Source organism: Manduca sexta, chromosome 18, assembly GCF_014839805.1.
Source record: "Manduca sexta isolate Smith_Timp_Sample1 chromosome 18, JHU_Msex_v1.0, whole genome shotgun sequence".
In the NCBI taxonomy this organism is placed as follows: Eukaryota; Metazoa; Arthropoda; class Insecta; order Lepidoptera; family Sphingidae; genus Manduca; species Manduca sexta.
The window spans coordinates 10,161,982-10,227,619 of NC_051132.1; the positions used below are offsets into that span (position 1 = coordinate 10,161,982).

Here is a 65,638-nt window from a genome sequence, read left to right on the forward strand (position 1 = left end):
AACAAACAAGAAATCGGCCATAATTTCGTCTAGGAGAAAGCCAGTACGCCTTCTGTTCTTTTCTGACTTTCTTAGCGATTAAAAGATACCCAAGAGGTGTGATTTGACAGAAGCTACTAAAATGGGACAGTAAAATTAAAACACAGGGGTATCATTCATGTCACATATATTTGATAACTTATTTTAATGTTAATAAAACTTTGTCGAAATGCTTAGAGCAAATACGATGCTGTTTTTTTCAATGCCAATTGGGTCGAGCTATGGAAACGATCAATTTTTGCCTCATAGCATCATCTGTGGGGAATCTGCAATGAAACACATTGTATGAAGCACACTATGAAAATCAGATAGTTTCCTCGACTCCAGCCTTCGCGCACGGTTTCCAAGTGGCTTTCACAACTACACCACCGTATATTGAAAGTAAAAGGCAATTTATGCAAAATAGTAAACTACAATATACTAACATCTATGTTATCGATAATATGCAGCACAACACTATTGAACACGACTACGTAAATTGCTAAAAATGAAAAATACATAATAATGACTGGATCGAATGGCCAACAGCAGATTATAATATGACTACAGCATAATAAAATATAATTAATAACACTTTTTGCACTTATGTACAGGGTTTAAGCAAATATATTAGGTTTTTTGTTTACTCACCGATGGAAGCTGATGATTTCAGTTTTATTTTCTTTATGAGAAGAATGAGATTTACACCCCACAATAACGCAGGCCATTGCTTGTTCCTAGGGCTATATTTTACTTAACCCGTCATGACTTGTCAAACAGCTACGCGTGTGACGGAAAAATAACCTTATTATGTAGTATATAAGGTTATAATCCCGTGACACACGCAAATGTCATGTAGCTGTCTTGGCTCGCCGGCGAGCCACGAGAGACCAACAGCACTGTGTATTTATTAAAATTAACAACAATAATATTACACAACATGTAGCCACTTTTGAAAAGCACGCGCTGAAGTATAACGTAACTAAATTGTGTGGGCGCGTTTGTGACATTGTTTTGAGATTGGCAAGTTGGAACATTTGACATTTTATTTGCTTTTTAATTCGGCATCGTAAAGATGACCAAAGGTAACCATTTGATTATTTTAAAGTGTACGCAAGCTGACCTTAGCAACATAATATTTGTCTCGTTCTTTTCAACGGTTTTGGCATATTTGAAAAAATAGGATAAGTATATGAGGGTAATTTAGATTCCTTCTATGCTTGTTCTTGTTCTGAGATCGGAATGTTTGCCGGCAAACATGACATTACGCGTGTCACGAAAAAATAACCTTATTATGTATTATATAAGGTTATATTCCCGTGATACACGTAAATGTCATGTAGCTGAGAGTATGGTTAAATATTTCTTTCTGCTGGTAACCCCGACTGACACTTGCCAAATGCCAGTCAGTCCACCAAAAAATGTCGGGCAGTGTGTCATATTAAAAATCACTCTAAAGCTTAATATTTACGCCAAATATAAATAGCTCACGTAAAACAATTGTGTGTGTAATTACCTTAAATCCTCCTCGCAACTAAACGCGGCTACTCGTAAGTAACAATTATATATTTAATTCACAGGAATGGAAAAGTGAAAACTTCACTCACGTAATAGTCTCAAAATATATGCTTTGAATTTAAATAATAAAGAGATATTCGTAGTCTTAACGCGTGTATTATAAACTTATATGATTATAATGCTATTGGTGTGCTATTTGTAGTATGGAATCCCGCTCCATATATTTCATGGTTTGAGTATGTTTTAATTAGGTATTTCTAAGAACAAAAAATTCGCGTGTGTTCTAAAAAGATGCATTAACAATCGAACGTGCCGGATACGCTTGTGTTATCATATATTTAGTAGCGTTTCTTATTATGTTATTTTTGTATTTCCTGTTTGACCCACAGTTAAAGTATTATTGACCTCTGTTTGGCATACTTTCTAAATTGCTCAGAAACTGTGTTATTTATCTTTAAAAACCTTTTATAAAATACAAATTAAATATAGTGTGGAATTTGAGTAACATGAAAATTAAACAATTGTATTTTACAGATACCATTTAGGTAGCATGTAACATAATATTCATTTATATAATATGTTTTAATGTTACAAGGATAATTATAACTTATTTAATCCTTATAATATGGATACATAACAATAGAGAAGCCTTAGCGGTTATATACTTATTGCTGTAATAAAATTGTCATCATATACAGATGTATATAAAATAGTTTTAAATAAAAAAAATGATATTGGAAACATACTTTGTTCTTCCATAAAAAATAATAAATTTATATAAACTCATTGTTACTATTATAATTTACAGATATTAATTGATAATGTACAATTAAGTACAATAATATTAATAGTCTATAAAAAGTTTTATTGCTGTGGAATAAAACAATTGGGGGGTATTATGCCCTTGGATAGTACATTTCACATGCATAATTTTTTTATGACTATATGATAGGCCTTTGCACTGTTCTATGAAGAAATCTGCAATTCCAGACAATTATTTTCTTCATGGCAAATATGAATAATTAACAATTAATACATAATACTTACATTCTTTTGAAATTTTAAAGTTACTTGTTCAAGAATCTAACCAGAGACCCCATCTAAGTCCACTTTGGCTAGACTTCCTATATTTCTTTCTAAATATTCTCTTTTGGCAAATTTTACCTTTAACTACTGCTATAGAGTGACTTTTAAAGGGAATCAAATACTTGCAGAACAATTTGTGGATAAGGATTAATTATTAAGTCGGGATATATTTAAAAAAATTACCAATATCACCAGCTTTTTATGTTTATTTATTCTTTGTGAATTATGTCTTGCTTTAACGGTGAATGAAAACATTGAAAAAAAACCTGCATACCTGAGAACTTCACCAATCTGCACTAGTGTGGTGGACTTAGGCCTAATACCGATTAGTAATAGAAAAGGTCTATGGCCAGCAGTGGGACAGTATATACTACAGGCCTGATTTTATTATTATTAAAATATATTATACATTTATATAAACACACATTATGTATTCTACTATGGTATTTCAGAATCACGTCCATTAAACTTGATGTAAAAGAAGATTGTGCTTCATTTTTAGTTTACACTTTTTCTTAATCTGAATATTTATGGGTGTGTGTCAGCTGTTACTGTAGCTCCTTTCACTACGGGCTTGGTGATTTGTAAAAGAATTAAATAAACTTAATGCAATTTTAAAATGTAGTGGAACAATATATTGGAAGCCACAAATTTCTATTTTTATTGACATTAACTCGTAATCTATTTATTTAATATGTCGTTATTCTAATGACTATAATCAATATGATATTTTGGACCAGTTTTAATCACAAAGTGTGTTAATCATTTATTTGTGGGTAACTGAGACTATTAAGATTTGAGATATATATATCAACAGATAAAGTTTAAAATCGCACCAAGTTAAGTATCGGTAATATTCAATAAAGAATGGAAGTCATTATGTACTTTAGTTTATTTTTGAATACATTCAGATTCCATATAAATTATTGATTACGTAAAAAACTTGATTCTGTATACAACACAGTTTATTAAGTCTAAATAAAAAAAGCTATAAACCTCAATAGTGAGATATATAGTAAGTACCTACTGGTAACTTTTAATCAGTTAATTGGACACAGTACGATAAAATTATCATACAAATTCCTACAAAAACCCCATTTATTTTATTTATACGTCATGCTCAGTTCGAAGTTTCGTTGTGCCAGAAAAATAGTCACAATTTATCAGCATTTTATGAGAAGTTTTTCCTGTTTCCATTAACGAAGCGGTTTGCGACAACGATCAGTTCGTATATGCACCGCACAGAATAGTGACGGAGCGAAGCAATATCGATAATGTTAAAAAAAATAATAAATATTCTCCAGAATTCGTTCGTTGTTACGGACTTACAGCGATAAGATGATCTGCGATAAGGTACCTGAAAAATGGACATAAGGAGACCTGCATAGTTATGAATTCTTCATAAGAATTACGAGGGTTAGCGAAGTCTTCCAACCCGCACTAGGCCAGCGTGGTGGTCTAAGGCCTAAATCCTGTTAGTAAATAGAGGAGCCCTGTGCTCACCATTGGGCAGTATAATATAGTACAAAACTGGTATTAGTACTATTTTGTAGTGACGAAGTCGTTTCTCTCTCGCAACAGGTTTACGTAGGCCGGAGCCAAATGCACAAAAGATAAATATTTTTATTAAAAAATTGTTAAGAAATTTCCTAACTTATGTACAAAAGCTTGCGGACAATTCTGCAGCAGTTCCTAATGCGCCGAAGATGGCCACCGCGGAGTTTTAGTTGGAATTGCCGTGAATAAGCTGTAGGTCGCCCGAGGTTTTACATCTCTCCGGCGGCTCAACGCCGTGTCGCCGGGTGGTAAGTCCAGCGAACCCAACATAATCATTCAGTCGCCTCCTATGAAGGCTGGGTGAAAGTAGATCAATCTATCCGCGCAAACACTGAATAAATGTTATTGATGGAATTCCTAATATGTGTACACTAATGTGAAGTGGTTTGGGTACTACGCCCGTTCTAGGCTCCATTAGTATTGTTCTAGTGCGTATTTACACGTCATTCTGTTTTATTTCTGTGGAATTTTTCGGTATGGATAGAGGTTAGGTTATGTGTGCTATAAGGGGGAATGTCTGTAAGGTAAATAATTTGTTCTGTTTGTCTAATATTGTTATATCCGGCCTATTATAGTTCTTATTTGTGACTTTAGTCCCATCGCAGTATAATTAATAGATATATGTGTTTTGAACAGTCTGAGGGTTGTATTAATAAGTATACTATTGCTCAACTAATTTATATTACTAGGGGAAAGATTAGCAGCTAATTAATCGTGTATATGTTTGCAATCAATTTGAGCTATTGGTTTACATACACACGTAATAAGTTCTATTGTTTCTAACGCTGTATGACATCTACATTTATCATTATTGTGGCATTGTCTATATTTATCATTATTTATTATAATTAACGCTCTGTTTCACCTTCCTTTTCGTTTTAGTGGTCGATTGATACAATTTATTTTATAATTCGACAGATTTGTGTTCTTTAATAACTGTACAATTAATTGCATAGTTTGAGTACACTAAAATTTTCTTACTTAATAATAATCGTGTGAATTAATTCCGTTTCCTAGGTTTGATAATTTTGTATCTTTGTTCCTTATCAACATAGTCGATAATTTAAAAAGTTCAGTCGCGTCACTATGTTGAGTCAGCCATCGTTTCCTCTCCCGTTCGCCTTTATTTGTATAACAATACTATGACTGCATAATTTTTATACTGTGACGTCAATGGAAGGTAGTTTTATTGTTGTACTACGTGCATTGTGACCAGATTTTGTAAGCGTAGGCATGTTATTTTTTATCTCCAATTTGTTTCGTCAACAACAGTTTATTTGCCGACCGCTAATAAAATAATAAAGAATATTTTACAATCATAATATTATAGTAAATTCGGAAATTTTATCTTTTCCGATCAACAAAATAATTATTTATAATTGACGTCGCGTTAAATGTCATACTATTTCTAAAATCTCATAGAAATGTTAACATAATTTAGAATTTGCATAATTCACAGAAGTCATAATTCACAGAATATTATGATCTAAGTACATATTCATCATAAAAATTTCTAAACCAATTCACATATTGGGATATTCGAAAAGTTTTTTTCGAAATCTCACCAAACGAAACGTAACACTTAGCTATTTAGACATTTCACATTGGTTTTCTATGACATTACCATTACCACTTTGAAAACGTAAGAAACATAATACAAGATAAGCGATGCGTGCACCTCACCGTTATCTAAAAAACGTAAATATTTTTTTTACAAATTTGGATACATTTTTATTGCTATTGCGAGACGAGACGACCATGACCCTTGCCTGATGGTAACCGACACAACCATCCGAAGCGGGTGAAAGGTCGCATAACCCTGATTTTCGATGAAGTCCACAGTAAGTCGTAAGGGTTATAAATTTGTCTTTTAATAAAGATTCCAGGGTTACCGGAATTTTGATTCCCATAGGTATATGCAACGTTTTAAATATAATATATTTACTTCTGTCATAATTTTATATCAAAAAATTTAAGAAATTATATGAATGAACCCTGCACCAAATTACCGATAAATATAAGTGTCTAATATAAAGACGTAGGACATTTATAACTTTAAAACGGTATTCGCAAAAAACAGGTGAAAAAAGATCGGAGTTATCAAGTCCGCCTCTCATTAAATCTCTCCTATTTTTCTAAAAGATTAACATTAAATGTAATTGATCACACGCTAGTAGACAAAAGACAGCGTGAAGTCTAACGGCGTTTTTACCGATTAAACTCTACTTAACTCGATGAAAATCAGTGTCTATTTGCCGGTAAAAATCACTTGCCAAAAGCGGTCGTCTACTTTACGTCACGTCCTACTGCGTGTTTTCTATTTGGCATACAAACATTTGTAACGACAAATTGGTATACGACAATATACATACCGACGGTCCCCACGTAAAGTATCGAATCTGCAAAGTTGCATTGTATACGTAAGGCCCGTCGATACATCAGTGGCGAAAGGTGACATTTTCCAAAAATGAATTCGACACAACATATAAGCACTAATATGCATAAATGCGGACTGCAGATCTTTCTGATAATTATATTCTGCAGAATATAAAAGACGGTAGGAATCTTCGCCACTGATATACACCACTAGTTTACGATGACAAAAAAGAAAGCGATATCTGCTTCCCTTATTGAACACATATTTAACAAAGAAAATTACGATGTAATTAAATAACCATTAAAAAAGGAATATTTGGTCAAAAGTTACATTAATTAATTATTTTGGTTTTCTTTTAGTCGTTAGTCAATTCATACAACTTTATTCTATTGTCATTCATTATTTATAATCGTTTCTTACCCATATTTAGTATTCATTGATGAACGTCAGTTTGGTGTGTGATCTATATAGAATTTTACTTACTACGTGATGTGTTTACAATTTTATGTAGGATTTATGAAAATTTTAACTCGTTATAGCTTTGTTATTTACATACATACTTGCTTACCTCTTCTACATACCCCATTTCTTTTATAATTAACTAGCTTTTGCTCGCGACTTCGCCCGCGTGAAAGAGTTTTCCGGGATAAAAGTCCCACTATATATTTTCCCGGGATAGTAGCCTATAACCTTCCCAGGGTCTTATACTATCTCCATACCAAATTTTGCTTTCTTATACCACGTCTTATGTCACATAAAAAGTATCCTATGTCCGTCTCCTGGTTCTAAGCTACCTCTCCACCAATTTTCAGCCAAATCGGTTCATCCGTTCTTGAGTTATAAATAGTGTAACTAACACCACTTTCTTTTATATATATATAGATAAATATATAATTAACGTTGACACTGCCTATGCAGTAATCTTTAGAGACATCTAATAAAGAGATAAATAAACATTTTATCATTCCATCTTTCTGCTATTATTGCAACCCATCCTGGAATTAACGATCCGTTGTGCAGAAAGATTGGGTAATCGTTTTTTTTATAATAAGTATATTTGGCTGCATTTTTTACATCGTTTTGAAATTTATGAGACTAGACGCGACTTAAACAATTTAGCAATAACTAAAAAAATCTATATATGCTACAAAACTTTCAATACTTATGTACAGGTAATAGAGTTGAAAATCATGTATACATTTTTTTCGTAACACGTCACGTGTGATGTATATTATGCTAACAGGTCGGATACCACCTGGCGACCTTGAATGTAAGAAAAATTAAGATCGCAATGTGATTTAGAAAAAAAAACCAAACCATGTCTGTTTTTCTTTCCAAGAACTTTAATTATCCGAGAAATTAATGAGAAATAAATAATTTCTAGTAATAGGTACATTTTCGACAAGCAGTGTTTGCAAAGTTCAGTTTTTACAACTTAATTTTGAATAAAACACGATCACACAAATGATTCTATTTCGACGGTTTCGCATCCGTCGTATCTGCACCCAAACAGAACCTGTTGGATAGTTTCTACTAAGCTAGTGTGTTTCCACGTCCTGAGTAAAGGATTTTTCCGTCTGCACGGGTCGAATGTAACACCTTTAGGGTTGAATTTTCAAAAACTCGTCTAATTATTTCTCTTCGTAATTAAATGGGTTATGTAAAATAGTCTTATGCAAAATTTTAAACCTTACATCAACCGGCATATGTCAGGCAGTCAATGTGTACAAAGAATTATGTTCGAATATGTCTTAATAAATCAATACCCCCATTGACTGGCGATAGTGTGCATACTGCAGTAGCCACTAACTCCTCAAAGAACAAAACATATTTCACGCTTTTATCCCTGAGAGGTAGGCAGAGATACAGACCAGGCACCTACTTTTTGCCAAGCGTTTTCCGTCCCACAATGTGACGGAGGCGAGATTGTCATATCGAACATAAATTCCAGACTTCGGACTGATACTGAGCAGAAAAACTAAGTAACACTGCTTGAACTGGCATTCGAACTCGGGACCTCGGACCGGTGTCTTACCTCACACGCAATACAACAACGCCATCGAGGCAGTCGACAAAAACCTTTATAATCCGCTATCTTGTATTCTATGAATTTAAGATATCTACAAATACAAACAAAATCATTTTAACGACAAAAACAATAATGAATTTATATTTTTTATATTTAATCTATCAATGGTCATAGAAAGTTGGATACATGCTTTTCTACATAAGACCTTGAGTGTATTAATATAAGAGTCGATTCTTGTTAACAAAACTCGTTTGAAAGTGGTCACACGACACGAAAGGACGCGACATACGTCGCGCCGCGCCGTGCGGTTAGTCATTTTCACAAATGTGCCGGTTTGTTAGAATAGTTTATGCTAATACACTCCACACTCAACATCTTTATTCTTAGCAACTAGTTCTTATACGGTATAAGTTTCGAAGAATGCTGTTATTATTTTTATACATGAAAGATATCTATGGGGCACTAGGTTAAAGTTTGTTATATCGAGATGTTTTTGATTCGTCAAAATAGTTGTTTTAGGTCACGATTAAACGACAATCCAAAGTACTTCATAGCATACATACTTCATAGTCGTTTAAATGAAACTTTGTAAATAACATTCTGTATATCACATTGTGTTACCTATTCTGCCGTGGTGATCAAAAGGGCAGTAAGTCAAAGGCGGCAATTTTTTTATTACTGACTTGGAATGTACTTAAATGAACTTTTTTACTAAGTTTCATACATCTACGTAAATTAGAAATGCATTTTTTTGTTTGATAAACAGCAATAAGAACGATAAGATAATCTAACCATGTAATAGACCAGAACCGCCTTTACACATATTGCTATATTAATTACCATGGCAGTACTAATTATATGAGGATCATATAACGCTCGGACTTTGACTCACAATTCACAAATAAAGCGGATCCAGTATTTGTCGATCACACACATTAATCACGTGATAACCAAATTCCAAGATCCAAGCGTCTCGTTTCAACTCAGTACGTGAACGCAAATATTTAAATGATATAATGCATTCATAAAGTATCACAAATAGAACGTTATTAAATCTAAAGACTTACCGATTTATCGTTTGGTAGGTAAATGGGTTGGCTTTGTTTAATAGAAATATAAACAGTACGCCTGGCATGTAGGAACGTGTGTGGAATAGAAATCCAACTATGCAATGTTTATTAAATCATAGCTTTACTACTATAATCATATATCATACCATTCTTACAAAATATTTATATAAGCCCGACCATTGATTCTTACATATCTAATGTAATAAGCTAAAGGATCACCCAGAAAATAAACTTTCTCATTGTAATCTATAAAATTATAATGTTGACACATCTTGCTTATTTGAATCTTTATCAATTCCAGATATCAGCTGCCGGCTGACAGCAGTAGCGAAAATGAAAGTCTGGGGAGCACACGGTGAATTCTGCGCCCGACACCAATGGGAAGTCATCGTGGCCACGCTGGCGTTGTTGGCCTGCGCAGCCAGCGTGGAGCGCCACGGCCCCGGCAACAGGTCCGAGCACTGCGCCGGCTGGGCTAGAGCCTGCCCCGGGCTCGAGGCTGAATACCAAGCCGCCGACGCCGTTATCATGACGTTTGTGCGTTGTGCGGCTTTGCTATACGCCTACTACCAAATCTCGAATCTTCACAAAATAGCTTCAAAATATCTGCTCATCATCGCTGGAGTGTTTTCCACATTCGCCAGTTTTATATTCACTTCAGCATTGGCGAGTTTATTCTGGAGTGAACTAGCTAGTATTAAAGACGCCCCGTTTTTATTTTTGTTAGTGGCAGATGTCGCAAGAGGCGCCAGAATGGCTAAAGCTGGCTGGTCTGCTGGCGAGGATCAAGGAAAAAGAGTTGGTAGAGCTCTGTCCTTGCTAGGTCCAACTGCAACATTAGATACGCTCCTAGCAGTATTATTGGTCGGAGTGGGAGCTTTATCCGGTGTGCCTAGATTAGAACATATGTGTACCTTCGCATGCCTTGCATTATTGGTGGACTACCTAGTCTTCGTAACTTTCTACCCCGCATGTTTATCATTAGTCGCAGATTTTGCGTCTGGAAGAAAAGAAATGTCGCCAGACAGCCCATTCTCAGAAGAAGACTTAAAACCAAACCCTGTTGTCCAAAGGGTAAAAATGATTATGGCTGCTGGTCTTCTCTGCGTTCACTTGACAAGCAGATGGCCTTGGTCTTCTGATAATGGCATCATAGAAGGTCCTGCCGACAACATGATTCCAGCTCCAGGCGATAATGTCCTGCTGCATTCGTATGTGAAATGGTTCTCTGTTAGTGCTGATTATATTGTGATAGCGACGTTGCTTTGCGCTCTGATAATTAAATTTATATTTTTTGAAGAACAACGGAATTGGGTCATAGATATGAACGATATGACGGTCAAAGAGTTCGTGCAAAACGATAAAGAGGGCAATGAATCTCGCAAACCTAAATTTTCTGTAGGTGATGACTCTAATTCGGAAGTGTCTACACAGACCGACGGTGCCAATAACACTGAAGATGTTGAATGGCCTCTTCTATCGCCTAGCTCTTCAGCCGCCAAACTAAACGCTAAGAAGCGGCCAATGGCTGAATGTCTGGAACTGTATAGGTCGGGAGCTTGCACAGCTCTGAGTGATGAAGAAGTCATAATGTTAGTAGAACAATCGCATATTCCTCTGCATCAACTTGAAAGTGTTTTAGGTGATCCTTTACGAGGCGTTAGGCTCCGACGACGGGTTGTCTCAGCTCGTTACCATACAGAAGCAGCCGTCAAACAACTGCCTTATCTTAACTACGACTACAGCAGGGTTTTGAATGCCTGTTGTGAAAATGTGATCGGATACGTCGGTGTGCCTGTAGGTTACGCTGGTCCTTTATATGTTGATGGCAAAGCTTATATGATTCCTATGGCGACTACCGAAGGCGCACTGGTCGCATCGACAAACAGAGGCGCTAAAGCCATCGGTACAAGAGGGGTTACGAGCGTCGTAGAAGATGTTGGAATGACGAGAGCGCCAGCAGTCAAGTTGCCAAATGTAGTCCGAGCTCACGAATGTCGACAATGGATAGATAATAAAGAGAACTACGCTATTTTGAAGGAAGCGTTTGATTCAACCTCGCGTTTTGCCCGACTCCAAGAAATCCATGTTGGTGTGGACGGTGCTACTCTTTACCTCCGATTTAGAGCAACAACAGGCGATGCCATGGGCATGAACATGGTCTCCAAAGGCGCGGAGAATGCCTTAAAACTTCTTAAAACATTTTTCCCAGACATGGAAGTTATCAGCTTGTCAGGAAACTACTGTTCAGACAAAAAAGCTGCCGCAATCAACTGGGTTAAGGGAAGAGGAAAAAGAGTCGTTTGTGAAACAGTAATTTCTAGTGAGAGCTTGAGAACTATTTTTAAAACTGATGCTAGGACTTTAGCAAGATGCAACAAGATCAAAAATCTATCCGGGTCGGCGTTAGCGGGGTCGATAGGTGGTAACAACGCGCATGCTGCTAACATGGTGACCGCTATCTTCATAGCCACCGGCCAAGATCCGGCGCAAAACGTGACGAGCAGCAACTGTTCCACTAGCATGGAAGTATACGGCGAGAATTATGAAGATCTGTACGTCACTTGCACTATGCCTTCGCTGGAAGTCGGCACAGTAGGTGGAGGAACAGTATTGACTGGCCAAGGGGCCTGCCTTGAGATCTTAGGTGTTAAGGGAGCAGGCGTACGCCCCGCAGAGAACTCTGCGAGGCTCGCTTCTCTAATTTGCGCAACGGTATTAGCGGGAGAACTTAGCCTGATGGCAGCTTTAGTTAATTCGGATCTGGTAAAGTCTCACATGAGGCATAACAGATCGACGTTGAATGTTCAAGCTGCGAATATAGAAGTAAATTCTGTGGCTTTAAAAGTGCCTACGTTATAACATTTAGCTTGTCATGTAGAGATCCGCAGCGTCCACGCGCTCGTCTGGGTATCTGTTTAAATGACTATTACAGTATAAGACTTTGTTATGTATTATTGTATAGACAGAATATATGAGAAATGTTCGCGTTTGTTCGTTGCTGTATGTGCATGTTTAAGGATGCTTTAAGACCTTTATATTTTCTATGTTTGACTACATATAAAGCAATAAATCTATTTAAATCCACAAACTGTTGCAAATTTGTTAATGATAAAACAAAAAATAATAGATATATCACAAATGGTTTAAGCAGGTCACATGCGGAGATGACATCTCTAAAGGTCAAAAAGCATCCTTAAACATTTTTTAATACTTATAGACAATTATGTGTTAGCTGAGCCTTAATGAGCTGTATCTAATGATTGCTTAGACCTTTGAAACATAAACATGAGTATAAGATATAAATTGACTTTGTGTGTGGGAAAAACAAAACTTATCTATAACTTTGTAGCCTAGCGACTGACTAAAAATTTGCAAAGCATTGACGTCGATATTATTTTTACATTGATCTTAATTTTTATGAACATTAAAATAGACGCCAATATTCAATTGTAATAATGGACCAAATAAACTATAGTCTATTTCGCCGAACGTATAAATTTAAAGTGTAAATGTCAAAGTATTTTTCTCTTGGCGAAGGATGGTTGTGGAATTAATCCGTTCTGTACTTTCCCACCGATAATACTTCAATATTCAACTTCTAACGAGTAACAATTCAGTACCAAGAGTCGACTTAACAAAGAAACTGAATTCAATAAAAAAATTAAATAAGTTTCAGCCTTTGTACTTTTACATACATCGGTTATTAGTTAATACAGCGAAAAGCCAAGAGCGCACCTTGAACAGTGTTTTTATTATTATTATTATTCCTTTTTACGGTCACTCCTCCATTTAAATTGTCGACTTTAATTATATCCAATTGTCCAATGTTTGTAGATGCAAAAGGCAGTAAAACAAGTCTTCAGCTCGTACTTGAACTTAAAAATAAAGTTTTCTTTCACATACAAGCGGTAAAAGGTTATTGCGTCATTCTGATAGCCAGACTTCGAATAGTATTGACTGAAATTATATTCCAACGAATTTGTTAACTTTTTTACCAATTACTTTTTTTATCAGCTTGCTAATAAAAAAAATATAATTCACTAATGACTGATTTTCGGTATGAACATACTTAGCAAATAAAAATTGCCCTGAAGTAAGGATTAATTGCGAGTTTGATGCACACAATGGGATTAGTAACAGTTTTATGATTCACAATTGTTTTCGCCAAATCTGATGCAAGTAATGATTATAAGCTACGTTGTAATTAAGTTGCAATAACACATACGTCTTATAAAATACATTTCAATCGTGTAAAAAAAATATTGTTACTATTGTTCTCGTAATATTTAATTTGTTTATTGTGTTCTACGAAACATTTTTATCTGATATTTGAAAAATCAGCTGTTAGATAAAATATTTGCGTATTATATTGTCCAGTCTAAACAGGAGACTGACAAAATTTTATTAATATGGCTCCAAAAATCTTGAACTGCCGTTAACATTTCATATAGGTTATTAATTTCGTTGTTTGTTTGTTTTGTTTTAATAATAAGTGAATAATCGCGGGAAATCCTTGTGTAGGTACGTGTAACTCGAATATTATGTTATTGAGGCTTTTGACATTACCGATAATTTGACAAATCGATGCATGTTTCTTGAACTTGTATGATAAGAATAGTGTTTTAATAAATTTTGTTGTAATCTAAAATTGTTTCAATTATTTTTATGTGGCCAGGACGATGTGGCTTCAATGCACCTGGTAGCAAATGGAGAAAAGTCTAGAGAGCGTATCGTTCAATAAGAAGTGGTTATCGCCAGTACCTATTTATTTATTTACATATGACATTTATAGACATTACCAGTACAGGTGTTACCCCAATACAATAGTGTCTTGTTACAAACAATCCTAAATCCTAATTGTGCAGATAGCTCTGGTAAGAAGCGGTTCTGCCCACACGTTTGTCCTGGCTGCCTGGCTGCCAGTGCATTCAGCAGCTTGCTTGAAATCTGATGAAAAATTCTCAAGTTATAAGCCATTGAAATTTGGTAATAGGATTGAGTGTGAAAAAACAGAAAAGAGATGAAATACTTGCATGTGAAAGAAAGAGGTGGAGCCATATCCTCAATCAACGCCCACTTCTGCACGTAGCAATATTTGAATTAGTCTCATTTCTTGTCGAATTTTAATGCTGTTTTTTTAAAAGAATTTCTTTTTCCTACTAATTGCTGTTACTTATTAAAAAAAATGCACAAAATCAAACATAGTCAAATTCGTATTGAATTCTGTTTTCACCGAAGTTATTGCTAGAGGTCTCACTTAAAATATAGATTCCATTACATCCCATAAAAATATAAAGCGAGACCTTATCCCGGAAAAAAGTCACGACGGCGGAGTCGCAAGCAAAAGCTAGAATGAATAAAAATAAAAAGTAAGTACTTACTCACTAAAAGATAATAATATTTGGTTCTGTCTATGATATCCAACTGGGAAAATACGTACTTAGCATAAAAATTACATAAAAAAAAAAACTGAAAATCAAATGAGAAAATTGCATGACAGGCAATGAAGTGGGCCGCGCATCGCCATCGGCGCGCCCTAATGTGGTAAATCGTGGCGTATGAAGACGTTTGATCAGAATACCAATATGCTGATTGTGATGAAGATGCTGTTCCATATTCCAACCCCGAATTCTAATACACGAACGATCTCTTCCATGCATTTTTTCCCAAAACTAATGTATTATTTACTTATTATACAAGGTCGGGAAGCCGCCTTACATGTGCCGACTGTGCCTTTGACGACGGCGACGGTGCACGCGACGCTTTGATTGTTGGCATCTTCAACCAAGACAGCAGCCACCCTGTGATCAATATTTTAAAATTTCGCCAACAAAGAAAATCAAACTTAATTTAGTAAGTACTAGATACGTATATTTTTATACTGTTTAATTAAGATTTTAGTTTTCACATTTATTGTGTTTTTTTTATATACTATTCGAATACTTAATAATTTAGAATACCGGCATGTAGATACGGATCTGATCCGACAGTGCTTTTAGTAAATATAGTATATTCAACCCTTTTTTATGCCAGCAGGGCATAGTTACTACATCCCAACTAATGGTAAGCGTGGACCAGTTCAAGAATAAAATACCAGCATCGAGGAACTTTGCATTATTTGTAATTTTTGCATAATATATTGACGACAATGCCAAAACAATGAACTATGTATTAACCAACAGCTTCATATGTCAGTGTTAAGTTAGGTTCTGTTCTTATTCCCGATCGCTAAGCCGTTTGAAGCCGATGGAAACTTCGAGTTAACACTGGGCCGACTTCCTAATACTGTGTAGGTACAGCATATATTCGCATACCAACCAAGACCCCGAAGGTGGCCTCACCTGCATGCCATTAAAGGTGACGTTGGAAGCCTTAGGTAAGAAATGCCTAGAAAGCGACGTCCGCAACAAATGGACGAAAGAACTATTTAACTCTTTAATTAATAGGAGCACCAATTAATAAGGCTGAAAATATATTAAGGACAATGACTAAATAAATTTAATACGCAAATACATACTCTTTTTGGCATGTCAAGAACTCAAGTCTACCTAGAACGTGCAGAATATTTAGTTGACGATACCCATTCCACTAGGAGCCAAAATTACACAATGATGTCATCACGCGTAATCAATACTTTACTACAATGACACCGCCATCTACAACGCGAACAATCACATCATGTACTTCACACTAAAATTAATCCCTAAAATGTCTCTCTAGCATCGTTTTCTTTTAATAATAAATTTAATTGACAAGTAGATACACCAGCTACAACATCACTCAATACTGATCACAATATACAATAATGGTCGTTCAAGCTACTTGGTGGCTCAGTCCGAAGAGTTACTACTTACTACTGTACTTAGGTACCTAGACAGATCTTCAGAGATTAAATACTTATTAAGTGCCTAATAAACACAGCTTATAATAATAAAAATATTTGAATAGACTGTATAATAGGTATATTCTCTTGATTGTTTGGAACTTGATGTTGATTGGTAACAACTAGATTGCCTGCAATAGTTAAGACATTTTGCTAATAATATTCGTAGGCGCTTCACGCAATCAAGATAAAATTCAAGTTTATAAGTCCTAATTATACTATAATATAGTAATTTCCATTTCATTTTTGTAGTAATTTAAGTACTTATAGTAAAAATATTTTAAAAGCAGTAAGTGCCTAATAAAATAGTTTTGAACTGCAGTTTGCGTTATTTGTTATGTGCCTACTTAGGTAAGACATGTTACGACTATATTATTTTAAAAAATAACAATTTAGATGATTATTTTGGTTGATAATTTTAAGTAGGTATCTACTTATATATAATCGTTCACCAAATACATAGAACCAATTTTAATTTAAATATCAATCACCTACCATCCACTATACTTAAATACATGTTGCACTTAGAGTCTAGATCATAGTTATTTCTAGATTACTCATCAAGTAAGCACTAGCTAAGTACCTACTTGATATCTTATCTAGAAATAGGTATTTACCTAAGTTGTACCTAATAGTAGGTACCTACCTTAGTCAGATCAAAAATCTTTTCTGTACTTATATACCCAGTTCAAGCTTTTATGTAAATACATTTTTACATAAATCATCATACCTATAGGTAACTAAATTCTCAACCAAAAGCGATCTACTTGTTGAGCCCATGCGAGTTGATGGAAAAAACCTACCAGTTAGTTGATTAAAAGCGATGGGTGGGACACATAATAGATAGGTACACCCACCTCATAGCTGACGTAGTAAAACTGGAGTAATTAGGCCTTCCAATTATTAACCAACATTAGGCTCAAGGCCATAAGAAAGAAATTTTCTACGGTAAGTAAGTATTCATATCTTAACCGAGTCCAACAAGAAGGAGATGCGGTAGGTATTCGAAACTTGTTTATTGTAACTAATGATTAGAAGTAGGTATGAATCACAATGTATGTTTGATAAGATATTTCGGTTTAACTAATTTGAATAATTTAAACTATATTGTAATAATATAAAATTCATTTGCTGCCCAAAAAGTGCCCTTACAATATATTATTCTAGAACACCCAGCTAACGTTTTAGCGGCAAAAGTAAAAGCTGCAAAGGATATTTTAGCATATCTGATATAAAATCGCCGTTTTGCCATAGCTGGGCACCGTTAATCAAATAGTTAACTTCGTTAATCGTTAATCCGCTACAAAAAAAGTTAGCTTCGTTAAGCGTTACATTTCGGAAGAATTAACGCAAGTTAACGTTAATCGTTAATCCGTTAATATGTGTAAAATTGCATTTTTATATCGTTGCGTTAGTGAACTTATACAACTTGTTGGTTTAGGTTCTGGAAGTTAACAGGTTAGGAATAAAACAAAATACTTGTATAATTCAAATGTGTAATTTAATCGTCGGGCATAAGGTGCATATTCCCCTTCATGAACATTAACATGTTGAAGTTCTCGTCTGAAAGCGAGGCTCGTTTTGGTGTTAAAATGTCTTTACCCGTGGAAAACAGACGTTCAACTGCAGCGCTTGAGGGTATAGCAGTATCGTATTTAATAAATAGATTTATGAATATCTGTTCCCCGAGGAAAGCAGCATCGTTGAACGAGTCTTTTGATTTCATATCCAGCCACATTTTAACGAGACTTTGCGCTTTACTCTTTAAAGAGTTGGAGCTCTTTGGTTTTTCTATAGACTGAGTGACAGAATTGAAAAAGTCTTCCTCCTCGTCATCATCGTTGTTACTCGCATTGCTCCCTCCGCCAGTTAAACTATCTCTGTCCTTCGAATTTTCTGCTGCTTGAATGCTTCTTGTCGTAAAGCATCTTCTACCTTTTTTTCCATGACGTGCCGGCAAAATATTATCTAATTATCTAGTTTTGTTTTTGTTTCACGCGCTGCCACGCGCCGCCCGGCACTTGTCATTCGTTTCATACTTGTCTGAACCTGTTTTTCGCGCCGCGCCGCGGTGCCGTGCGGTAAATAGTAGGCATTAGATTAACGATTAACGGGCTTCTGCATATTAACGGAAGTTAACGTGTCCGTTAACATTTTTAAAAGTTAACTTAAAAGTTAATTCGTTAATCAAAATGTTAACTTCGTTAATTAACGATTAACGGATTTAACGAGTTAATGCCCAGCTATGCGTTTTGCTAAAATAGGTACCTACAATCAACCAATTTTGCTAGTAAGTTCTTACATGTACTTACACATTTTCCACACTTATTTTTCATATTCCATTAAACGGGTATGATCTTTTCGGCGATGTTCGAATGAAGCAGCAGATAACTCTTGTGGTCTACTTTACTACGTTTACAAGTGAATTTTGCTAATGGACGATACACAAGCGCCTTATTTAGAACCGCAAGTTTGTCGAGCTTACACTTTTCTGACTGTACTTTGGCACCTAATCAATATATCTCACCCAATTTTCTAATATGACCACATTTAATTTTACACAATAGATAAGTAGGTAAGTAGGTACGTATAAAATGATGTGCTAAAACGTAGATAGGTACAAATTGTAAAAAGTCTCGTCACTGTTTTATGCTGCCAAATTGCTCCTGAAATTAAACCAAAATGTAAGACTTATTATTAAAATGTTGATCACTTATATTTCCGTATCTATAGCTACCAGCGACTATATATTATTGTGTACATTATGCGTAGGTACATCTTACAGAAAACAATTTTTGTTTTCCACGTTGTAGATAATTATCTACAAAAACCAAAGTAGGACGGAAATATTGTAAACATTTATGAGTATTGTGAACATTATTATCAACATGATTCTTAAATACGTAGGTATTTCGCACAACCTATTTCATCATACCTACATCCGTACAGTTGCCCGCGACTAAATGATAACTTGGTTGTAGCTAATCTACAATTGTACAAGCAATTTACTTCTTCGTGGCTATTTAAGTACGATTCTATCCTCATTTATTTATAGAAAATCCTGTATACATGTTATAACATTATCCATGCGTGAAGCAGTTAGGGCTGTAAGTACCTTAGCAATGTTATGGTATAAAGACTGCGCAAGGTCACATTTTATCTTTTAACATTGATCCTAACTTCTGGGAAAATAGTAGCAAACAATCCTGATTGTTCCAGTAAATCTTTAGGCGAAGGGTCTCACATGATAACGCCTGGTTTAGCTTACTGTTCCAAAAGCGTCAACAACATCAGCGGGGTGCACTTTCTACATTTTTATCAAATAACTAATTCATCCGCTGTGTACCGAACCTCGTAAACGGATACTGATTAAAACATCTTTCGTAGATGAAAATAGGCTAATACTACACTTGCTCATCGTATTAACCGTGTGGTTATAAGACAAAGTTTTTAAGAAAGGTTCGGTAATCTCTATAGATAGGTAATCGTCATCTATAAGATTACGTGTCTCTTATCGATAGTCACGAATTGATATTGGATACTTAGATTATTACTTATATGGAAATATTTAAAAGTAGAAATCTTTATATTTTTATGTTTACTTTTTTTAGAAGATGGTATTATACGTATACAATATTGTGCAGTCTCAACTGAACATGTTTGCTGACGCGGCGTGACGTACAAGTAACTTCTAAAAATAACACCATCAACTTTAAGAAGAACACTTACGCCTCTATGAACGAAGAAGATTTTGAGCAATATATCTACGCAACCTACAAGTGACATCTAAAGGACATTGTCGAAAACGGCCCCAGAACCAACAAAGGTGTGACTTACACCATAATTATTTATGTATTTTTTTTATATTATTTGCAAATATGTGTATAAAACGGACAAGCTGTTATATCCAAAACGAATATGTAAAAGTATTGTAATGACTTAAAGTCAAAGTCGTCGACACGTTTACAGCTAATTGTCTATAGAGATGTACCGGTTCGACAAAACAATAAGTCTTATTACTGATAATTATTGAAACATGTTAATATATTCGATTTGTGAGGCGATATTTTCTTTCATTATTATAATAATATTTAATCGAGCAGTGGATGCGTCTCAAATAAATAGGTAGATAGTTTAAGGACTAAATTGATTATAGGAAGATCAAGTCGTGTTTAAAAAAGTTTTTTTGTTTAATCCATATTGATTTACTTTGTTTAATCAGATTTTATATTAGCGACCCGCCCTGGCTTCGTACAGATAGCAGAGCATAATATGTAATGCGAACCTTTATTTTTCTGTCGCACAAAATATTTATGCATTATACATATATAAAGTAGCGTTCTTCTCTCTCCCTCCATCCCGGAGCCTCAAACTCTCTCCATATCAAATTACTATCCCGCTAAATATTATCCCGAATAAAGAGAATCCTATGTTGAATAAATTCGATTTTAGAATAAATGACCGATATTATCGATCCAGAATCTAGTCGAGTAGTATCCCTAATTCTTACTTCATTTTTCAATTCAATTTAATGTCACTCACACTTCACTCATCAGAGACAAATAAACTAGACTATCACTTTCCATATAATATATTATAATTCTCTGACTCTCACTATTTCATTGATGATTCGGCTATTCTAACAAACTCCGTGCAATTGATTGCGATTTCGACATACTCTGGCTGTGATTTCTGGACTTGGTGAACTGCTGTAACAATTTACCTGGCATTGATAACGGATAGAAAATGGAAAGTGCTTTTTACATTAATTATGGGTCTGCTGGCGGCTTCATGATGTTGAAGAACGAGCAGATTCGCGATTATATGCGATTGTAAAAAAAAAGCGGCGATAGCCTAGTTGGTTGTGGAACGGTCTGCCGAGACGAATATCTGCAGGTTCAAATCCCAAGGGCACACACCTATGATTTTTCTAAAAAAAATTATGTGTGTATTCTTTGTGAATTATCGCTTGCTTTAACGGTGAAGGAAAACATCGTGAGGAAACCTGCATACCTGAGAGGTCCTCTATAGGAATTTCGAGGGTGTGTGAAGTCTACCAATCCGCACTAGGCCAGCGTGGTGGACTAAGGCCTAATCCCTCTCAGTAGTAGAGGAGGCCCGTGCTCAGCAGTGGGCAAGTATATAATACAGGGCTGATATATTATTATATTATTATGCGATTGTATACAACAATGAACAGCGCCTCATTAGGTAAGCACATTTTTCTTTAATCACACCAGTTTAACTACCGCCAAACTTCTAGTTCGCTCTTCAGTTCCTGTTCTTGGTAACTGCGTGAAGACAGGGAACAAAGCACACTTGCCCGGCGGCAGGGAACAGAGCACTGACAGTCCGTATACTACCTACTACACACGATAGCATATAGCGAGTTAAGAGCAAAGTAGTAAGAATGTTATTAATTAAAAAAATGTTGGGCCATGGCCCGAAAGACCATACATACTTCAGCTGTAACAAATGTTAGTAGAAGCTGCGTGCTCTGTAATATAATGTTGGAACTCCGGACTCGCTCACATCAAATAATGTCATTAAGGACAAATACTCCACATCATGTTAGAAATATCATTTTAGAAAGACTTGCACCATTGGAGTAACATATAATAAAATGTATTATTAATTTAATAAATATGGTGATTGTTAAAACGAAATTGATAAATAATACCATAACAACAACCCTCCTGCACCATATTTAGATAATATTTTATATAACAATGTAGATGATGAGGAAATAAATAATATGAACTGAAAATATTTTTTTTATTTAATCCTGCATGCCCTAAGAGTCTACCAAAAGTGTGTAAAATCTGCCATGCTTTTGATGAAGCGTGAATGCTCAACAGTGCACCTCTGCTGGCCTCTTCGGGCAATACGGGCGTAATAACTGATGGTGTTTTTTATATTTATATGTATATATAGAAAATATATACATTCTGAAGGGCAAGTACTGTAAGAGGATATAAATACTACATAATTAGGTACCCTTTTACTATTACAAAATCATATAAATCAAGACTTAAAATAAACTTGTTAAAGTAAAAAATAATCAGATACCTACATAGTGATGAATCTTTAAGGCTTCGATATATATCGGATACTTATATCAATAAAAAGCATATTTAAAGCGTAAAAGATAGGACTTTATATCTACCTTGAACATTGAAACGCTTTCAATGTTTACTATCAATTATAACCTTAAAATCTAATAGATTTTTTGGATTATTACGATATCCCAGCTTGTCCGTTTTATAAATAATATATTACGAGAATTTATTAATGATTCTAAATACTTATTACAAACATTTTTCCATTGCTGTTGGTTCCGGGGCGAATTATGTATGGACACAGAACAATGTCCTTTGCAAAAAAACACTACCATCATTCGATTCTCACAATAACAGCGCCCCGTGTGAAGCAAAATACTACCAACCTATCACACGAAAACATTGAGCCTTGTGACGTCAAGCGCGCGTCATGCAGTGATGCGTGAACTTCAGAATAACAGAATTACATTCTCCAAACAGCTGTCTTGCTATTTGTTGCGAAACTTGCACTTTACGTACTATTTGTAGCAGTGACGTCACATCTAACATCATGAAGTCATCTGGAATAGTATAACTACCCAGGGTAAAGTTTGTAACAGTCGAAGGATAAAAGGCTTTACGCGCACAGTCACTGCAGCAGCCGCATGGAAATAAAATATAATTTAAATGCTCCCACAATGTATTCCTTCATAAACAAGATAGTCAACTTTAAACATACGACCATATACCAAATAAATTTAAATCGGGAGCAATTGAATAAGAGAAGTCGAGGGGAAGATTACCAGCAAAAAGAACAGGAACAACTTCCATCTAAGTATATCAGTTCACGACATTCTAGGATTACCAACAATTCTTCGGTGAAATTTAGAATTTTTCAAGATATAAAAAAATATACTTAGTACACTTCAAAAATGTATAGTATTTTAAAGCAAAAAAATATACCAATAAACTAAGATTTTACCGATTTATTTATATAAAAGTTCAAATACCCGCTGTCCAATCACTCAAAGGTTAAGGATAAAGAGCGTTCATAATTCATATAAGTATTTTCAAAATGAAGGATTTGTTCATTAGATTTGGCTGTTGCAAATATTGTATTTTGTACGCAGATTTACAATACAATACTATTTATATATTATAGTACGGTTGGAAACTCTACGACATGCAGCTTATGTCATCAGCAACGTATTATTGGTGGCGGCAGTTATATTTCTTGTCGCATTATTTATGAAGAAGCACTATCCCCAGTGTGCCTCAAAATAGAACAAACAAGCTCCAGCAAGCTGCTTCAGTAAAACTGAAGTGCAACTACAAACGCGAACTTAAACACATAAAATAAATTATAGAAGAGAGGAATTGTGAACTATGACTTTATAACATCTTACTAATATTATAAATGCGAAAGTTTGTGAGGATGGATGTGCATGGATGTATGTGTGTTTGTTCCTCTTTCACGAAAAAACTACTGAACGGATTTGGATGTAATTTATAGTAATATATTGGTTAAGTATACTTACTTTTTTTAAAATGTTCAAGCGGGACTTTTATCGCGGAAACCTCTTTCACGCGGGCATAGCCGCAAGCAAAAGCTAATAAGTAAAATGCTAAAGTATTTAAGTAAGTATAATAATATAAAGTAGGTATTCTGAATAAATATCTATTGTTGATATATAATATCGCATCACGTCGGTCTGATTCTTCGCAAATTCTACGACGCAGGCGACTAGACTATGTAATCACCATAATATTATACGACTGCCACTGAAGATTCGAATAAATAGATACTTAATCTTAAATATTTTCGATGATGTATAGGTTAGTTATTAGGATTTTAAAAATTTGAATATGGCCTTCGTTATACAATGCTTCCATTAAGTATATTATTATAATAAAATACCTCACTATTTTTTGACGAAAACTGTCACATTAAAGATTACATTGGACCATTAAAAATCTAAATCTTAAATTAATGTAAACTATGAAGCTATATAGTACTTACCTAGGTAAAATAAATGAAATTACTTATTTCCTTACACGCAGGTATTTCTATTGTGGTAAGTAAGTAGTAGAACTACTTGGTTAGAAACATCCAATTTAGTAATACTCAGTTACATATAGTTAAGTATATAAGTACTTAACTATATTTAGATTACTTATATAAGTAATCTAAATATTTTCGCCATTCGATTATAGTATGTAGCTACTCATCTAATACCAATAACACGGTTACATATGAAATAATCGGTCTGCAATTGATAACCCTCGCCCTGCTACATCAAATTTACAATGGCAATGTCAGTATTGATTATTCCATAGCCGTTGTTTGTCCGACGTTTCAGAGGCGCCCATTGGGGACTCAGTTCTATTTAAAGCGCGCGGGCCCCATTCGCATTCACATGTCTGAATCGCCGCTCATGTAGGTATTAAAATTGTTTCTGGTTTTTCCTAGCCGCCAATACCTACGTAATATTATTAAATTTACGTAAATAGAACGCACAAACTAGGTTGAGTTTATCAACATGATGCTATGGAGTTGATGGAATTAATCAACAAAGCGTGCTACCAGCTTCTATAATATGTAGTTTGGGTACTTACTTACATAATATTTATGTAAGTATGCCGAATATGTTGATATATGTAATTTTTAATCTATTCTATAATTGGAAACTTTTAACAATTTAATACAACTATTGCACAATCTGAAACAGACAGTAGATAGATACCAGCTTCAACTTGTAGATAGAAATAAACTAACCTATGTAGATAGGTCCAAGTAATTATTTTTCATAGGTTAGTAATTGTATTACTTAATGATTCTCTATGAAATACTTACACATGTAACATTTGTAACGTATAAAGACTTAATATTATCAATAAAGATTGGCAGCTAGCAACTACGTAAGCTGCCGCTTTAAAGCGAAAGCACCTACAACTTGAACTATACCTGAACACCAAGTGTTGATTAAACCAACCTTTTAGTTTTATGTTTATTTTAAAACAGTCAATTATATAAATATGTTATTGGTAAAACAGCAAACAGCTTGTAATTCGTAAACATGTAAGCTTTTAAAAGATATAGATAACAGATAATTACATACTTCACCCTTCATCATGCTATTGCTAAAGGTTGATTATTTTAATCAATGCAACATACAAGAGGTTGATTCACCAACACTTGAATAATGTAGATAGACACCATCGTGCCGTCGCGCCGCGCCGCGCCGTCGCGTCGCGTCGGGCTAGCTATCAATATAGGTCATACAGAATAAGCTAAAATCAATAGAGGGAACTGGGCAGATATGATTATTAAGCTTCCCATTTGAATATTTTGTATTTAATGTTCAATGTGTATGCTATAAACAGCTGTTCTATGTATAAAGATACTTACCTTTTTGGGTTTTAATTAAATTCAAATTCAAATATTTTTTTTGTTGAATACGGTAAATGTACATTTAAAGGTGTTATAAATTGAAAAGTCTCGCCATATTCTAACCTAACTGGGAGTGCAAATTTTTTTTTTTAGCCTAAAATAATTATTTAATATAAGGACAGAAGTATTACGTAACATGAGTTATTATACAATTATATTATATTTAAAATTTACTATATTCAGGTAATAACAAAGATAGATAAGTTAGTCTACTAGTCCGGTGTAGACACTTTTGGAAGCTTGATCCGAGAGATCCCGGACCCAATTTGTAAATACAAGTACAACTAACCAACCAAGTAGCAATAGTTGGTTAGGAACTTGTATTCGACATTCTGTATTGTCTATCGCTTTGTTTATTTCGTCGTCATGTATGGTCCATCGCTTTGTTTATTTCGCCCGCCGGGCAGCAAGAAGGGGTGACGTGGGTTGCGCAATACTTTATGATTGAGTAGTTGCTTGTAGTCTGTGTTTATAGGTTAATAGAAAAAAGAAGATTTATCAATTTAATCGAAGTACGGGCGACTTGCTTTTGAGTCTTGTTAAGGTGGTAGCTCAAGGTCCATTTTCATACATTTTGTTTCGGCTTTAATCTGGGTAACTAAACAAGTATTGGCAAGTAAAGAATTTAAATTCACGTCTAGTTAGTGATTAGTTCTCGCAGTTGACAGAAAAATGTAAAAATAATTAATAATCATGGATATTTCGGCCTTTAAAATTTAATATGACGAAATTTTAAAGGCAGAAATATCCATGATATGAAAATGGACCTTGAGCTACCACCTTAATATTGAACCTGATGTTACTTGTGGCTCCAACCGCGTCAGATACCTTCCACGGTATAAAAGTCGCCACAATTGTGTACTTTTTTATATAAAAAGTAGCCTACTTATATGTGGCCCAATTTGCGCCTTATTTGATTAAGATTTGTTCAGTAATTCTTCTTTTAGTTGTAACAAACATCCAAACTATAGGGATGTTGCGAATATCGGCATCTGCAGCCGCCAAACTTACCTACGCTCTAATGAATGCTGGATTTTTAGGGATGTTGTCTTTCTTTTTTTATTTGTGCACTATGCACTACTGAAAAACATATTAGGATCTGAAAAACCAGTGACAGTGATCTTTATTGAATACTAGATGACCCGTAGAATTTGGCATCACCTACAATTTTTATTTGATAACAACTTTTGATCAGCAATTATCAATCTTGATCAACTTTTAAACTCCAATTCACCGAGATCAATAATACTAAAACTGTCTGCATCATACGGCTGCATGTATGTACGAATTAAATTTCGTTAGCCTCATTGATAAAATATAATATGAGGTAATTTTTTTGATTTCTAGTGGTTTTTGAAGTAAGTGTTAATTTGTTAAAAAGATTTTATTGTTTTGTTAGTTATAATCAGATTAAAGTAATTGAACCAAATACAAAAAGCACCATTCTTGTCTTATTTGATTTTAGGAGTCACTATTTGCTGTATCTTCGAAGTTCAAGGTCAAACAACTGTAATATCTATACTTCTATAATATTAAACTGAAGAGTTTGTTTGAATGCATTAATCTCATACACCACTGGTTCGATTTAAAAAATATATTTTAGTGTTGGATAGCCCATCTATCAAGGAAGGGCTGAGAATATATAATATCACGCTATAACCAATAGGAGCGGAGCATTAATGAAAAATGTTGCAATAACGGGGAAAAAATATTCCTTTTGAGAATGCTTTTGAGAGTTTCCGTTTCGTGCGCTGCTTAAATGACTAATGTTACGCAACAAATATGCAGAAAGAATTATTCCTCTGAAAACGTTTTAAAAAAAAAGACTTAGTACTCCACTCCATGTGTCTGCCTGATTGACGGCGATACTCAAAAACAACCCAACGGATTTCGATGATATTTAATAAGGAGATACTTTGAGTCCCTGGGAAAGACACAGGCCATTTTTTTTATGCCGGGATAATATATAGAGGGACTTTTATCCTGGAAAAGACTCACACGGGCGGAGCCGCGAGCAAAAGCTAGTTTATAATATTAGTAAATAACGTGCTTTGTGTATTTTATGAGATGTACAAATTTCAATAAATATGTCATTGATTTAACCCATTTACGGAATTAGTACTTAAATAATTAAAATGAAACTACTATAAAGCAGACATTCATTTTTATTACAAATATTATAAAGAAGTTGACCTATTATATAGTTAGATAAATGTTTTGGCCGGTCTGAAATGAGACTCGATTGTCTTAACAACTATTATTTCATATATGAAAGGATACTCAAAAGTATAGAGTACGAATTGGAAAATACATGTCATACATTAGTTATCAATTTCAGGCCGCTCAAAAAGAGGAGACGGCTATAGCCGGGTTGGGTTCGTTAACTACTAAGATTATTCATTCTACGTTGTCAACTTGACTTAAAAATAATCACAGTCATAATATAAAATGAGAGATACACGTTAACGTTAACACGTTGCGTGTTCATCTTCCTCTTTACCAAAGATGAGATAGGTTCAAATACAGACGGTTACATTTTCTCCTTCTCCAGATGTACTAGAATTTGGAAGACAAACAGTAACACATAATTGAGTGCTTAATTAATATTATTCTAGTGCTATAAAGGTATAATACGCTGCAATGCACCGTTGCATCCCGGCTTATGGGTGTTCTACGAACACGAGGAACGCGTCGCGACGCCACAATCGCGACACATGCTACAGAAAAAGTGGAATACCTTAATTATGTCCTTTATGGCAGTCCATAAAGGACAGTTTTTTTTTTGGGTATCGGACCCCGCAGTCAACACCGAGGTAACCCGCGAATGGTATACTGGAAACCCCGGATTAGCGACTGCAGGGTCTTGGAGGAAAGTTGGGAGGGGATGGCTGGGAAGGAAGTGTGGGGAAAGGATAAGGAAACCTCCTAGGATGGCAGGAGAAGGCTAGGAACTGTTCGCGAGCTCTTATAGGCCGCAATATGAATAGGCAACCATGAGGTACACACATCTAACTGTGTGCCTAGGGCCGCGACAAATGTCCACCCGTGCATGGGCGTGCATTCGATGTGGAGACTGGAGACCGAGCGCACAAGAATTGCCTCGGGGGAGGGACTGAATATAAAAACAAAAACAATTTCGTAAATTAGCCTATAACTATCTACTGTACGAGACATAATCCAACACAAAAACAATAAAACTTTTGACATACGTATTACTATCCCCAATATTTGTTAACTAGGTACCTGAAGTATTTTCTTTCAAATTAATATTGTATTAATGCCTGTATCGTTCAAATAAATGTAATTTGTGGAGGATCTTAAATTTATATTATACTAGGTATAATAAATTTTGTATGATTAACTTATTTGTAAAATAAATAATATTAACATATTATTTACAGCCATGTTGAAATAATAATATATTCGGCGCGACCATGAAGGCTAGAAAGTCTTCAAAACGTCAGACTTAACAATAAATCAAACCTAAAACATTTTGCGGAAACCTAAGAAAACATTATTGTCCTATGTAAAAATAATATTAATATAGAAAAAACGATGTGTAGTATAATTATATACTTTATCCTCGGTATATCAAAAACTTCCTAATCTTAAAAATTATGTGAAAGAGTAAAAAAATAGAAAATCCTATTAAGTAAAAAAAAAACTGTCACAGTAGCGAGTAATGACATTAAGTAGACGATAGTGAATTACGTACATAATTAACCGTGTGTGTGCCTACGCGCATAATTTAACATAGATCTTCGAATCACAGATGTTGGTGCCCTTGATACAATGTAATCATATTGACAACTACGCGCACAATATGGTTCCCGTGAGATGTGATAAGGGCTGATATGGGTCATCTTTACTGCATCTTCACTCTCTTCGAGCTCTTCCTTCTCATTTCAGTAAGTTTGTTGCGAATGCAAGCATTGAGGCTAACTTTAGGCACCCTCTGCCATCCCCTTCGTTCTCCATAGATTTCAACGAAATTTATCATCGCATCTTTGGCTACCTTATCTAATGCGGGCCGTGTTTGCAAGTTGTTGTAAGCAAATGCCTTGCATCCCGTCATCGAGCAAGTTTTTAACGCACTTTCATTAAATATGGCTAATAACAAGTATCTAGTTAGTTGCACTGGATTCTGTGCGATGGTCAAACAGGCATTTAATTCCCTTTTTTCAACGTATACACCGCTGTCTACCAAGAGTTCTATGAGATTTTCGGACGGTTCGCGATGCTTTAGAGTCCATTTTGTATCGTTCTCGTCATATTCAGGTGGCAATTCAAATGTAGAGAGGCGTCTTTTGCGTGGATTATCTAACTCGTCGCTTGTGTCTTCTCCTTCCTCTTCATCATGAGCTGCACTTACATCTTCTGTTGTTAATGGAGAGTGTTTAATTGAAGTTCCATAAGAAATTACTAGTTCTGCTAGTGTAAATAGCTTTTTTGCGGTTTCACTTAACAAAACTCCAGCTTCTTTAAGAAAGTCTTCTGGTGTTAATCTAGATTTTAATTGTACATTTGCTTGTTCTAAAATGTTATCTATATTGCAAACGGGCTGTCGTTCAGTTTGACCACTGTTGTTAGATGCGTCATTCGTAGCTTGAGAAGGCTGCTCTGTTACCGCAGTATGTATTGTGTGCCTGCGCTGTTCTAGTTGCGGCTCTGTGGAAGATTATTATTTTAATATAGAGGATCGAAGCAGGCACTCGACCGAAACCTTTAGACACTTACTTTTTTCTAGTTTGGCAACGCCCCTTTTTTGTGTCGTCTATTTGCTTCATCATAATATAAATTTTTGCGTCATCACGAGACTCTGCAACAAGAACATAAATTCATTAAATTCCAGGAAGGACTTTCAACCCAAATTACCTAATCACACAAAGTTACTCCTTGACAACAGAAATCACTGCGTAGAAATGCAATTAACATCAAAAACTCTCCTGCCCTGATCCCTTTAAAATAAACACTACATACAATAACACTTTTAACGCATGTTGCTAAGTGCGTTTATCAGGTTTTACAATTGGCCGCTAGATTCAGGGCCTCTTAGTCCATACTAAACACCCAAGTGTACATACGCTGCTACTAAACGATAGACCAAGGAATCAATTAACTAGATATTAACTTTTAATATATAATCGTCGTCACTGCCCTATTGAATAAAATATCATGTACATTTTGTGGAGAAAATATCGCTTGAAAGCCTCGAATCTCCGCAATACCTGGGGGACCCTAGTTCTTCGAATATTATTTTATAAAAGTGCATAAAAAAACGTGTGAATACTGTTATATGGTATATATTGATGTAAATATTTAGTATTTCTTTTTGTATTTACGATTATTAAAAAGGCACATTTTATGTTAATCTCAGAACTTCTTGTAATAATAAATATATACCTTTTATTTTTATAGGCAATTTTTTTGTCTCAAGAATGATTTATGACGCGAGTGAGGTCACCGGCTAGGGTAGTTTAAGTATAAGAATTAATGTTAATAAACATATAATATATAATATAATACCAGCCCTGTATTATATACTGTCCCACTGTTGGGCACGGGCCTCCTGTACTACTGAGAGGGATTAGGCCTTAGTCCACCACGCTGGCCTAGTGAGGATTGGTAGATTTCACACACCCTCGAAAATTCCTATAGAGAATTTCTTAGGTATGCAGGTTTCCTCACGATGTTTTCCTTCACCGTTAAAGCAAGCGATAATTCACAAAAAAATACACACATAATTTTTTTTATAAAAGTCAGAGGTGTGTGCCCTTGGGATTTGAACCTGCGGATATTCGTCTAGGCAGTCCGTTCCACAACCAACTAGGCTATCGCTGCTTTTAAACATATAATATAAAACACCTTTTGTCCTTGATGGGGTCTCTGCCTACCCCTACGCGAAACTATTACACACATCTTGAAGCGATGTACTGACCTACCTATGAACCTAATTAAACCTACCTTAAAATTAATTATTTAATGAGAGGCAGTCAGGTGCATATTAAATAATATTCATGTCCCATTATCGTCATTATGACCCTGCTATTCTCATTACTCATTGTAATTCCTTTATATCCCCATCTCCCCGCCATCTTTTATGTCACATCGATAACGTCGTTTATTTACCTGCCGCACCGGCCCGAGCTAGCGTTTATTTGCGTATTACTTTAGTCTAGGTACTTTATTCTTGTTTCCAGATGATAAATAACGTTAAAACCTAGCATTTCCTTAGTTATAATATGAAATATAAAGCTTATAATTATAATAATCATAACTTTGACTATGAAAAGCTTTGACTTGTTCGCTTACTTGAGCAAAAAATTTACTTAACAAACATCCCGGAATATTAAACATTGTTTTTTTTTTAATTAAGTAAATAAGTACAAACAAAGCTTGATATAAAAAAAGTGATCACTTACCAGTGTTGTACTTTAATTCGCACAGATATTCGGGCCACTTCATTGGTATAACACCTTGCTCATGTCGTGAGATAAGATTTTCCCTTTCCGCTTTATTGCAATTTGGATATTGGACGATAACTTTTTGATCTGTTTCTCTACGAGTTTTAATCCATGAACTCGGTACACAGACATACTTACCGGCGCCTGATGGGGGTTTTTGTAAAAATTCAACAACACAATATTTATATTCATTATTCTGAAAGATAGAAAACTAATTAATATAAAAGAAATTTATTAGAATATAATTGATGAATTTCTATAAAACAAAAAACTATAGTTACATTAGCCATACTGCGCCACCCTCCCTTGTGGCGCCACAGTTTAACTGATGTCATATTACAACAAAATTAAATATTAACTATTTTGTTTAACATAAAATTAAGTACATAATACTATCAATAATGTAGTAAATGTTTCAGGCCAATGCCGGGCCGAATTTGTTTTCGCGACCGCAATACACCTCTCTTCAATCCTGCACAGTAAACCGAGTGCAACTGTCTATCTACGATCAAGAACCATCAACTACCAAGTGTGATATATTATATTGGTACAAGCATAACACAACACTGCTATTGATAGTATATACATACTTTTTTTTTACATATAATCTAATGTTGCCAGTAACAAATAACAAGCTCTTAATATAATGAAATATAGTAGGCTGTAAGCAATTTGGCTTTATTGTTCTAAAGTGAGCAACCCTATAACAAAAAAGTGTCACTGTCAATTACTATCTGAACTTCATTTTCGGATAGCTTGGTGCTAAATTGAAGTTTCGACTTCGGTAAAAAGCCTGCCGAAACTACCATAACAAAAGGAAACTACTATATACTACCTACTGCTATAATATAATAAAATGGATGAGTTGCAAGGAAAATTGGCAAAATCAGGAAAAGTAGAAAGTATTTTTTTTTGCATGGAATTTTCAAAATGTATTATTCTCTTTATTTTGAAAGTAAATTTTTTACATTTTTACATATCAATAATCAATACACATAACAAAAAAAATATAATGTAAATATTATTACCTAATGGAAGGCGATACGATGGTTCAAATGAATATACATAATGTAATAAAAATACTTGCAAATAATACTTCCTACAGGTAATAATGTTAACGCAGTTTCCTCTGAAACAAAATCATTTTTTCTTATCCATATAAATCGCAACATTATGGATTAATAACGATGACAGAATTATTGGAATCTGCGATAACAGCGCACTGCGCTGTGTGTAGAAATTTCGTGTTTTTCGATCATGTTTCAGGTAGTTTCAACCTTATATTTCTATATTTACCAAAAAAAAATCTGGAAAAACTGAAAATACTTTTTTTCTCATGGTATTTTTCTGAAATCTTTATTCATAACTCCCGACTCGAACGATTTACTTAATTCTTTTTTGTTTCTCTTTTTATGGTCATGGATTTGAAAGTTTTGATGTAGGCGAAGATTATAATTATTGACGCTACAGTTCCTAATTCTAAATATTTTTACTGCTGCGGTTTCACGTTGGATGCTATAGGATATTATGTCTCGGGGAAGAACTTTTATTCTGGTTTTGTTTTTGGCTACTTACTGTATTCTGTAGTGTTTGTATCATGTGTGATGGAACTTGAGAACGGCTCGACCTAAACTTTATACGTGTGTGGAATCCACCAATTTAATGAACTTCTTTTTACTGAGTTCGTAATCGTCAGGACAAGATCTGTACTTGTAAAAGATTTTTTTAAACATATTAACGGGATGGGTTTGATATTTGCATGGATCTAATTTTTATGAAAATCTTTTGTCTTACAGGTTAATTTTCAAAACCATCTGACCGTTTTCAATGAAATTTTGTGAATGTGTTTAGCAAATTCCAGTTAAAAAAAGTTTTGGACCCAACTATGGCACTGAAGACTGCCAGACATTATTGAAATATTTTTTTTTCAATATGTAGCAGGTTAGTATTCATTTCCCATAAAATAATTAAAAATAATTACTTCCATCCTTTTCTATGGTAGTGTTTTTTTAACGAGTAGGTACTTATACTTGAAATAGATAAATGAGACCTTATGCTATATCATATATGTAGTAATTTTTACACTTTGCATCCGACATGGATAGAGAATCTAGTTTGAACTTAATTTTCGTCTATAAGGTGCATAAATATCGTGTTTCACTGAGGATAGAATGAGGTGCGTTGAGGTAAGATTAGGGCTACCATCAGCTAAATTGCCCACGCCGGATAAACACGGCAAAAATCCTGGACATTTGGGTAAAGTATGGGTTTTCCCCGGATACTTATGAAAAAAAAATTTTTCAACAAAAATAAAAACATCGTTATAACTTTTTTATTTTTATTCATTTAAACAGCTTTTAAAAAACTCCTGCCGGACGGCCCGCGGATGCCCTTTAAACTAGGACAAATCAGAGGAATCCCGGACAGATGACAGCCCTAGTTAAGACCGTAAAAAGGATAACATCGTACAAATCAAATACCTACTTTACAATTGTGTTATAATTTTTTTTTCTGACATTTCTGACATTGACAACATTTCCTGCGACGCCATCTTGTGACCTGCGTCCCGAGTCCCGACAGTTTACGTGAATGATTCTGGCAATCAAAATAAATAACATATCACTGTTTGCGGTTGCAACAAATGGGAATTAGGATACTTACCTGTATTTCGCCGTTCTAATTAGTCCTTCTTAATTGATTTCAGAAAGATTTACGAGCTATATAGCACCATAGACTGATACATTTACTTATTACAATAATTAGTACTTATTAAAAGATTATAAGAACTCCAGGGGCCTTATTCTCTATCCCGCACGTTATTTTAACAGTGCGTAACAAGCACGTAACACAACACATCATGTTTAGGACTATAGAAATTTGGCTTACAGAATACTATTCCACGCACATTTCTCGAAGATAACATGACACGGCCGCGTTACGCGTTTACACTATCATACAGAATAAGGGCCCAGGATTGCTTATTTAAACTTGTCGAAACACGTCTATGCGCTGAGATCCATGTTTGCGCGGGAAATTATTTATAGCTAAACGGACAAAAAACCACCTATATTGCACTTATAAAATATTGCATGTGGTTGGCAAAGTTTATATACGATGTGTCAACTGGGTTAGTATTTAATTTTCATGGGCTCTGATGAACAAATTTCGTTAATTTATTTATTTATAGATGTACGCACTATTTCCTCAATTTTTTTTAAAATCTAGTATTTGAGAGGGATAAGATGGGATGCGCACAAATATTTAAAGAAACAAAGTTAGCTTCTAAAAACATCTTAAATACTTATATTAAATTTTTCGATTTGGTATTACTTAGGTCGGTATATACTTACAAAATGGCATTTAGAATCCTCATATGTACTGTTTTAGAGATAACCTATACTTGTGGCGTTCCTATATTTCCTGCACATTTCTAAAAGTATCTATAGTACCTCCTCTTTTAAAGAATTGTAAAACATATTTAACTGTTATTTTTATGTAAATAAAAAAACACGCTTGCACCATTTAGTATATTGACTTATAGCCAAATTAAATCATTAAGTATTAATGATAATATCTATAGAATTCTGATAAATATAATAATTCGCAAACACTGTTAAAACCTTGAAAAAACGTCTAATTTTACTCATAAGACGTAGACGAGGTGTAGGTTGCAAGTCGTGTTGCACAAACTGGTTTCATAATTCAATGTAATTAGAGTATGCTAAAGATTAAAGGCAAGCTAGGTATCCCGTAATTAAAATAAAATTATGGTCCTAATTATTACTGTCAGTGTACACACTTCTCCGTAAAAATAGTTCTTTTTAGAAAGTCCCAATTTTACAATTTGGAACCACAGATATAGGATATACTTTTACTATATTAAAATCCCATATTTGGAAGGTATTTGACTTAAGACTATATTTTATACTTAAATAACTTGTTCGGTGGACAAGATACAATTAAAATCGGAAATCGACTATAAAAATTAGAACCTCCTCTTTTTATAAGTCGGTTAATGATCTCTAGGTTACGACTCGCATCACGTAACATTATGTCCACTGTGTGAATAATATGTTTCAACAATATTTTTTACATTATGTCCACTGTGTGAATAATATGTTTCAACAATATTTTTTAAGTTATGAAAAAAACTACATCTTATTATAAATATAATAATATTTATTTTCAAGTCATTTCTGTTTAGATATTAACAATATCAAGTAGTCGGCTATGCTAACGATCACTGCCGTTCTAATATTCACAGTTAGTGATGTGTTAGACATCTGAGAGATCTGCTCACACTCCGCCGCGCGCTGCACGCGCAGTTCTATGTGGACTCGTCAACGAACCTATTTATTTATTGATCTGTACAACGGTGTTCGGTCGGGCGGATATCCCGGCGACGCGTCCAGACAGAAGTGCCGTAATAGCGAGCGGGTGTGCATCGGTGCGTCGACGCGTCGTGGTCTCGCCACCGCCACTAGAACGCGGCGCGGCGCCCGACGCCGAGCAGCTGGGCCGGCCCCCGTCACTGTGCAGCAGGCGCAAAATCGCGTGAGACTAGGCGGGCGCCCGCCGTCGTCGCAGCCACGCTCGGAACCGATCCCGCCGCGCTGCTGCTAACCGTTGGTGTGTGTTGCGTGCCGCAGCCAGGGCCCCTGGTTGGTAAAGTGCAAACGGACGACAAGCCACGGCGCGCCAACGCAGACTCGGCGCCAACGTGCACTCCGCGGCGTCATGGAGCCGTGGCGGCTTGCGACGTGCATGCCTTGGTGGAGGTGTACCGCCGGACGCTGAAGCACTGGTGGCCCCGCCCACGTGACCGCCTGCACGTGCACGGGCGTTTCGGGCTAGGAATACGGGCTTGCTGCGACCGTGTTGTGTTGGGGCAGTTGCAGGTGCATCGGGGCGTGCATATCTTTCTGCGTAGAGAGACCAAGCGGCGACGCGTGCCACCGCCGAAGCTGCTGCCGCAGGTGCTTGTTGTGCGGACTGCCGCGGTTGGCCCGCTGGTGAAAGTCGTGACCCTTCGTTGTGATGGGGTGAAGTGCGGCCTTCGCCCGCGCCGTCAAGTAGTTCGAAGGTAACCCGGCATTCGTCGCCTCCGTAAACACGCACGAGGAAAGCGGCATGTCGGTCCCGCAGCAGGCCGGCGGCACGGCGCACGTAAGCGGCTGAACCTCTCATTCCACGCGCTGCCAATTCTGCCGCATGCACCGACCAAGGCTCAGCAGCACAATGCTGCAGCTGCCGCACCGCGATGGATACCAGTTTGTCGAGTGTATATGCAGGGTAAGCTTTGATGCCAAGCATCTCGCGTGCAGCGTCCTCGTACGCGGACGGCTCCACGTTACCATCCAGCACGCCCTTAACCAGTTCCAGTAGAACATTGTAGTACTCGGAGGGTGAAGACACGTCGGCAGGCAGGTCTGTAAGTGTGATTTTAAATTAGTGTGGTTTACAACCAGTGATAAAGAATCAAATATTGGTAGTGACTAGTGGAGCACTCACTGTTGGGTTTGAGTCGCAGCGCGGATGCGGCTGTGGGTGGCTGACGTGCCGCGTCGGCTGCCAGCGCCGCCGCCACGCGACGCGCTGCCGCCAGTCGTTGACACAACGCGCCGTGTACACGCAGAAACAGATACCATGACGATGTGCACACGAATCGCGCCTCCTGACGAAAAAATATACTTGTTACAATATGTCTTTACGATGACAATTGACAGTATAAGAACACTACTCACATTGGGCGGGTAATCTCTGAAATCGTCCTCCATCTCCTGGGGTTCGCACTTGATGTCCGCCTTTAGTGACGCGGCTTCCTCGTTGCTACTGCTGCTGTTCCGTTTTACGGTGTTTGCAGACTGGTTTGTGTCTTTAACAATATAATCATAATAATATTAAAAATATAAATTGTAAAAAAACTAAAAATGTTAAAATGTTTTCTTAAATGAATTAATCAATATATTTTAGTTGATTTTTGTTTAATGATTAGAGACATCAGTAGGAAGGCAGCATGCATTTCTCACCACAAAAATTCTGTCTCAGGCACATCGCATGTATTTTCATCATTGTCCCATTATTATCTATATACAATTATTGGAATGTCTTGTCATTAATATAAAATATTTTTGTATTCATTATAATTAATAGATTTACCTTTACTATCAGTGTTATTATTATTTTTCGGTTTGTTCTCCTTGTTGTTTTTGTTGTTTTTGCTGCTCTTGTCTGATGCGTTGTCAGACTCCGATGACTATGAACAAGACAAGCAAAATTTATTTTAGAGAAAAAAAATATGAAAGCATTTAGTATACATATTATAAGAGTATTTGCTACAGAAATTAACCAATTATATATGGGAGTCGAGTTAAAGTATTGCTAATTGATATTCACAGTTTGAGTATGGGTATTTTGTATTTTTTTTAATAGAATTATAGCTAGTATGCACGACCATCTGGTTATACTTATTACTGCTGTCTATTTTGCTATCAAGCACAAGTGTATCCCCACTGTTGTATCAGTTAGAAGTACATTATAGCCAGTAGTTTTGTGCATTATAGAATGTAAATCTTAGTTCCAATACATGAAATTGAAAAATTGATTTATACAATATTCTACTAATATAATGTACCCAATGATTAATTTTCATCAGTTTTTCAGGCATTTTCTAGGCCCTAGAGTGTAGAAGTTAAGCTTGGACTTCAGAGCGACCTCTTTTACACATAAACAATTGAAGTAAATTAACAATAATTAAAAGAATTCATGAATCTTAAATCACCTCCTGTTTGATCTCTTGCTTCACATTGCCACTTGATTTGTCGTTCTCGTGCCCCACTTGATCTGTGCCGGCACTGTCTGGACTTGGTGGTTCTTCCTTATCTATTGACAAGTTTATGTGGTCATGCTTATGCTAATATACATTTAAAAGTTTATTAGAAAATGCATTTATATTTTATTACAATCTAATAAAGACATCAGTAGGAAGGCAGCATGCTTTTATCACCACAGTGCATCTGTTAAGGCACATCGCATGATTTTCATCATAGTCTTATATATAACAAGATTCAAAAATTTTATGAGGATTTAAAAACTTCATTGTTGTAAATTGACTACAATGGAAATGTTTACTTTTTCTATTATCATAGTATGTATGTACTGTAATAAATTCCTTTAAAAGCGGAAAGCGATAAACGTGTTTTGATTTCACATACTATGGAATTATAGTTGCTTTCACGAGGAACATAATAAGTAGTACTAAACAATACATACCTTCATCTCTCTCGTCATCCGACAGCGGCTGCCGTGGATGCGAGAACAAATCCGGCAGAAACTGCCGCAGCAATTGCTTGATTCTCCTCTTCTCTGCCTTCTGAATAGCAGTCTGCCGCCGCGCGTGGTGGATGAGCAGCTCGGCTGTGTCGCGCACGATCTTGATGGCTATATGCAAAGGTGCATTTCAGTGTTGGAACTTAACATCGGTCGCGTGCGTGAAACAATTGCAGCGCTCAGTAGGAAGGCAGCATGCTTGTATCAACATTTGTATTCTGATATTGCACATCGCATGGTTTTTCATCATGTTTATTAGGATAGATTTTGCCTGGAACTCTCAGCCATGATAGTGTTAACTGCATAAAAGGCTAGTGATTGTATTGTAAACAGGACATATTATGATAAGGGAGGAGGAAGTAGTGCAAGAAATTTTAAAGTGGGCAGAGTTGCTGGCTGGCACATTGGGTTTTCAGTAAAATACAATAAATTGTTCATTATAAATACATGCATTTATAATTTTTCGCCATGACATAACAATATTATAACAAAAACCATCAATTCAAAATGGTATAAATGTTTTCCTTTATCTTGAATTATTCTCTCAACATGTCACTGTATAATATAGAAAAAACATGGTTTATATTAATGTAGGGCGCGCTAGTTTAGTGATGTACCAAATTCGATCAAATTCATTCAGTAGATTCTGCGACTTTTAAGAAACATCTTTACTATTTTTCGCATTCATAACAATTTATAATATTAGTGGGAAGCAATCCTAAGAATGTAGACTAAATAGTTCTCTCAGCAATATTGAGTAGCAGCTTGATGAGATGATGTGTTTACACTTATGCAAGTGTATAAAGTTGCGTGATTATAGAATTGATGAAATATTGCTGGCAATATTTCACTAGATCAATAATTATGAGACATACAAGCTTAAAAATTTATAAAAGTCAACTTGCCATGACCAAGGCAAAAATTGCTTGTGGAAAGCGAATTCTGCGAGTTTTCTTACTAATGTAAAACTTACCATTAATATTGGTAACAGTTATTGTATGTGTATGCTTACCTTCCTGCCGGCTCTGCATGTTGTAGTCGAGCACTAGGTGCGGGCCGGGCCGCCGCGCCGCGTACGCGCTCTCCACCTCGTTGAATAGTGTCTTCGACCGCATCGCCTTCAGGTCGTTCTGCTTAAAGTTGATGCCCTGGTGGTCCAGCGACTTCAGATAGTATTTCTCGTTCAGTTCCCGCCACTGCTTGTTGAAACCCTAAAAGGACATTTAAGTTTTGTTAAAACTGATACCCAAGAATTCAAGAGAACTCTGTGGCAGTAGATTTTTATAGTATTGCCAGACATCTTAAATATCAATATTAGTATCATACGCCACCGGAAATAGAATTAATAAATGTAAATAGAAAATATTAAGTTAGTGATAACTATTACATATTACTTAAGTTCTGAATACCAAGGGTTGATGGTAAACTAACTACAGCTGGCCAAAAACATGATAGTTATAATAGTTACCTTCTGTGCTTCCCTCCACTCCTCTTCCTTAGCTTTTAATCGCCTCAGCACGACGGGTACAGCGACTACCGGGTTCTTTTTTAAGCCAGCGATGATATCTACCGCCTGAAACAAACAATAAAAACATTTGAAATTCGTAATATACATAAATATGTAATTCTACAGAAATAGCTACAGGAGTGATATTAAGGTCAACAAACAACATACTATAAAATCGCATACTAAGCTGGCATTCAAATTACATAAGGTTGGTTGTATAACAATTTAGTTTTATTTCTATCTACATATATAAAAAAAATAAACTGATAGGACTGATCAATGCACAGCCGAAACCGGTGGATTTAAAAACATGCAGTTTTGCTCAAAGGTTGCTTACATGTCGGTAATTGAGAACTGAAGAATTCTTTTTAGAAATTCGTACCCTAAAGGGTTGTTATAATAGGGCCCGAAAGTTCGTCATTTCGGAAGGTAGAATTTACTCTTTCTCCCAGAAATGAGCGTTAGCGTAGGCGCAGCCATGAGCAAAAATTAGTGCTTTATAAAATAAGAGGTCAAGATAGTGATTTTTTAACAGGAATTTGTCAAAGGCCTTCCACTGCCTTAAATATTGAAGAGAAAGATCTCACTTTTCATTTGCATTATCTACTAGATAATATGTTTTTGTAAAATATTAAACAGGATAAAATGTTGATAACATAAAAATGTAAAATGTTTCAACTATTTAATTTGATGCCAGTGTTTTTGATACATTATTGGCTTCTTCTTCTCTAAAATATTTATAAATATTTTCCAAGGTATGAAATTTTCTTAAACGAAGCTATTTATCAATCAAAAATACAATTGATTATGATAAGCTAAGCATTCATTTTAAGCATGTGTATATTACATATTTTAAATCATTAAGCCAATAATACAACTTATTGATAAACTTTTAGCATAATATAGCAAATAATAATAATAAAGGACCCTCAAGACATAGCATGCAATGCTGTAACCTATAGGCTTTAAATAAATACTGAATCTTTCAAATAATAAATTTTCGAAATATGTAATCAAGTGCTCTACAATACTTTAGAATTTAGACTATGCAAGTAACTACTATAAGGATACTAATCGAAACTTATGCCACTGTGTCCCTAAATGTTATTTTATGTAGAAAAGTTGAATTGATCTTGTAAATCTGCAATATTGATGTTTCAATTACTGATTTTTATAATGTTGGTTGATAATTATTAAATTTCTTAATACATTAAGTGTCTCATAACATTAATTATTAGATATTGTTTATTTTTTAAAGGTTTTTTTTTTTTATATAGATATCATGTATCAAGCATACTCTGATCATCTTATAGATATGAGTACAGCAAATGACTATAAAATAAATTTTCGTTTCTTTTGGACTTACTATAATCAACACTATAGGTTTCTACACCCAATACAACTTTCACCACCCTTCTGTGCCAACACATTGTATCAACTGGGGACTGCCAACAAGGGTACAAGTATTCAATACTCCTTGAAATAATATTACTAACAGATTACATCGCGACAAATATGTTTAAATTTTACTTCTGACATTTCGAAGACTGCATTACTCATAGTGAAGTGTTCGAAACGTCGACATTAAAAATTAACAAATCTATTAGGGAAAATCATGAAAAAGTTTTATTTCAATGTCTCAAAATTCCCAAAATAATAGGACATCATTAAATATTTCTGATTCCATCACCTTTACTAACTACCATCACAGCGGCATAAGCGCGAATACAAATACTACGTGATACAGGCACGGCATGCGTACAAGTCGAGCCCGATCGTACCACCTTATCACCGTATATGCGGCGCAGCGCTCTCTGGTGGATGGTGGGAGAGTGTCCCCCAAGGCAGTCGTCAAGCCGGTACTTTGCCGCGTCCTCGGGCGTCATGCGAGACAATTTCTTCTGTACCCCTTCCAGTACGCGGATCGTGGACGCGTTAGTTTCGATCACGACGTCCAACTGTAAACAATGTAACTTTAGTTATAAGAAGTTCTTGCTTATAGAATTACATAATATAAATAAAAGTACTTTTAAACATAGCCTACAAAAATCAATGTAATTTTGATCTAAGAATTAGTAAACATATTATTATTATTCTTGCTTATTTTTTATATATTAGATATAATGTTGATATCAACAAGTTCTTTATTCTTACCTCAAATCGTTCATCCTCACACCGGTAAATGTACTCCTCGTACTGTGTCTTACGAGATGTTACGAATGTTGAATCTTCACTCCATGAGGGGAAGGAGACCCAAGTGTCATTTAGCACCTGAGAATAAAATAAATAGATTAAGTAAGAATTTTACATGCTCTAGAGCAACAAGTATAAGCACATTTTAAACACACTGGTTAAGCAATTGATAACCTAGAGCTTTAAGTTGTGACAGTTTAAAGACATCTTTTACCAATTCGAGATACAATACATATTCACGCAGTTTCATTCTTTTTTTAGGTAAATATGTTCTTCCCCAAACTATCTGCTTACCTCTTTGCAAAGCGGCGTTCGTCCGGAGCAGCGACGTGCGGCTGCGTCCCGAGGCAGTGCGCAGTACGACGTGCCTAGTCGCTTGCATGTTGACAGATCTGTGTATAAATTAAATATTACTCAATACTTAATGCGCACCTCACAGATTTAAAAGATATAGCAATTACTACTGAAACTTATTTCTTGTAAGGCAGCAGGCAATATTAAATCATCCTTTTTGTACAATATATATTGCATTAAGTAGATATACAAAGTATAATTCCAGAGGGTCATGAAGTTCAGTGTAGTTCATGACTCTGAATGTAATTTTTTGCTATAATATTAATTGCTAAAGGATATGTGGTATCACCAAAATCATGTATCATTCTGATCGAGGGTGTCGACAACGTACCTATATCCATAGCGAGTTCTGGCTGCGCTCGCTCGTGGCGGTGTTGTGCTCCGAGCGCGCCCACAGGCTCGTAGCGCGCGCTGGTCGCCCAGTTATATCCTGCAGGGTGGACATACACATGTAGCTATTTTAATTGCCACAATTAACTGTGGAAATTGTGCAGAAAGCACGATTAAAACTTCATTAACACGCGCTCACGCATTTGTTACTTAATATTATTATCTAATGCGCTTTACAAGGAAATTATAAAGACTATTTATGTTATAAACGATAGCACAGTGACGTCAAATATCTGCCTTGCACCTACTTCACAATATACAAAATGTATGCATTCTTACAAGCTACCAACACTATAGTACAATGTAGCGCTATGAATATGACGCTGAATAATATAAAAGATCTTTAAAGTAACTTGAAGCAAGTAATATGAAAATCATTCACGTTTTTTGCTAGATGTAATTCTTACCAGTGTGGACAGTGTTGGTAGGCGTGTGTGGTGGAGATGGTGGTCCTACAAAGTCTTGCAGCCATTTCTGTAAGTCAGGATGCCGGCAGAGGAACGGAGCAGTCACGCTGAGCAACTCCGACGAAGATATTATCTCGTTGGTAAAGAGCAGCAGGCACCTATAATGGAATATTTTCATTAACTTTGGAAGTTTTATATTATGTATAAAATGTTTTGTTATGTACCAAATACTACAATTTAATTTGATGCACAGAGATATTACTAATAAATGGCAATACTTATAACCTGGATATGATGAGCATTGATGTAAAATAAAAAAAATATCGCACCAAAATCAGTCCATTTATCTAACTAACCTGAGGAAGTTGTCATAGACATGTTGTGAACGCAGTGCCTTCCTGGCGCGGTCGAAGAAACTGTAATCATGATGCGTGGCGAGCTTGGCTGCGTCGGCGAAGGACACGTCGCGCACGGCGGCACCCGTGAGTCCCGAGCACCGCGGCTTTTTGGCGGGCGGCGCTCCCGACACACTCGCTGCGCCCGCGCCGCTCGCTGCGCCCGCCGCGCTTGTCACACCGCTCGCCGACATGCCGGACCCTGCTACGCCCTCTGTCACAAAACAAACACCTCATGAACAACATGCATTAGGATCTGTCTATTCTGTTAATCGCGTTAAAGTATTTTTGGGTCCATGTGGAGCATATAATATAAACTACTATCTATTGTCAATAATCGAAAACTGTATTACGCACAATAATGTTATAAAAACTGACCACAGAGAAATAAGTATCCATAATAAACAGTGCACACAATTTAACTTAGCCAGCCTGAGCAATTGACGGTCTGTCAAATTGATAGAACATAATTGGTTTTGTTTATTTATAAAATGTGGCAAAACAAATTGATCAATATTTACACATTTTATTTGATTTTGTCATATTTACAAATTGTGTTTTATATCTTATCACCACTCGATACATTATGATTGCAAGTATTGATATAAGACATTGTTATTATTACATCAATGCAGATAATTGAAATATTTAAAAATGATTCAATTTGTAAGTTCATTAACCAACTAAGTGAAGCACATGTAAACAAAGCAGTAACTCAACATTTTTTCTTCTGATAAGGCACATTATTATGACTGTCATCGTAATAATATATGAATAATCGAATGGAGGTCAGTTCACTGTATTACGAGAATAAATCACTATACTAATATTTATACGTTTCTTACGCAAGTAATATGCAGAATTATAAAGAGCTGTAACTTACGTGGTCCAGATGATGTAAAACTGGGCGATCTTTTGAGATGGTGATGTTGATTGGTAGGAATCACGCTAGGTGCTGCGTTTGTATGTTTTGGAATCTGTAAACAATAATACATGTTAAAAAATATGTTCAACCATTGTAGAAAGATTGCAATAGGCAAAACTTGTTGATGCTGTAGGGCACATTTATATACCAACACAATACAATACCGACCTGCGCGTGGTGTAGCGCCGCAAGGTGGTGCGGCGGAGAAGGCGGCGGCGCGACCGTCACGCGCTCCAGATCACTGCTTTCCACTCGCTGCTGTTGCTGAAATATCACCATTTTATCATACGAGCTCTGGTAAACATAATATTAAGTTATAGAATAAACTCCAAGAAAATCTATGATCTTTGTTAAGACTTTTTATCTATGAAAACAACTCTTCCTTAGTTAAATCTTTGATAGAACTGATTATCACTATGTATTGATCATGAATATCTGGGCACTTTCATAATAAAAAGATAACCCGTGTTTTATACCTGCAAGGGCGGCGTAGGCGGCCTGTCCGGCGGCTTAGTTACAGCTTTAGCATCAGGCAGGAATTGACCAAACTCTGCAAGTAAGTCTTCCTGGTTTTCAAATAGCTTAGCCACCTGTAAACAAAATCACGATTATAAATTTGGTAAGGAATAAAACAAAATACTAATGTACATCACAAACGGAAATATAAAATGAACAACATAAAACCATATTTCTTTACTGGTTTAAACCTAAATTAAAATTTTCCATTTCTTTTATAAGACATGGCAATAGCAAGAAAAAAAATTTAGCCAGTGACCATAAGTGACACACTATACAAAACACTATGACTGAAAATGCACATGGTAGCATGAGACACTTTGTGTATTGACACACTATACATTATGACTGAAACTGTACATGATAATAGCACGAGACAATTTGTGTATTACTGACTTGTGCATTTTTTCTTGTGCTTGGACATAAAGACTGAAAGATAACTCACCTGCGAGTAAACCTCCTGCTCGGTTTGCTGCTTCGCCTGTGGCTCTTTCAGATCTCGATGACCGCGTTGATACGCATGCAGGATCTCCAGAAATCGCTTGTACTTATCCGGCTGTCGGGAGAACCGCGACTGTGTACGAAACAAGACAACGTTTTAATACTTCCAACTTCACCTGAAGAAACATAAATAAATGATAAGAGTAGTTAACAGCTAGATCGTTGAAACATGTTTTTAGTCGTGAAGATGTAAGTATATGTAGTATGGGATAAGCAGCACCATGATTAGCAACAATCTGGGTCGACTTGGTATTTGAAAACAGTCAATAATTTACATCATTTCCTACATTGGCATTAAATATCTTACTAATTAATAAATTATGGAAATATGAATAACATAACTCACCTTGATTTTGTTGACGTACTCTATTGCATGGTTGAATTCGACGGGCTGGCCGGGCGGCGCGGGCGCGCTGGAGCTCACGCCCGCCGCTCCACCTGACAATACAACTCATGTTCACTGGGTATTCATTCACTAAATGCCACTGTATATCGCGTGTTCAAAGGGATCAGAACTCTAATAGAGCAGCCGCTTGTTATTCTCATGTGGCATCAATCGGTAATTAATTTCATCATTTAAGTTCAACATTTGTACCAGTAATTGCTACAAAAAGAGAAAAAATATATATCGTACATGTCTTACTTTAAAAAAATTGCAATTTTCTTTTATCTGGATGATATCACTGAAGTACTAAAATCTGAAAAGCTTAATAAAGGATATTTACCTGGTGCATGGTGCACGGCAGCCTCAATCTGTTGGTGCGCGTGTGAGATGTGGTGCAGCGTGTTGGAGGGGCCGGTGGGGCCGGCAGGCTCCAGGCGGACCGGGAGCTGGCGCGGGTGGCGGAGCCGCGTTTACCCCAACGCCGCCGCCCGGTGCAGACACTGACAAGTTGTGCACGATCGCGTTGCTCACCGACCTGAACAACAACGCTTTCTTACTAACTATTACAACAAACATATCATTCCAGCATGTTACTAAGTAATAGACTGGAAAATCTCAAGGTACTGAGAATGACTATAAGTTTTTAATAACTTTTATAGGTAGGGCGTCAATTATTGAATGTAGGGAATTAGCTACACAAAACTGAATACTGGGGTTTCTATCGATAAAATGAAATAGTTTAAAAAAATAACCAATGATACTTACTGCGGCACAGGTAGTATATGGACCAGCTGTGGCTGCTGCGGCGCGTGGTGCAACGTACTGAGCAGCACGCCGCCGCCCAGCCCCGTCGGTGACGGCATAGACACAGACACCTGATAAAAACATATTTTCATATACAATTGTGAGCTGTGATCACCAATGTCTTGCTTTATAGTAAGGACCACATGTCTATCTATGAAGTTAAAATATAAAAAAAATAGTATGCTTATGGAGCAAACTCAGAATTAGATATTGAACCTATAATATCCCTACTCAGTATTTACAATGGCTTTAATTGTCCTTAAAACTTTTACAAAACATTTCATTCACATTGAATCACTGCTTGGCGGGAAAAATAGACTATGATATGAGAATTTTTTAATAGTCTACTTTCCTAAATCGGGCCCCAACGTTTTCAGCAAATGCAGTGCAGGATTTTGCGCCATTTCTACGTAGAATTACCAATCAATAATGATAGGTTCATGTTTACTGAATTGACTATATTTCTTACAGCCTTACGGCCTTCTCGGATGGTTACCTATATGTAACCCAAGATGCCGTGAATAAATGGCACCTACTTATTAACAACTATGACATTACACTATGCGTCAGGTTCATTAACACACAATGAGCCGTTGTAATAGTTCGCGATCGGAAAGCGAAGACTTACAGACAATACGAGTTATAACAAGGTCCATTTATAGCAGAGCTGGTTTGATTCGATAAAAAACGGTGATAAAAACTTTATAAATAACAATCATTTGAGTATTCATTATTGTTTAAGATTAATAAAACTCGATATTACCAATCCTAAACCTAACCAGCAATGACGAGACCTCATATTTATCAAAAGAACATAGAATTTTTTTTTGTTTATTAAGTTCATTACTTTGTGAAAACCGGTTGTATGCATTATTTAACATTCAACCAGTTCTATTGTTTGAATTTAAATACTACCACAATATCAAGATTGTCACTTTGATCTCCGTGCATAGCAAGATAAATAACATTAAAAGATAATCTGATCTTTTCTTTATTTTGGCAAATATTTAAACCTTCTTATATTACTCACCTGTCCATTACTCTGAACTTCGATCTTATACCCAGGTGGGAGGAATGTGTTGAAGCCGACGATCAGCTCCGGGTGGCCTTTGAATAGGTTCGACACCCGAGTGATGACCCCAGGGGTGTCGATTCTGAAATACAACGTGAAAGTTAGACATCCATCGATAATTCATAGTCAAGTAAATGCAATGTGTTGAATACTCAGAATATTTTTTACAGCCTTGGGTTACTTTCATCTGATAATAAACCATCAAACGGTAATTGATATCATCATTATAACAGCTAAAACGCAGTTGTGCTATGCATAGTAATTTTCTTCCTTCTTGGACAAACGGACGGATGTACTTTATCGTTTTCCTAATAGCGGAAGAAAACAACAACTACACTTTAAACATATCTATCTAAACTCACGTCTGGCTCTTAAACTCCTTCATGATGTCGAGGAAATCGTTGTACACCTGTGGCTGCGTGTTAAACTTGTACTTGACCTGGTCCAAGTACGACAGCGCATCTTCTACCTTCAGTCGCTGGAACTGCGCCTGCGGGCCGGGAGATTGTCGCCCTCCTCCGCCCGGCACTACACCTGGTTGTTGCTGTACACAAATTGGATCTTAATACATAAACTGTTTCCAACATTAACGTGATAATTTAATTGCTCATTGCTAAGGTGGAAATAATCTCGATAAGCAGTCAATTATTGAATGTTTCAGACATTATATTCATCAACTCGTCCATTTCAAAGAGGTCGAGGCAATACCCACGATTTTAATCATATTGTTGACGTGATAGGCGTTCTTAATTGAATCGTTAGACTCCCTTTAGCTTGGTTTTAACGTGTAATATGTTGTACCTTAATCCTGGGCGGTACTTGCGGCGGCGGCGGCTGCTTGGTGGGCGCGTACTGCACGGGCTGCGGCTTCATGTAGTTGATGACGGGCGGCGGCACGCCCGGGCGAGCGGCGCCGCGACCGAACCCTCCGCCCACCGACAGCATCGCGCCCGTCCCTGATAATGCAAGTCATTTATTGCACGATCTCGTTGCTTCGATTGTCTACGAATATTATTTGTGTGCAATGCTTAACGAACAAACTGCTGAATGTTTCGCAACTTTTATGTTTGTTGAACATGACCAGTGTAATACTGGTAATCTATATTAGTAATATTATAATTGCGAAGTTTGTGAAAACCCTTGAAACCCAGAAATTTGCTTCCGTAGAAAAAGCATTTTTTTTTTAAGTAGTTTGAGCTGTGAATCGCTTGTGACTTAATTCGGCTATAATTGTATGTTGCTTTCTAACCCAGAAAAGTGCTCAACAGGAGCGTTATCCCGGAAAAGATCTTTTCCCAGAGCGAAACCACGATAAATGTTTAGTACATTAATAAGTTAAATGAGAAAAATAGACGTTGCACTGTTGAATGAGGAAAACAAACGTCACGTGAATGTACGTAGATTTAAAGTATAGTGACGTTTTTAAGTATTCTTTATATTATTGTTTAACGAAAATTATGACGCATATCTTTGATTTTCGATTCACCTACATAGTTTATCAAATATTAAAATGTTTATTATTACTAATTAGTTAAAACTATATTTTTTTTGTTTCATCATATAAAGAACCGTATTTTATTACCGTACCGAGCGCTTCTCATCATACAAAGCAATGAAAAAAAAAATGTTAATAAACAGGCACTAAGGACTGGGGATCGTTGAAGTCTCCGAAATGGAGCAAATGTAATCACCTACTAATCTAGCAAAGTAATGTTTATCATTTATCATGTATAAGTTTTCACTGTTCTAGCAGTCACGGACGCGTTGTTAATAATATCATGTAACTAAAAATGCGTGCATAAAAATAATAGACATATAAACGTCCATTGCTAAGCAATTTTTCCGCTTTGTCAAATACAAAGAAGCGGAACACAAAAGGTTTGTTATTGCGCAAATTTTTATACTCGTGTTAACTTATTTTTGCTTAGCATGTGTAATATTATTCTGAACATACGAAGGAAACTTTACGCTTAAACGTGCAAAAAAAAATTACCGATGTAAAATAACTTCTTTTATTTATTACACTATATAAACAAAAAGTGTAAAGGAGAACTTAACGCTGAAGGCATTTTCTACCAGTAAACCCTACGGTGGTGCTGAGACTAAATTACGGCATCTCCGTTCTTACACAACGGGAGAATGTAGTGGACAAAACATTAACTAACATAATAAAGTCTAATTTACTTAATTTATAAATGTAAAACCTACATGATTAAGTTAACACACCGTTACACTGATATAATAAAGATAACATATTGTACGTAACATACCAATTATAAACATCATTATATTAATAACTTAACTATTGAGGAAATTCTGCCACACTATCAAGAAGTAGCTAACGAAGCTTCGTTTTAAAACAAAGCCTCTAATAAATTTTTTGATAATATTGAAGAAAGCCACTCCGGTCCCTCAGTTTTTAAATCAAGAACATATTACACAAACGTTCAAATAATATAGAAAGAAATAAAATTATTATCACCAAGATTAAAAAAGAGTTCTTTCATCCAATAAACAATTGACATTCATCGAAATAACTAATCGACCGTCAACAATGTTTTTCTTAAAACGTGTAACGATGCAAGCTGCAAATGATAAGCCGAAAGTTTACCAACTTAAATTTAAAATTAATTGACCATAAAAACATATTATTATTGAAAAAAGGGTTACTTAATTTTAAAAGGAAGAGATTTGAAACTCATAACGCTACATTCATACGAAAAAACTATCGAAGGATAGCCATTAGTTTTCGTTTACGAAAAGATAACTTCAAGTCTACGTTACGTAATATTATGGTAGCTTGTTTGTACATATTCGTCACTCACCTAGGATTTGCGGTTGTGCTGTCTGCGGCATCGAGTGCATTGTGCTTGTGCCTGGCTGTTGTATCTGCAACAAACAAAACAATTTTTTAATAACATTACTGTAGAGAGTTTTCACTTGGTAATCGTAACTCGATTTGTTTTGAAATACCGTTGCAAGTTAATATTCCATAGCTAAGCTATTTTGATAAGACAGTCTGTCTATTGTATGCACTAAGTGTTAAAGCTTCAGTCTTCGGAAGAATGCGTATAATATAACATTTCTGCAAATAACAATGAACATGCGTTTTCGCATTGTGAAAATTATCAGTTATACATTGGTGTCGCATTACCATCAAAATATTCTTTGTTAAAATTCTATGAGCATAAGATAAGAGATTTCAAAATTTTAGCAACAAAACCTAACCTAATATAACGCACCTGATTCAATATGATAATGTTATGTACGTAATGGGCAAAAACAAACAATGAGGCTCTGAATTGATTTATAAAATTACCCGATGTATGAAAATGCGCCGTCCGATTATATTGTAAACAAAATGCGCAGTGACCAGACACTGACAGTATGATAACGTCACAGATTGTCGTAAAACCACAACTTTACTATAAAAATCCTTCAAACAGATTAGGCTAAAGATTTCCAAAAACCGACCGATTACTTATACTAGCTAAAGCAAACGTGGCACTCCGATTGAGGCTAGGATCTTCGAAGCTTAGTTACAACGTCAGGCTGGTCTCGTCCCTCTGACTTTGTATATTTTGCATCAGTTTAATATATTTCTTTTACAGATATATGTACTTTATTGATCTACAATGTACCGCTATTACATACATGTAGAAAGTACTCATTGGTGGCCGGTACAGCCTGACATTTTTAGCTACTGTTTTGCGTACCTCTACTACTAAAAACAGCTACTATGTGTTGCTACAAAATTAATATGTTGTGTAAATTAAATTATATTATATGTATTTACAGCTTATTTAATACTAAAACGCAAAAAAAAACAGGCCTCGGGCTATGCTACTTTTCGTTATATCACATAAAAATAGTGAGATCGTTTTGTAAAAAAGTAACAATAAAATATTCTTCTAAATGGCACCACACCTATATTCCGACTTATATTAATATTTTTTTAAGTAATCGTTAATATAATATAAATAAAACATAAAAACGATGCAAATTTTCAATTTCTAAAATTATTTATGATCGACAGTAGTTATAAGAATCGTATTTAATGCGGTAAAATAAACAAAAATCATTATTAAACTAAACATAATATATTTTGTTCAAATCAAAATAATGATAATTTCATTGTTTAAAATTGAATCAAAATTAAGCTGTTTTGGTAATACCTATTAAGCCCGAAACATAATCTTGTGAAAAATAAACGCGCGGGAAACGCGAACTATTTTCGCAGAGCATGGTCCGAGTAAAAATAACATTACTGATTCACCGTAGCACCCGCGCATTGTATATTCAGTTTGTTTATTGGCAAACATTTAGATTTGAAAACATGTAGATGTCGTGACACTTCACGCGGATCGAATAGATCAAAGGGTTAGTCCTCATATACAAAGTGGTAAATAAATAATGCCTAGTACTGCTAAGTTCTTATTGTGTTATCAAATAAATCGACCAGAAAATAATACAACCGATATGTAATTTTTACTACAACAACAATTATATCATTAGCAGAAGCAATGTTTTTCCCGAAAGATATGATTCCATGAACTCTGTGGGGTTTAACGACCGGCTTTCGTTTCCTTGATATAAACCCGATGGTGGGAGGCGATTCGTATTCAATACTAGGTCACTGACACGTACTATGTAGCTCGGACTCAAAATCAATAACAGTTTACCACGTTTACATATTGGGCGCATCAGTCGCGGTGCACGCGCGCGCACCTTCACTCGGCACTCGCTCCAAAACTTACAGACGCTTGCATGCATGATAGAAATAAACAATCGACAAACGAAATTACATATTTATTATCCATATACCCGTTTATTATGAATTTTCCAATAAAATCATTATTATTTAACAGCGTACAGGGCTTGATTCAGTTACTACTGTCACAAAAAACTGGATTGACAACTTCGCCGTACCTTTACATGCAGTGATTAGTCAGCCAATCGTTATACTCATATCGTATCGTATCGTACATAAACATTGGCAAAGCATCTTCAGTTTCTATATGCTATAATTGAAAGTAATCACTGATTGTGGCTTACTATCTTGTTAACTTGCTGGTTTGGTTGGCGCCTTTGTAACACATAAAACAGCAATCCCAAAATTTTATAACTTTTCTCTACAAGTAGTTTGATGCTATTCTAATGCGGTGCATATTAAATACGATATTAGACCTTATCTTTTCCTTTCACGCTTCTTAAATGTTGGTTTTAAAGAAACGTCACACGAAAAGTAAACTCAAATTTTCTTTATTTTGTAAGCTACGTCGTGAAAGAAATGAGTAGCCAATTAAGAAATATTTTATGCTTATCACGTATTTAAGTGGGATGCAAATATTTTTAAATATTATATCCGACTACAGAGAGACATCAGTTTGCAGGTACGTGTTTAAGAGGTGGAATAGCAATCGAAGAAAGAGTAACAAACAATTGGAGACGCTAGCCGATAATAATTTGATAGACTCCTTGATGTATTGCATTTAATGTATGTAGTAAAATTATACAATTACATTTTATTGATGGTTGATTTCTTATAATGTAATATTAAAGTTAAATTGATATAGTTTATGTAAATTAGAACCTTTCCTGATACTACATTGAAGTGTAAATATTTACCGTTTTAAAAGGAAGTTTGCATTGAAGGGAGGTAAGAAACTTTTGTATTATTCTAGTCGTTGCGTATTATTACAAGATTGGGAAAGCGTTGTTCTAAAAACAAAACCAAGTTTATCTTCAACAACCACATAAATATTGTTTACATTTCAAGAACAGGAAAATGTTGATTAAGACCTAATCTTTCAAATGGGTTTAATATAATAGAAATTAAAATAAATATGAAATATAAGATGGATGAAACATAACAAACTGACACCTCTATCCTCCGAGAACAGAGAGAGAATCATCTAAGTATACATAACTTTTTATTAAATATTTTCATATTTATAGTACCCACAATTTGAGATTAATGCAGAATCTAATATCGATCAAATTCAGGTTGAAATGGTATTACAAAGCATCTAAAGTTATCCGTAGAGTTAAAACGAGACCTGTTTTGATTTCTTTACGAATTTAGAGCGCCGTCTATGGAATTTCATCTAGTGTTTTCCCCTATGACTAATATTTCCTGAAGAATGATACACCTAAATATAAAATTATGATTTGTAAGAATTTCAACAAATTATATCAACATTTATAAATGTATTAACATTTTCGGCACGCCACAAAACATGTTGTTTCTGTGACGCTTCCAATGTTAACTTTAATCTCCCCCTTGTACGCAGTTTGCAAATCTATCGAGATAGGCAACGGGAAGAGGGGGGCTGTCATGTAGAAATATATAATCCCTATCACAGATACTTTTAAGCTTTATTAGTCAATGACAAAATTTTAATGCAGGCCCGTTTAACTTCAAAGTCTTATTCAGATACTAAGCAACATGAGCATTAAAAAGATTGTCGAGAGTGTACGAGTATTAAAAAATATAAACAATAAACCTGCGTTTGAGAAAAACAAATAAAAAAGGACCGATACTTGTAATATGCATTTTTGATTAGATAAATAACTTGTTGCTGTATGCAGTAAGAAGCAGTATAAAACATATTTTTTAGAAAATAAAATACTTAACTTATATCAATTCGAAAGATATGTCAACAAACCAATGTATTTGGAGAGTCTCCGAAGAAAAAGAAGCCGCTAAGATTTCAGATCAGATTTTTATGTCATTTGTCAGTTTATCCAATTAGTCAAAGGCTCCTCTGCCTTCTCACATTACACATATTGATGTGCAGATTGTACACCTATTGAAAATGTTGCTTCGTTGGTTTCTGACGCGTAATGCGTTCATGCGAGGATCTATCAATTTTACCGTGTTGAATGGCGCCGTCACCCAACCGTTTACTGGCTTCGATTGTTACATGTAATATTACAGGATTGAGTTATATGGAATGGGAGATTATGTTACGGTCTGTTACGTGCCACTTTTGGGTATAAAATAATTGACTAAATATCGATTCCTCTGCACAGTTTTTTCTGTCTTTACTGTGTACGATCCAATCAATCTTTGTAAAAATGGACCAGTGTACTTCAATACTATTGGCTCCATAAAAATTGTATTAGTTTTTACTGCAAACCTGTCTTACGTTAACCCTCATCCGTTACAGTCGTTACTAATCAGTCATAAGATTGGACAAAGAGTAGAACCAAATACATTAGCATTTTGTGATTTTTGATCAATGAAACACTACATTATACTTGAAATATTGGATTGCCGAAAGCGAAACACGAATGCACGATGATTTCATATGTTTTCAAGTGACGCAGTTTACATCGAATTTTTTTAGTGCTGTGCTCGTTGTATGTAATTCCATAAGAAAATCTTATACCTTAAGGATCTGACAGAGACAGAGCCTTTATGCCATTTGTATAAATTCGCAACAAATTTTTTGAATCTCTATTGCATATTGTAGATACTAGATACAGTAAGTGCACCGTTTCCTAGATGTTAACGCTATGGCAACGAACCTAGTTTTATTATATAACTAGCTGTTTCTCGCGGCTCCACTTAAAATTGGTAAAAATTATTATGAGACTTTTATTTATCATACATCCGGCGCTTTGATTGCAAACTGCCAAAGTCAAGCGTATTCTACTTTCAGAGTATCAAGAATTGTGATACGGTATTGAAATCCTGGTTCACTAAAATATATTTTATATTTGACATTATAATAAAAAAGCTGAGGATATTGACCACAGTCTCGATGTTACAAAACTCGTACACAGGCAGACATTTTTCCGTCTTTAAAGAGTGACAATAAAAATTATTTCCATATTTCACAGGGTAAATTAATTTTGTAAAAGAAATCAGATTCCGTTGTTTTCATACTTTTTAATTTCGCCCTACGCTCGACAAGCAGCGCGGTACTGCCGTTGTATTCGAAAATACCACCAAGAAATGCGTCACCCAGTGTGACTCAAATACACGAAGAGGAGGCAGTCAGCCACTGTCACCCTGACTCGCGGTTCGTCGTCTCCTAACGTCGAATATACTTGGCAGACTGGCTACACTGATTGTGATGATATTCTGATGTTTTTTGACTATGCCCAACTTACCATCAGGTTTGCTGTAGTTGTTTGGTCGAACCACTACAAAAAGAAAAAAAACAAAATATTCGTCATAATATTTCCACAGCACAATAATTGTGTATTTAAACACTTTAAAATTAATATATTAAAGCATTAATTTACAGAAAGCTTGGTAAATACGCGCCAATTATTATAAGCCTTTTCCAAATGTGAGAGGTTTCGTGTCATCATTGTAACTAAAGGTAAAAGCTGAAGGTCCAATTAATTAAATAGTATTAAGCCGCGTAATAACATTGGCTAAGACGCGGACAGTGTGCTGCTCTCCTATTATATACATAGCAGGAATAAGTTATCAAGTTTTCTATCTATCTTTTAAGCAAACTTACATACCTATCTTATTAAACATTGTACTGGTCCAAGTCAACGTTTATGCAACCCAAAAATATCTATTTCGTAGCCGTATGACTAATTTTAATGAATGCAGGTTTTATCAATGGCCGTGAAGAAAAAAAAACAATTTAGAGTGTTCACAGATTTGGAACGTTCCGATAAATTTTCTTTATTTCAATACACCAAATATAAAGCTGCACGTAGGCGGTGAAGGCCGCAAACCCCAAATAGGTAGGTGGAAATGGAAACAAATTGATAGGTTTACTATTGACCGCATTTTTGCGAACAAATCAGAGTAATGCAATCATTTTAACCTTTCCAAAGTGCTTTTAGATGTATTTTATGTAATTTAATTAAGCAATTATAGCGTGATTTTAAAATCAATGAATGGCTGAAATATTCCGAATACCAAGCGTGTTTCGAGATTCGGGTGACACATCCATAAAATTGGCCACTATACTTATTTTTAGTCAATAAAATATGTGTATCTTTCCGACTTGTGTCAATAGATACTCAACATCGGTCATAATATAACATCACACAATCTTAATCTTTATATCACAAAAGCAAATAGTCATGATGTCTAATACGAAGGTGATAAAAAATATATCCCTGTCGTGACTGCCACCAGGTAGACAATAAACTAATGAATCGATCTGGTCTCTCACCTGAGCAGGCTGTTGCGGCGTCATGGGCGCGGGCTCGTCCGGCCCGAGCCGCGGGACTCCCGTGCGCTTCATCATTCTGGCACGCGCGCTGAGCCCATCACACGATCACCTGGAAACCGCATCAAAATCATTAGCATACTGTTACTTGTTCAACCATTTCGTTTTTTTTTTTTGTAGCAGATGGGCACATGCAATGCATCGATATTTAGACGTTGACTACTCATACATGGCATTTGCAAAACTAATTAATTAATTAATTAGGTTAAAAAAATTTTTTTTTTTTAACCTATAAATTACAGAAATAGCCTCTGACCACTCGGACTAACTTTTTCAATGCTTGGTTAAATCCTTAAGATATCCATTGCTAATAAAAATGGAAATCAAGGGTTGTATTAGCATTCTCGGCACGCCACAGCACATCATGTCACTGTGACGCTTCCAATGCTAACTTTATTTACCCCCGTGTACGCAGTTTACGCATCTAGTAAGATACGCAACGGGATTTGGGGGATGGCTTTGTTGTTGCTGCTGCTGATGCTTTACAGTAAACAAGATATTTGCGAATAAAATCACTTTCCTATTTAGCTCTATTAATAATATTTAGAAAGGATTTTTTTAGGTTTTTCCTTACCAAGGCCATGATTGACAACTTTTAAGATGACTCACCAGAGAAATGTAAATGCCTAACTATAAATCTGTACTATTTTGAAAAACTTGTATTTTATTTGCCTGTTAGGTAAAACCAATACTAAGTAAAACTACTTTTCTTGTATTACATGATGTAAGATAGGGATATCTAGAATAGGTAATAATATGAACAAATACAGCTAAATGAGTAAACTGTGTCCATATTCACGTCTCGCAATCTGTAAATTTACTATTATTGAATTATTCATAATGAATTCAAAATGAGTATTTGAAATTTTGCCAGAGGTAACGTATGTTTTAACTAATGAGACTATAGGGATCACGTTATTCAGACTTTTAGGGACATGGCCTATGACACGACCTGTATGCTAACTAAAATATTGTTTAATGATCCATCTCTTATTAGAATTTAGAGTCTAATTGATTTATTTCTAACCAATGAACTATGTACCTTAGCAACATTTTGTCTAAAACTTTCGATTATTTATATTACTCAAGTATGTAGACCAATGCAACATAAGTAAGCATGGCTAATTATTATAACCTATTTCAATTAGCAAATGACAGGAACAAATGCAACGTATTACACATTTCGCTTTCTTAGTTCCTCTGTACACTTCTATTAAACATTAATTTGTAGAGTCGGCTACATTTAAAAAAAGGGAATGGAGATTTTTATCTGAATCATCTCAATGTTAACCTGCATTGGTGCAGCGTGGGGCTAAACCACGCCCCGCGGCCGTTTTATTATTTAAGGTTAACGCATTTCAAATATTTATCATTACTAATAACCTATATGGAATACGCATTGTATAAAATTTAGAAATACGAAAATTCATGTCACAAAGCATTAATAAGGAAGAATGGTTTTAGTTTGCCAAATTTGTGTAATTTACTATAACGCCGTTCGAAAATGAACACTAACATATGCCTATTTATGTACCTTAATATTTCTTCAATTAAAAAACCAACACTGGTAGTCAAATTTTTTGTTACGCACTTGTGCTGCTTTTGGCGCCATTATTACACATTTTAACGACTTCGACGAGTACCTACCACAAAGCACGCATGTAATGACGTCACATCCTGCCGTCAAGTCACGTTTTGTTCCTACACCGCACATGCATGCTTCGATTTGAACATAATATAATAATTTCGTTATAACGTTTTGCTTTACTAATTAACCGACTCCATTATGTAGTTAAATCTTTTAGAAATAGCAATATTGTGACATATTGTAGCATTGACCGAAGCAACGTCGGAACTCAGTTACGCAACTAAAGAGACTATAATCACGGTACATGTGAACAAACGGAATATCTCTCGCGCACGGGTCTTGTCTTGTTCAGAAACCGGTCCGACGATGGCGATGACACAAACTTCTACTTATTTATAGCATTATTAAACGTACACAAATCGATAACAGCTAAAGTGCACACCAAGCCGACGCGAATCTATTCGTGAGCCTTGAGATTTCCTGCGTTAGCAACTTTATTCGTAACGTAAGCTATCAATGGCGGGTTTTCCTCTTCTGAATGCTTATCAAGTTTTGTAATATGGTATTTTATGATTGCACTATAGTCACTTACTAAAATGTTATTATTATTTCCACAATGAATCATAGCGAGCGGATCTACTTTGAATAAAAAACGTAAAACGTTAAAGGACAATAATCTTTCGGTGTGAAGCAGTAGAGACTGGTTCGCAGTGCCGCGAGGGAAATGAGGACAGCGCGGCGGTATTCGTCACCGACGTAGAAAATGGCGACTAAATACCAACAATTACAGCGCGGACCAACAATCAATGTTATTCGAAGGAGAATAATATCAACCTACTTTGCGTTAGCGCGAGATGCGATCACCATTTATCTGTGCAACGGAGATAACGATTGGCCTCGGTCGGCGCCTAACCACCTATCATCTCGACACGTACCTTCATAGATCTCCCACAGGACGGCAGCAATTCTTCAGTCTGGCACACGGTAAAAATTAATACAATACAAGAAACTGTTGTTACACAAGGAACAGAGATAATGCAGCGTCTCGTCGAGCTCCGCGCGAGCACATTCGTGCGCCCCCAAATAGCGCAACGGCGCAACTTTTTCGAGTGCGGCATCAACACGGTCAGGTGGGCGAGGTTGCGACACCGCCATCGCGCTGTCCCTTTCACGTGATCGTTTGTCTCTGTCGCACACGCGGCGCAACTCTACTAGGCGCAGCCGGGGTGGGGCGAGGCGAGCGGAGCCCTCCTCGAACGAACGTCGCGCACCGAGCTGCGCGGCCGACTGACTGTTTCCAGAGCCTCGACCGATCGAGTAATCGAGCTCGCGACCCACGATGGAGCGGCAACGTCGCATACGAAATAGCCGAGCGAAACGGCCGTGCGCCGATACGAAATGCCACGAACCACAGCAGGCCCGAGTTGTGGACCAAAACAAATTTCCTTTCTCTAAAATTATACAACAGTCGCTATTGAGAGCACAAACAGGCGCTTCGTGTTTCCCGCCATTTGTGCGTGAACGTAAACATGATAAATATTATAACCTCAAAATTAAAGGTGCCTTGAATAAATAAATTTCAATAACGTGTAATTTTTGTATTTTTATATATTACTTGAACACATAGATAAGCAGTCGTTGCTTTGGAACCCATTCCTCTTCTTCCACATCTACATATGCCAATTAAATTGGTACCTATCCATAAATTACAACTAGAGTAGTCAGGCGACCGGATGAAGCGGACATTGTTAGGCCTTGAAACGCATGTTCGGGAAAATTACCACGGTTATGTATAATATACCAGCTCGCTGGATCCAAATAACGGCAGGTGGTGCAATTTTTTACTTTATCAATAACGAGTAAGCAGTCCATCCGATGGTAAATGACTACTGTGGCCCATGGACTTTTACTAATGCCCGAGACACAGACAAGGCGCTGTCTGTTAATAAATGAATATTCTTTTTAGTCCTTGAACAAAAAATGGACATAGCGTTTGGGAAGCACCAAATCAGTGAGCAAGTTCATTTTATAATTTCTACGTACGAGGTAGCTAGAGTTGAAAAAACACTGCGCTTCTTCGGACTGTTGATATATGAATGGTTCGTAATAATACAGTTCCTCGGAGCATTCTTAGTCAAAGGCGGAGAGAGACCAAAGGACTTTTCAGACCTAGGTCCCCCACTTTTTGAATCCAAGCCAAGCCATAACTGGCGAACGGCTCCTTATTAGCAGCGGCTGCAGAAACTTAGATCTCCATTGGATTGAATTGAACTTAGTTCGTTTGCACCATTTGTAAACCTGCCCAAATAACTGTAGACAAGAACACAAGAATGTTCTACAAGATTTAGTCTTACAAATTTTGCTATCCGCATTGGTTTATTTGGGTGCATCGCGGTCCGATTGCTTTTGGCGTTAGTGTTGGCTGATAACCTGTAATTCGCTGCCCGGTTTAAACTCTAATAAATGGCAAGTATCAAGTGAAAGTCAGTCCGGATAGGTAATCACAACTTCGTACATTTCTATCGCCAAGGAACAGTGCATGCACTCCTCTATGAATTGTGTTTCGGTATCTTTTTTAACAAGATATTTGAACCAGTGTAATAAATAGACAATAAGAGACAGCACTGACACTGTAGTGCATTTTGTTGTTTAAGGTCCCGAGTGGTTTACAAATATTTTATGATCAGATGTGATGCTTTCGACAGGTCCGTCTGGAAATCTTTAGGGGAGGCCTATGTTCAGCAGTGGACTTTATGTGACTGTTGATAATGATGATGATAGATGTGATACAAGGTAATGTTAGAATGAATTATACCCATCTTTACACTTTATACAAGAGAAGCTGATGTGATTGTACACTTAAAGAAAACTATTAATAAAAAAAAGGTAAACTCAAGAGAGAACACAAATCAGCATTTTTTTATTTTTTGTTTGTTAATATTTCCAAAACCGTAGTTTTCGCAGATGAACAAAGAATAATTGTAAGCAAATTATATGGTTTGTTTCAATTGAATCTAATATCGAATATTATATAACATAAATGCAAATTAATTTAATATTTGGTCCCAATGTATCTACGCCAACGGACTTCTACAGGGGGAGCCGTGGGTACAAATTTAGTCTAAAATATTATGCACCAATTTTCATATAAAACTAACTCAATAAGGGGGCGCTTAAAATTATTATGTTGGTTCGGTGAATTTCTTTCGGACGGATTATAAAGTTAAAACAAAAATAATACGTAGGAGGTAATGAAAATACACAACTATTTTAGTTACACTTTTTTATTTATATTAATATTGTTTTAAACTGTGATCATATATTACTTTGCCTAAAAAAATATCTAAAAAGCAACTAGATGATTAAATACTAAAAAAATCTAATTTGTACTAAGAACGCAATAAGTAAGTTATTTTTAAAAGATCGTCCATGCAAAAATATTTAACTAAGCAACTGTTATAAAACTTAACATGATATCAACATACATATAAAACCAACGGATCTATATAAATAAGAGTCAAGGCTATTTCTATGATAATACTACTTTACTATTATACCTACTACTTCGTAGCAAGTTGTTAAGAGGAAATATTTTTTTTCTAATAAAGCTACAAAACAGGCAGTAGAAATTGGGTATTTTTGAAGCTATTTACTTTATTTTTTTGGCTTTGAGATACAACATATTACGGAAATGTCGATTTAAAACTTTGGAAGCAACAAATAATTAATACAATAGACAAAACAAAGACAACGATCTGTAAAAAGTCAATGAATGTGACACAAACAATGGACATCTCGACATAGCCTATAGTGTAAGGGCATAAAAAGCAGCAATATTACAGCTAACAAAACCCTTATATATGCCTAGTAACGATAGCAGATAAGGCGAATTGATTTAGATATTCGCCGAAAAAATGTTTCAATCATCCATCCATTCACAATTATGAAATAAGATTAACGAGGTATTAACCTAGTCATCAAAGAATCAAAAATAAAACATTATCTAAAAATCTAGAAATTTTTGAACATACTATGAAAAATTCAACTGCTGATTCAAGTAAGAGTTGTGCAAATAACAACTGGTATAGGACTTAGTACAGTTTTAAAGTGTATTATAATATACGACATAATTGTCGATTCATTTAGGTCGACAAAAATGGTAAAAAAAAAGGAGCTAAAAGTTAGGAACATAATATATATTATTATGTAACGTGTTAGTGTTCAGAATCAGGCATAGAAATAGGAAAATAGAAATTAAAGCCGTCTGAATTATGCCACCCTTCGGATATTAATGTGCCCAGACACCCCTGCTGTCATATACAAATCAAATATTTATTGGGTAATAGTGATGTCTGTGATACAGTTCGAAGTCGAAGTAATTGCCACACATTGCATAATTTAGTTCCTGAATTTATATTTTTAGCTAGTATTTTACTTAGGCTCAAAATGCTCCATAGAAGTAATTATAAATAAATAACGGAATAACAGGCTATAATTGATTTATATAAAATTATTTTTTAAATATTGCACATTATAGTTTTTAGAATTGTCAGTGAATAGATTTTGTTGGCCAATGACTTAGTTACGACTTAGGTCTATCATATAAATTTTGTTGAACGCTAATGTTGGCAAAAGCAGTTTTTGTTTGTGGTGTGCTGTAATTTAACTATTTTTATATTTGAAATTGAATTTAGAATGTCTTGACGAGAAATCATAAGACAATAAATACCTTTTTAAGAGTAATACATAACGTAGGTAAGGTGCTACTAGGGCAAGATATTGAGGCAAAATAAGAGTAACTGAAAAAAACTAGCACAGAAACAGCAATAAATATAGGCACTTTTACAATACCAATAATAAATTAGCTAAGTATCATATTATACTATAAGAACTTCAAGGCGATGTTGCCACTTGTTCACGAGAGTACGGTAATATACTTGGCAAATAACGAAAAAGGGAAGAAAAAAGATAAAATAATCATTCTTTAGAGTCCTTATATAGTTAGCTTGATGATTATGAAGCTCACGATGAAAATATTATAAGGCTATAAAAAAAATCTTTCCATTTCTTATGAAAGAATAGTGAAAGACAGAGAATGTCACCATTTCTTGATTAACTGAACGCACTTTTTCTTCCTTAATTATTTGCCTATTATCTACATAATATGTTTCATCATTGCATATTTTCAATGTTTGTGTACAAAACTATTCGTCCTTAAGTTGTACATAATGCAGCTAAGTAAGTTTCTTTGGTTACGCTGTTGTTAAGCCAGTTACTGTTCAAGTCACAGCTCACAACATAACTTTGTTTGTGTATTTCAAGACTCATGTGTGTGTGTGTACGCAAACACGTAAGTACCTATATATAGTTAAATACGAATCGTTAACCTCAATCTATCTTCAATCAGCTTTATTTTGCTACTAAAACAATTATAGATCACGCACATAAAGTAATACAACAAATAAATATGGCCATTGTTGTGAACGTAAAACGTTCAGCCTTGAAATTTCTTATCGTGTACCTACTAAAAGCGACGTTGCAAGTCAACGCGCGTTCTGCGTCTTAATTT

General features: G+C 35.5%; 4 protein-coding genes across 7 annotated transcripts; 1 reads left to right on the top strand and 3 right to left on the bottom strand.

Annotated features, from left to right (window-relative positions):
• The first annotated feature begins 1,376 nt into the window (after positions 1–1,376).
• LOC115456465 (3-hydroxy-3-methylglutaryl-coenzyme A reductase) lies at positions 1,377–14,306 on the top strand. 4 transcript variants are annotated; one of them, XM_037440011.1, is made up of 3 exons: positions 1,377–1,568; positions 9,957–10,044; positions 10,081–14,306. In XM_037440011.1, exons 2-3 carry the CDS (start codon positions 9,989–9,991, stop codon positions 12,515–12,517), a joined length of 2,493 nt encoding a protein of 830 aa, XP_037295908.1. In that variant the 5' UTR covers positions 1,377–1,568; positions 9,957–9,988; the 3' UTR covers positions 12,518–14,306. The 4 variants fall into 4 exon arrangements, with proteins under 4 accessions (XP_037295908.1, XP_030041413.1, XP_037295907.1 ...); XM_037440012.1 differs by lacking the exon at positions 1,377–1,568 and adding an exon at positions 4,688–4,703; XM_030185553.2 differs by having other exon boundaries at positions 9,957–14,306.
• A 15,975-nt stretch (positions 14,307–30,281) lies between these two features.
• LOC115439740 lies at positions 30,282–33,066 on the bottom strand. Its single transcript, XM_030163713.2, has 4 exons — positions 32,776–33,066; positions 32,453–32,690; positions 30,768–30,849; positions 30,282–30,698 (listed from the first exon to the last, which is right to left on the bottom strand). The coding sequence occupies exons 1-4, from the start codon at positions 32,827–32,829 to the stop codon at positions 30,626–30,628; spliced, it is 447 nt and encodes a 148-aa protein (XP_030019573.2). The 5' UTR covers positions 32,830–33,066; the 3' UTR covers positions 30,282–30,625.
• A 3,586-nt stretch (positions 33,067–36,652) lies between these two features.
• Positions 36,653–47,449, bottom strand: LOC115439727 (paired amphipathic helix protein Sin3a). The gene is made up of 19 exons (XM_030163696.2): positions 47,358–47,449; positions 46,956–47,084; positions 46,471–46,584; positions 46,163–46,258; positions 45,953–46,046; positions 45,031–45,283; positions 44,675–44,832; positions 44,209–44,307; positions 43,818–43,915; positions 43,485–43,601; positions 43,112–43,288; positions 41,292–41,396; positions 40,836–41,034; positions 39,767–39,934; positions 39,276–39,376; positions 38,654–38,750; positions 38,239–38,369; positions 38,006–38,168; positions 36,653–37,923 (listed from the first exon to the last, which is right to left on the bottom strand). Exons 6-19 carry the CDS (start codon positions 45,261–45,263, stop codon positions 37,055–37,057), a joined length of 2,715 nt encoding a protein of 904 aa, XP_030019556.2. The 5' UTR covers positions 45,264–45,283; positions 45,953–46,046; positions 46,163–46,258; positions 46,471–46,584; positions 46,956–47,084; positions 47,358–47,449; the 3' UTR covers positions 36,653–37,054.
• Positions 46,018–58,499, bottom strand: LOC119189662 (paired amphipathic helix protein Sin3a-like). The gene is made up of 12 exons (XM_037439936.1): positions 58,425–58,499; positions 52,098–52,161; positions 50,074–50,228; positions 49,635–49,816; positions 49,231–49,354; positions 48,162–48,271; positions 47,837–47,931; positions 47,358–47,449; positions 46,956–47,084; positions 46,471–46,584; positions 46,159–46,288; positions 46,018–46,046 (listed from the first exon to the last, which is right to left on the bottom strand). The coding sequence occupies exons 1-12, from the start codon at positions 58,497–58,499 to the stop codon at positions 46,018–46,020; spliced, it is 1,299 nt and encodes a 432-aa protein (XP_037295833.1).
• Positions 58,500–65,638: the final 7,139 nt, after the last annotated feature.

Bases quoted from the DNA above. Each gene is read 5' to 3' on its own strand.
- LOC115439727 (XM_030163696.2), bottom strand. From the start codon at position 45,263: ATGTCGGCGAGCGGTGTGACAAGCGCGGCGGGCGCAGCGAGCGGCGCG. The intron at 38,751-39,275 runs GTGATTTAAGAT...TCTTGTTCATAG, and splicing joins AGCAAGAGATCAAACAGGAG to TCATCGGAGTCTGACAACGC. The intron at 38,169-38,238 runs GTGAGTAGTGTT...TTTTTTCGTCAG, and splicing joins TCAGAGATTACCCGCCCAAT to GAGGCGCGATTCGTGTGCAC.
- LOC119189662 (XM_037439936.1), bottom strand. From the start codon at position 58,499: ATGATGAAGCGCACGGGAGTCCCGCGGCTCGGGCCGGACGAGCCCGCG. The intron at 47,450-47,836 runs GTCCGCCTGGAG...TTGTATTGTCAG, and splicing joins GCCACCCGCGCCAGCTCCCG to GTGGAGCGGCGGGCGTGAGC. The intron at 46,289-46,470 runs GTATAAAACACG...TATGTTTACCAG, and splicing joins CGCCTACGCCGCCCTTGCAG to AGCTCGTATGATAAAATGGT.
- LOC115439740 (XM_030163713.2), bottom strand. From the start codon at position 32,829: ATGACATCAGTTAAACTGTGGCGCCACAAGGGAGGGTGGCGCAGTATG. The intron at 32,691-32,775 runs GTAACTATAGTT...TCTATCTTTCAG, and splicing joins GGTGGCGCAGTATGGCTAAT to AATAATGAATATAAATATTG. The intron at 30,850-32,452 runs GTAAGTGATCAC...TTCTTGTTGCAG, and splicing joins CGAATTAAAGTACAACACTG to AGTCTCGTGATGACGCAAAA.
- LOC115456465 (XM_030185553.2), top strand. From the start codon at position 9,989: ATGAAAGTCTGGGGAGCACACGGTGAATTCTGCGCCCGACACCAATGG.